The following is a 72,089-nucleotide window of genomic DNA, read 5'->3' as shown; positions in this document are numbered from 1 at the left end:
GGTCAGACAGGGCAGGGTTAAAGGAGCAGCTGATTAGGGGGTTCTGGCTCACTCAGGCCGGGGGGAGGGAGGGGTACAGAGTGCGGGGTGAGCCTGCGGTGGCAGAGCCCAGCATGACGTTGCACCAGCCTGAGGTGTACCGTGTGATCTCCTGGGGAAGTTGTCCCTGGATCACGGGACCCTGGGGGTGGCGGGCTGCACAGGCTCCCAGGAGGGGAGGTGTGGATAGTGACCTGTGCCTGCACACAGGCTTCTTGGTGGCTGCAGCAGCAGCCTTAGCATTTCATGCCCATCTCTGGTGTCCGCACTGATAGCCACGTCTTGCGCCCGTCTCTGGAGCTCGTTTAGGCGGTGCTCTGAATCCCCTCTCCTCGCACACTGTAAACAATGGTCTGTTGCCTCTTAGGCAGGTCCAGACTTTTTCCCAGACTCCCTCCCAGCTAGCTGTGGTGCACTAGCCCCTTCAGGCTGTGTTCACGCAGCCAACCCCAGTCCTCTCCTTGGGGTCTGACCTCTGAAGCCCGAGCCTCAGCTCCCAGCCCCCACCCACCCCAGCAGGTGAGTAGACAAGCCTCTTGGGCTGGTGAGTGCTGGTCGGCACCAATCCTCTGTGCAGGAATCTCTCTGCTTTGCCCTTCGCACCCCTGTTGCTGTGCTCTCCTCCGTGGCTCCAAAGCTTCCCCCCGCCGCGGACCCCGCCCCCCCCGCCCCGTCTCCGCCCGCGAAGGGGCTTCCTAGTGTGTGGAGACCTTTCCTCCTTCACAGCTCCCTCCCACTGGTGCAGGTCCCGTCCCTATTCTTTTGTCTCTGTTTTTCCCTTTTTCTTTTGCCCCACCCAGGTATGTGGGGAGTTTCTTGCCTTTTGGGAGGTCTGAGGTCTTCTGCCAGCATTCAGTAGGTGTTCTGTAGGAGTTGTTCCACATGTAGATGTATTTCTGGTGTATTTGTGGGGAGGAAGGTGATCTCCACGTCTTACTCCTCCGTCATCTTGAAGGTCTGTCTCCCATGTAGTCTTTAAATGTTCTTTTCCATATTGACCTTTTTCTTGTGCTGCTGCAACCACTGTGTAAAACGTATTTGTAGATCATTTTATGAGCGAACACATTCCAATCAGCTTATAAAACAAAAGCCTTTAGAACACAACTTATTTTTAAGTTGAGAACGACCTATATTTAGGCAAAACTGTGAAGGGGTGGTTGATGATCCTGTTTTCAGAAATGATAGGATCACTCTAACTGGGATAAAGCAAGTTTACAGTACCAGAAATAGGTAATTATATGAGGAAAGCTACTTAACAGAGAGGAGTAACCTCAAATCTTTGTGTATACTCTGAGGAAGATGCTCTGGAAGGATATCCAAAAAACTATTAACAGTGGTTAATTCCAGAGACCAGAGTGGGATTGGAGGGCTGTGAGAAATGGAAACAGACTCTCACTTCTTTCTCTGTATATTTAAATATTGGTTAAATATTTTACAGTGAACACACACACTCATTCTGCCTACAAGACAAGATGCCAATATTATGGACAAAGCAAAGAATAGTAATAAACTATAGATAAATGATGATATGTATAAAATAAGATGCTATAGGCTCATTTATATACTGAAGAGGAAAATTATTTTAATGATTTACACATGGTATGTAAACTAATGCTGCTTTAGCCATTATATTACATTATAAGCTCCAAGAGGATATATCTGTTATTATTTATATTTATTCCTAACACCTAGTCCAATAAATGTTATATGCTCAGTAAGCAAGTATTATGTGAATAATGAATCATTTTTTTAAATTGAGAGTGTGGTATGTTTGAGAGAACACAACTCAGTTATCACGAGCACTTCACAACATCCCTGAATATCATCAATGCCCTCATCTATAAAATGGGAAACTTGCTAACATGAGTAGTTTCAAGACTATAATTATAATAAACTCATAAGTGTCTAAAGTTTTGAGAACTCACATTGAATCTCCAATTATTTATTATACTAAGTAAGGGTATAAAAAAGTCATCATTCACTGTTACTATTATTTCATAAACCAAAGGACATTTTAACGCCAAAAATGTAAGAGAGACATAATTCAGAATAAATAACAGTTCTTTCTAAGAAAGGACAGTTGGCAACCTTACACCAGTGCGCGCGCACACACAGACACACACAGATGCATGCAAAATTATTTGACAAAGATTCACACCAGATTTTGAATCAAAGTGCTCAATGAACTTGGGGTTCTCTTCATCTCTAAGATTTTGTGAATCCTTTTTTCATTTTTCTAAATTTGCTTTATATTTTTATTTTCCAATCAGAAAATATGCTCTTATTTTTTAAAAAACTGATGTGTATAAAGTAGAAAATAAAACCCACCTCAAGCCCCTCCCCCACTCCCATTCTCCAAGTGAACCATAATTAAAGTATGGTGCATCATCTTCTAGACTATCTTCTGTGAAGATATAAATATACATATATTGGAATAGCTTTTTTAAAGGAAAAGAGCGTATTCCAGCTTTCTATCAGTTTGCAGAATAGAGAGCTACATATGTTGTCGTGAGCAACTGAACTGGATGTTGATAATCTTTAAGGAAAATATTCGTTGGGCTCAGTTAAGGAGACTGGCTCTTTGGGTCACGTTCTTCGTAGTTGGACAGGAGGCCTGATTTGAAAGCTTTCCTTATCTCAGCAGGCAATTCATTTCTGTGTGTTGTATATAAGATCTCAAGATTTTATCTTGGGATAAAGATCTGCCAAAGAGGAAGATGAAAGCTGAGGCAGTGCCTGGAGGTAGAAGATGGGGGAATATTTGGAGCGGAGCTAGAGGGGTGAGTGAAGTCATCCCCCAAGGCTAGCAGCTGGAAGTCAAGGAGCTAGAAACCAGGGTCCTGAAGTGGGGTACTGGCCCCCATCAGAGGGCCACATTTGTGTCTGTGTTTGGGGGCACAAATGTAGTGAACGGAAGCACCTTCCTCTCTAGAGGCTCCCATCATCTACTATATATATTTCTCTAAAAGCACACGTCAGGACTAGAAAGCACCTGGAGGTTGGGCCTAAGAGGCCTCTGGGAAGCTGGAGCAGTTGGCTCCCAAATGCCAGTTTGTGTTAGCCTTTTCCCAGGTTTCAAAATGTGAAAGCGACAAAATCCAAATGTTTTCAAACCACTGACTTAGTGCCCCAGATTTGGTCACAAACACTGGCCATGTTTGCATAGACAAATAAAGGCAAAGATAAGTGGAAGCAACTGGCCTGAATTGGGGTATAATTGATCCCAATTTGTTCTCACTATTTATTCATATTTAGCAAATGAATTCATACATTGACTGGGTTGAGACAACCTCAAAGAATATAGTCCATACACTTTTACCTGTTAAATATCAAGAATGTTGTTCATGCTCAATAAATGAGAAGGGAGGCAAAAAAACAAAACCAAAAAAAAGGTCATTTGGTATGAGTTTGGGCAAGTATATTCCCTTTGCAAGTGATTTCTTCATCGTCACAAGGAATGGCAAACACCCCACTCATGGGACTTCCCTGGTGGCGCAGTGGTTAAGAGAGAGTAGTTGTGGCTCGCATAGAGAGCCTGTGAGCCACAACTACTGAGCCCACGCACCACAACTACTGAAGCCCAAGTGCCTAGAGCCCGTGCTCCGCAACAAGAGAAGTTACCGCAATGAGAAGCCCGCTCACTGCAACGAAGAGTAGCCCCCGCTTGCGGCAACTAGAGAAAGCCCGTGCACAGCAACGAAGAGCCAACACAGCCAAAAAATAAATAAATAAATTTATTTATTTAAAAAAAAAAAAGAACCCACGACACCCTTGCCATTAAAAACAAAACCAAAATAACACTCCACTCACATGACACTGTACCACCACCTTACAAATGGCAGTTATCATTAGGAGTTGCACAAAATTTTAATCTGTCAAGATATAGCCCCAATGTCCTTCTCCACCCAGTGCTCCAGGCAGCCTCTGTTAGTCAGAGCTGGCAACATACATTACACCTGTTTGCCGTATTTGGACCCAGCGATCTCTAAGATCCCTCCTAGATCTACCCTACTCTTATTCTTTAAGAAAAACCCATCAAAAAGAGGAAAAATTATATCCTCGAAATAAAGTGTCTATATCAATATGTTTAATCAAAGATCATGATTAACAGAGAAAGGGAACTAATTTTACCTTTCCTGTGGTCTTACTGTCCCTGGTCTACCTGCCTTCTCAGCTATCTTGGACCATGGAAGTTCTCTCTTCTCTTCTGCCATGCATTACCAAGTGAATTCTACATAGAGTGCATCCTCTCCCTCCATTCTTTTTCCCAGGTGACCTATGACCTCCCCAAATCTGCTCAACCAACCAAAGAGGTTCATAAGCTTTGGGTTTTGAGGCTGGGAAGTGATAGACCCACAGAAGGTGTGATGTAGACTTCAGTAGCAACAGCATCCCAAGGAGAATGGGGTGGGTAGGAGTCACCATATCAAAAATATCACTGATGATAGGAATACCCAAGGCTTCTTGTAGGCCACAGAGCAACAAGCTACATTTCTCTACATGCGTTCCTTGAACCTGGGATATTAATTGGTTGCTCAAACAAGTATGATTACTTCCTTAGCAAACTGTGTTGAACAACATTAAGCAGGTTTCTTTACTAAGTGCTTGTACCCTTTTAACACTAATATGTATCATGAATCACTAAGAGGAGGGTTAGATTATGCCTCATTTCTCAAATTTATTGATCTCCATTACCTTTTTGTCAAGGCCTATCTTGTGAGACTAGTGTTCCACAGGACACACACTGGGAAACAAAGCCCTAGCATTCTGAAGACAGATTCCTCATTTTATATGGATAAAAAATTTAAAAATTAGTCTTCCCCAGAAAGTTTATAGGCAGAGCTGGGACAAGCATCCAGGAAGTTCAAAGGTAGGCTTTGATCTTCTCTTAATGCCATAGGCCATGAAGACAGTTCCTAAAGACTAGGCAAGAGGTTAGTTCCAGCCATATGTGAAAAAAGAGCTTCCTTTTCTTCTGTAGGTCTTGCTCTATGATGTTTAGCAGTGAATACGAATGTTACCAATGGACACTAGAGCTGAAAATCACCTTGGAGGACACCTGCTCTGACTCCCTCATTTCACAGGTAAGGAAACTGTGGCTCAAAAAGAAGATACAAGACTTACCCAAAATCACATAATAGAGTTCAGATTAGACCCAAGTCTGATGACACTTGGTTTCCAGTATGTAATCCAACAAACTGTAACCACTAACTCCTGAACTATCCAAGATAGAAAAGATGGTTTATTGAATTCAAGGTAAGCCATTTGCTGGTGAAAACTACACAGATTATAAGTTTCGTATACATGTGTGTTTGTGTGTGTGTGTATGTAGGTAGATAGATAGAAATAGAGAGATCACTGCTTTAACTCCCGAAGGGGGGCTATCTAAGGATAGGAGTTAGGGAAATAATAGAAAGTGTATGTTATAAACAGTTAAAATGTACCCCAAAAAGTCTTCTATAGAAGTGAAAGAAAAACAACTCAGTCAAGATATTCAAAAGAAAATCTGACTTTTCACTATCACCAATCAGTGGTTCTCCATCCCGGTTGCATGTACGAATCCCCTAGAGGTCTTTTCAGAAACAACCATGTTTGGGGTGCGGCACGGACACTGGCAGCTTTTAACAACCTCACAGGTGATTTCACTGTGTAGCTAGAGGTGAGACATACTCACTGAACGTAAGGAATCCAAGGCAGATTCTCTTCACTCCTACATCATCCAGCCTCTGAGTCTATGGGTGGAAAGTCCAGCCGAGAGGTTTTCCAGATGTTCTTTCATGGCTGAGGCTTGCTCACAGCCTCACCCTGAGCACGGAGCCAGAGCCAATAATTCCCGCCTTCCTTCTGGGATTCTAGCTGCCCTGGGCTGCCTTATTGGCTTCCGTATCCCTCCTACCATTTGCTGTCAATCCAAAAACCTGGGGAAGCTAAAGTGAAATCCTTGAATTTGTTTATGTGGCAAGAAGCTTGGTGTCTATGCTGAAAAAATGTCCTTGGCCTTTGACAAAGCCGCCTTGGAGATGCCTCTGTCTGTTTTAAATAGGCCATAGACTAGCTGGGAAACCAGTGCTCTCCACCAGGAGCCAATCTGCTGAATCAGCCCGTAGGAGCAGAGGGAGACTGGTGATTCAAATGCAAGGGTGTTTCTGACTTTTTTTCTTGTATCATTTAGCTTCAAAGGAATGCAGAACTTTTAAGGGAGGCTTTTGGACTTGACTGTGGAGAATAGGTCAAACTGGAAATTGATTTGTGAGACATATTTTCAATTTTCGGGAATACTTGAAATACAATGATGAAACCCAGTGTATGGAAAGGACGTTTATGACATTCATTTTAAAGAAAAGGTCTCGTTATTGGAAGACTAGTGTATTACCCACCTTTAAAAGTGTTGGAGGAGAGTTTGGGACTAGATCTTTGAGACCTCAGAGAGACATCTAGAAGGCAAAGAAAACAAATTCATGGGCTCATTTTTACATGTAAAGAGAAGAGAAAAGTAAAATAATCTTTCTAAATGTAACACAAATGCAAATTTAGGAGGCTCATCTATGCTGTGATGAAAAGAAGCAGAGTGGCTGTAGAGAAAATTCAATATTAATTAAGAATAGTAAGGATGTGAGGAGACAACACTGCTATGGGAACAGAAGAAAAATGTAAAATTATGTCTTACCATGGGTTCTGCCCACAGTGGAATATTTGCTATGTTTAGGGAGCTGTAAAAACACAAGCTTCCTGCCCTCAAGAAATCTGGCCTGAAGAGGCCAGAGAAAGGTACAGTGTTAATAGCAAAAGGATATATAAATACCAATGGCAATTTGAAATACAAAACATATTTCACAATATAAGTGAAAAGTAGGCTCAGGGAGTAAAGGTGACAGGACTCCAGACATGGAAGAAGGTTCTTTTGGTGAGAGTAACTAGGGAAGCATCCACAGAAGTGGGGACCAGGGAGCCAGCTTCTGAAGGAGGGTATAAGATTCAGGAGGTAGGGAGAGCCCTGGGAGGGGCGGGTGGCAAAGAGGGCACAGTGGCACCAGTCTGCAGTGTCTTCCTCTCTCTCACCTACACAGCTTTAGGGAGCACGAAGAACATGCAGAGAATCTCTGCTTTGGCATATATTCCTGCTCTGAGGAGCATCAGTAATGTTCTTTGTTTTTTTAATTATTGAAGTATAGTTGATTTACAATATTGTGTTAGTTTCAGGTATACAGCAAAGTGATATATATGTAAATCAGATTCTTTTCCCTTATAGGTTATCACAAAACATTGAGTAGAGTTCCCTGTGCTATACAGTAGGTCCTTGTTGTTTATCTATTTTATATATAGTAGTATATATATGTTAATCCCAAACTCCTAAACTCCTAATTTGTCCCGCCGTGCCCCCCCCCCCTTTTCACTTTGGTAACCATAAGTTTGTTTCCTATGTCTGTGGGTCTGTTTTGTATATTAGTTCATTTGTATCTTTTCTTTTTTTTAGATTCCACATATAAGCGATATCACATGATATTTGTTTTTTTCTATCTGGCTTACTTGACTTAGTATGATAATCTCTAGGTCCATCCATGTTGCTGCACATGGTATTATTTCATTCTTTTTTATGGCTGAGTGAAGTTCCATTGTATTTATATACCACATCTTTATCCATTCATCTGTCGGTGGACATTTAGGTTGCTTCTGTGTCTTGGCTTTTGTAAATAGTGCTGCAGTGAACATTGGGGTGCATGTATTTTTGAATTATGGTTTTCTCTGCATATATGCCCAGGAGTGGGATTGCTGGATCATATGGTAGCTCTATTTTTAGTTTTTTAAGGAACCTCCATACTATTCTCCTTAATAGCTGTACCAGTTTACATTCCCACCAACAGTGCAGAAGGGTTCCCTTTTCTCCACCCTCTCCAGCATTCATTTTTTGTAGACTTTTTGATGATGGCCATTCTGACTGGTATGAAGTGATACCTCATTGTAGTTTTGATTTGCATTTCTCTAATAATTGGTGATGTTGAGCATCTTTTCATGTGCCTTTTGGCCATCTGTGTGTCTTCTTTGGAGAAATGTCTATTTAGATCTTCTGCCCATTTTCTGATTGAGTTGTTTGGTTTTTTGATATTGAGCTGTATAGCTGTTTGTATATTTTGGAGATTAGTCCCTTGTCGGTCACATCATCTGCAAATATTTTCTCCCATTCTGTACATTGTCTTTTCACTTTGCTTATGGTTTCCTTGGCTGTGCAAAAGCTTGTATGTTTAATTAGGTCCCATTTGTTTATTTTTTTTATTTCCATTACTGTAGGAGTCGAATCCAAAAACATATTGCTGCAATTTATGTCAGAGTGTTCTGCCTGTGTTTTCCTCTAGGAGCTTTATAGTGTCCAGTCTTACATTTAGGTCTTCAATCCATTTTGAGTTTATTTTTGTGTATGGTGTTGGGAAAGTGAAGAAAATTCACGTTTATTGAGCACTCCTCCATGAGCATGCGCCATGCTAGGCACTTTAAATATATAAGCACTTAGTCCTCAAAATAAAGATACCAAAATCCACAACCCTGTATGGGTGGTGTCATTGCTCCCAATCTCTAGAAGAGGTAACAGAGATGTAGAGGTGCTAAGCAATTTGCCGAAGTTCACAGAGCAAAGAAGTAGAAATTCTAGAAAGTGATGGAGGTGATGAATGCAATCAAAGGTAAAAATGAAGAGACCTGAACATTCCTTAGAAATTCGTACTTTCATTCCAAGGTCCTCCACCTATGGAAACTTTCCTTTCCCCATCTCACAATTTAATCACGTCATAGAATTTGAGTTAAAAGTGTCCTTGGAAAACTATCCAACACCTTCTTTTATGAGGAAATGGGCTAAGAGAGGTGAGCTTCTGTGAGTGCCAGGGGTCACACAGCCATCGAGGAGCAGAGCTCAGAAGCCAGCCTACCACGTTCCTGATGCCCGCAGCAGCCTGAGAAAGGCCTGGGTAAATAGAAGCAGGGACATGTGTTGTCTCTAGGCAGTTGTAGGAGGAGTTCAGTTTCCTGTTAGCTGTCTGATCCACCCCTCGTCAGAGATACAGAAGTGTCTGCCAATTCCAAATCCCAACAGACTCCTCCTCTCTCTGGCTTTTGAGGAGGCTTGTACAGGGTGGCAGAGCATGCTGTTTCCCATGTGGCTCCTCTTCTTTCCCCTGAGCCAGAGGGAGAAAGGATTCATTGAAAAACAGGGTGGGCTACAGAGACTTCAGCTTTTCACCCTCATACCTGCCTTAGACCACTGGGAGAAGAGGCAAAGGAGAGGCGTCTCTGGCAGTTGTGGGCATTCGCTAAAGATTACAAATGAAAGATTGCCAAGAAACAAGACTCAGTATAGGTGTAGCATCTGTTCTTACTCAAAGGCAGATTGACAGTGGATCAGTGGTGGCTGTGTTCTTGGGTTCCCAAGATCTAACTGTAGATTTAAAGAAATGGGCCATAGGCCTGATGGAGGGTCAGAGCAGAGATCCTGACTTTATCTTTCACTGGTGTCTCTGGTCTTCCAATGAGGAGTAGACAAACCAGCCCTCACCACGGGAGAGAGGGGACCCAGTTTCAGTTGCTTTTGAGGGTAAACCACTGATGGCTTTTGAGGCCAACAAGACTAGGAAGTAGCACATGGGTTAATTTTCTTAAGCCCAAAGGTCAGTCACCACCAAATCTTACTCCCTGGGACTTGGCCAGCAATGCTGCCACTGACCAAAAGTACTCTAAATGGCCAACAGTTCCCTTACACACACACACACACACACACACACACACACACACACACACACACACACACACACACACACACACACACACACACACACACACACACACACACACACACCATGATGTAAGATTAGGCATGCTACATTGAAATAATTAAAGCTTTCTTGATCCTGTCCTCTAAAACTACTAAAACCCCTGAAATTCCTGTTAAATAAGAATGACTATGCAGACAGTTTCATTTGAAGCCAAGTCTGAAACATTAAAACCGACTCCCATCCAGTGTTTGCTTTCCCCTGGGGGGCTTATTCTTCTAGGCAGTTTTACAAGTCTCCTACCAGCTAAATGAAGATGGTTTAATCAACCTGCCAGCCAACTCCACTAGCAGTAAGTACAGAAACAGAATACTAAATTAGAGCCAAGAGCTTCTCTTTCCTTTTTCTAAATTTAGAAATGAGAACCAGATTGGCCAAAAAATAAACATCTATGAGTCAAATTCCAAGTCCCAGCTCTGCCCTAATTCAGAATGTACTTGCAACACTTAGTAATTATTCAGTAAGTTTAGCCATATAGAAAAAGTCTAGATCAGAGCTCCCAGCTGTTATACTGAAGTCAACTGATGAATGGAAAACCTCTACATAGTCACTGACTACTGTGACACACTATTCACAAAATGTATGGGTGTTTTCAATGGGAAGAATGTATAGTTTAAAGACACGGAACCACTCCCACCCTATCCTACTGTATGCCATCACTGGGGCCTGGTGAGAGTGACCAAAGCTAATGAGAATAAATAACATCTTTGTATAAAATGGAGAGGGACTCTTCAGCCTCTGCCATTCAGATAAAAACTAGTTATCACCTACCTCCAGAATTCATTTTCAGTAAATAATTTTTAAGTCTGGTCCAGAATGATCTAAATAACCACCTCTGTTTTTCACTTCTTACTGTTTATCAGTAGATAAATTCTTTCTGGAGTTTTCTACAAATACCAGTCTCCTTGGATTTCAGTTTCAATGTCATTCAATGAGAAATCTCTTACCAAACCACATCTCAGTACTAAGATGAAGACCATCTAATATTGTGTTTTACTCAAGACCATGTTTCTCAAAGTGTGTAGTACATAATTGGTTATACTCAAAATCACCAAATAAACAGTATCCAAGGTTATCAATTTACTCAAATATTTGGAAGAACATTTATTTTTATATCAGTATAATTACAAATATATACTTTGGTGTGGAAACAAAATGTTTATGACTGTTAAGACAAAAATGAATATTTCAGAGAGATTTATAATGGGCCACTTTGAGGCTATGCACCGGAACACCCTGGGTGGCATGCCCACTCTTGCTTGAGGGAGGGAAATGATTGTAGGGGTTTGGGGGAAGGCTGGAGAGCATGTCTACTCCCTTCTGCCATGTAAAGTACTGTAGTGGAGACATACCCAAAATATTGACAACATGCTTAGTAGGAAGGATACTTTAGAGGAAGGAAAATGGTGGTTCGTGAAAGCTCTGGAGCCATGTTTCCTGAAGAGTGGTCCACTCATCACTAGTCATGTAGATAAGCACTCATATTTCAATGCATTTGGATGTTCTTCCTCTATTTATGGCAAGTTATACACATGTTCCAAATTTTCTTAAATTTTTTCTTTCAAGAAAAAGAAATGAGTTGACCTAAAGAAAAAGGAAGATTAATAGTATATGTGGTAACAGATGCAGTAAAATCAGGAAGGTGTCAAATGAATGACTGAACCTATACAATCTAAATCCATCTCTACCTTTATAATATTTCTCTACTCAAAAACATTAAGAAATGCCATACTGGGTCAGCCCTGTGGCCCATCTATTAGATCAAAAAATGACCCCAAGAATACTTCTTTCCTCATAAATTTATCGAGCACCTGCTATGTACTAGAGATAGCCTTACTTAAAGGAGATACAAGTCAAGTGAGAAGACAGACTCATCCCAAACCACTGCAATTCAGGGTCATCATTGTCATGATGAACACCCGAAAGGGTCAGAGAGAGAGAAGATGCAGCAACAAGTAAGAGTGCTGGGGGGCTTCCCTGGTGGCACGGTGGTTGAGAGTCCGCCTGCCGATGCAGGGGACACGGCTTCGTGACCCGGTCCGGGAAGATCCCACGTGCCGCGGAGCGGCTGGGCCCATGAGCCATGGCCGCTGAGCCTGTGCGTCCGGAGCCTGTGCTCCGCAGTGGGAGAGGCCACAACAGTGAGAGGCCTGAGTACTGCAAAAAAAAAAAAAAAAAAAAAAGAGTGCTGGGTTTGGGTCAGAGAAGGCTTTACAAAGGAGGTGATATTTGAGTTGAAGCTTAAAGGGGAGTAGAAATTTACAAAGAGCATTGCGTGAGAAAGCATGGTTGCCTTCCACAAAAACAATCCCAAAATTATTTAATGGGTAAAACAAACATACATGGATTATTTTAAAAGTTCCTGCTTTTAGTTCCAGAATAGACTAGCTTGCCCATGTGGTCAGTACTTTAGGGGTCTAGAGGGTCCTCGTGGTAGCTCTACAAATAAGCCCATTGGCAAGGAGCTCTAGGGGAGAGACTACCAGACCTAACCTTAACAGGAGGTTTTTCCTTTAAACGTGGTCTGTGGTAAGTTCCCTCCCCACACTAAAGAGCGTCCAAAAAGTACATTCCTGTTTCTCACTAAGGATTTGTTGAGTACCAAAAAGATTAAGAGATTGAAGGTTGCTTAATGACCTCCTCCTTAGAAGCAACTACAGGGAGAATGAGTTCTGTTTCCAAAGACCCTTGGAAAAAGTTTCCCTTAGGTGAACCCCAAGAGTTGGAGAGATCAAATAAGTTTGAATACTGTCCTTATCACTTTTGGGGGATGCTCAAGACTGCCTCCTTTTTTTCCCAAATCTCTTATTGAAGGGTCAGACACCAGCATTTTGTGTATCTACATTTCTTTCATTTTCAATGGCTAACTTAAAGACAGATAACAGTGGGACATCTAATGACTTAAGCTCACCTGCATTATAATTCTCCCAGGGTAGATGTCCTTCCCAGGAATGATCCCTAAGAAAATTCCAAATATATGTGCATATAAATCTAGGTTATTGACCTGGCACCAAACTCTATCTGCCACCTACTCTAACCTGATGCCAAGCAGCTCACAAATTGAAAACTCATTTAGAGTGTCTCCAGACATCTTTGTTCTCTGTGTATAAAAGGTGCCAGAGAACATTCTAAATTGGCAGCCATTATGGCCAATCACAACCCCACCCACTGTAGCCATGCACAATGAATATCTCTGCAAAACTGTGAGCCAGGAAGCAGCTAGAAATACCTCTTTGGACAGCCATCTGTGTCTGCCTACTGTCTTGCTTACTAGATGGTCAGCTCTTCATCATCCTTAGCCTCCACACCCAGAACCTGTGTGCCTGACACATAGTAATGGCTCAAGAAATGTGACAGAGGGATGATTCCACTCTACTAACTCTTTTTCTGCTCTATTCCCCCAAGGTCAGTTTAGTTTAACCCCTGTGTTTCCAGCATATGAAAGTTACTTAAATCTATTTGATCTAGATCAAATCAGAGACAGGACAAAGTTGAAGATGGTGCTACATCATAGTCAACAGCAAAATTATAGACAGAAGCCAGTGGAAGGATTGCCGTCTATAGAAATTGCTGCTGTAGTATTGTGTGAACCCATCTAATACAATCTATAGCTCAATACCATTTGTGTGTGTACAAATATTAGTTAACACTCATAGTAAGAATTCTTATTTTAGGTCCTCAAAACAAGCTAAAATAGCTTGGCACTAGAACCAGCTTGATTTCTCTGGCTTAATATGACCCTTGACAATTTCCTTATGTATCCATGTCAAAGACTGTGTACCACACCTGGAATTGTGTGTCCAAACAGGTCTAGTATACATTAGGGATGAGAAAATGGAAGAATAGAAGGTAGCTCTGTTCAGAAAGGAGGATCGTAGAATTAAGATATTAGCAGTGGAGATATTTCTGATAATGGTCATGATTTAAGCAGATATACTGGAATAAAAAGAAATAAGGGACAAAGAGTTATAATGCCAGCATATTGGAAGGTCAGAATGGTTGCCGAAATCCCCGAGAATGATGGCAGTAGATGGAATAGAGGGGAGAACTAAACGCAAGGCTCAAAATCAAGGCGGAATTATCTGAGAATTTGTGAGAGGGTGAGATATTAAGATATGAAGTCCTAATGTGGAAAGAGTGCTGAAAGTTACAGTGTGACAAAAGTTTAAAAGCAAAAATGGGGATTATTACAGTGTTCTATTAACATATAATATTGTATATGCATCCCCTTTCTTGCCTGGAAAATTTCCTAAAAATAGGAGTAAGAATAGGAAAAAACTAGCATTTATTACCTGCCTACTGTGTTCCAAACCCTGAACCAGTAGTTTGTGTTGTTTTAACATCTTTATTGGAGTATAATTGCTTTACAATGGTGTGTTAGCTTCTGCTTTATAACAAAGTGAATCAGCTATACATATACATATGTCCCCATATCTCTTCCCTCTTGCATCTCCCACCCTCCCTATCCCACCCCTCTAGGTGGTCACAAAGCACCGAGCTGATTTCCCTGTGCTATGTGGCTGCTTCCCACTAGCTATCTATTTTACATTTGGTAGTGTATATATGTCCATGCCACTCTCTCACTTTGTCCCACCTTACCCTTCCCCCTCCCGTATCCTCAAGTCCATTCTCTAGTAAGTCTGCATCTTTATTCCCATCTTGCCCCTAGGTTCTTCTGACTATTTTTTTTCCTTTTTCTTTTTTAGATTCCATATATATGTGTTAGCATACGGTATTTGTTTTTCTCTCTCTGACTTACTTCACTCTGTATGACAGTCTCTAGGTCCATCCACCTCACTAAAAATAACTCAGTTTCGTTCCCTTTTATGTCTGAGTAATAGTCCATTGTATATGTGTGCCACATCTTCTTTATCCATTCATCTGTTGATGGACACTTAGGTTGCTTCCATGTCCTGGCTATTGTAAATAGAGCTGCAATGAACATTTTGGTACATGACTCTTTTTGAATTATAGTTTTCTCAGGGTACATGCCCAGTAGTGGGATTGCTGGGTCGTATGGTAGTTCTATTTGCAGTTTTTTAAGGAACCTCCATACTGTTCTCCATAGTGGCCCTATCAATTTACGTTCCCACCAACAGTGCAAGAGGGTTCCCTTTTCTCCACACCCTCTCCAGCATTTATTGTTTGTAGATTTTTTGATGATGACCATTCTGACCAGTGTGAGATGATATCTCATTGTAGTTTTGATTTGCATTTCTCTAATGATTAATAATGTTGAGCATTCTTTCATGTGTTTGTTGACAATCTGTATATCTTCTTTGGAGAAATGTCTATTTAGGTCTTCTGCCCAATTTTGGATTGGGTTGTTTGTTTTTTTGATATTGAGCTGTGTGAGTTGCCTGTATGTTTTGGAGATTAATCCTTTGTCCATTGCTTCATTTGCAAATATTTTCTCTCATTCTGAGGGTTGTCTTTTAGTCTTGTTTATGATTTCCTTTGCTGTGCAAAAGCTTTTAAGTTTCATTAAGTCCCATTTGTTTATTTTTGTTTTTATTTCCATTTCTCTAGGAGGTGGGTCAAAAAGGATCTTGCTGTGATTTATGTCATAGAGGGTTCTGCCTATGTTTTCTTCTAAGAGTTTGATAGTGTCTGGCCTTACATTTAGGTCCTTAATCCATTTTGAGCTTATTTTTGTGTTAGGGAGTGTTCTAATTTCTTTGTTTTACATGTAGCTGTCCAGTTTTCCCAGCACCAGTTACTGAAGAGGCTGTCTTTTCTCCACTGTATATTCTTGCCTCCTTTATCAAAGATAAGGTGACCATATGTGTGTGGGTTTATCTCTGGGCTTTCTATCCTGTTCCATTGGTCTATATTTCTGTTTTTGTGCCAGTACCATACTGCCTTGATGACTGTAGCTTTGTAGTATAGTCTGAAGTCAGGGAGACTGATTCCTCCAGCTCCATTTTTCCTTCTCAAGATTGCTTTGGCTATTCAGGGTCTTTTATGTTTCCATACAAATTGTGAAATTTTTTGTTCTAGTTCTGTGAAACATGCCAGTGGTAGTTTGATAGGGATTTCATTGAATCTGTAGATTGCTTTGGGTAGTAGAGTCATTTTCACAACGTTGATTCTTCCAATCCAAGAACATGGTATATCTCTCCATCTATTTGTATCATCTTTAATTTCTTTCATCAGTGTCTTATAATTTTCTGCATACAGGTCTTTTGTCTCCTTAGGTAGGTTTATTCCTAGAGAACCAGTCGTTTTTACCACCATTATTTCATTTAATTTATATATAGAGTTGGCATGATTTGTGTTTGATCTGTAGTTGTGAATAGGAATTCTTTAAGTGTGTAGTGTTTTAGTCTAACTTCTTCCTATAGCAATTTATCATTGTTATTCCTCTCTGAAATTGAGGAAATGTACTGAAAGAAAAAAAAAAAGCACTATCAACACCTAGCAGACAACTATTATGTTCCTGACACATGTTTAACCTACATTTATTTTCATAACCTCTCAAGGACAGCCTTTCAAGGTAAGGGTTACTGTTCCCATTTTATAGACTATGAAACTGAGACTCAGATTAAGAAACTTGCCAAGCGTCACAGAATTTATTAAGAGATGACGGATCCAAACAGTTCTGTTTGATTCCTACCCATGTTCTTTCCACAACATCTCACTCTGTTTCAACTGAAGAGACTTTCAGAGAAAGTGATAATGGTGCCATTTACAGCTACAATGAACAGGTAAAAATAACTTTCAAAGCAAAAACTGAAAACGTAAACTCCTCTTCACAATGGAACCAGGAGTAGGGTTCATAGGAGGAGGGAGAGAACTGAGATGATGGGCATTCTTATTTTCAACATCAAAAAAGAGAGGCCAAAGATGAAGGGTATTCTGGAGGTATGTATTTGTAAACGATAAAGAAAGAAGGCTTGTTTCTAATACACTTACTCTCTCCTGTCTACACTTCTTTAATACTTCTAGACATGGAGATGGTTGCCCCAGGTCTTTCACCTGTGGTTCTAACAGGAAGTCAGTTTGTTGTCAACACACATAATTGGTAGCCTGTCAAAAAGGTACACAAAATGCACATTCTTGGGGTCCCTGAAATTGTCCACCATCCTTTATTTCAAGATTAACTGTAGTCTTGTATCACTTCTCCCAGAGACATTGCCAGGAAAACAGCTTGTTTCTGAGCCTGGTCTGGCTAACTCTCAAGGTTGGTTGTTTCAACCTCAGATAACATGAGAATGACCTGAAGGATTTTTAAAAAATATTCCCTAGGCACCATTCCAAGAGATTCTGATTCACTTGGTCTGGGCTTGGTCCTGAGCATTGGCATTTTTTAATTCTCCCCAGGTTATTTTCATGTGTGGCCAGGATGGAGAATCATGGGCCCGTACCCATTGACTCACCCATACCATAGACACACATTCTCCCACCATCTAATATCCCAAGCCACTGGAAAATGTTAGAAGTTAATGAAGGACCAAACACCAATTACTTCTCCTTGAACATTTCCCTTTTTCCGTCTTTTACTTCCCACATCTCTCTGTTTTACTAAAACACTTCACTGGAAAGCAACACTCAAAAATTATTAAAGGCAAGTAGCTCAGAGAGGCAAAAAATACCTTACCTACCTCTGGATATGTCCCCGCTCTTGCCTATTTTATAATACTTTTGTATAGCTGACAGAAAGATTAAAGTCTCAAGAAACTTTGAAGAAAATATCTGAATATCGATAGTTTGGAAACTTGTTTGATTATTCCTTGGATTTAATTTCCAGGAGTGGTGATCTTATAGTTACGAGCTTCTTTTTGCAGTAAACAAGGCTAAACCTCCTCAGTTTCACAGGATTGACAGTGTATCATGATGCCAGGCTAATAGACATACCCAAAAGGAGAGAAAGAGACAACATCATTATCAAAATCAAGTCATCCCACCATCTATATGTGCTGTGTGACGCCTATAGAATCTGCATAAGATAGAGCCACCATATCTAGAAAATTCAGCAGCTGGGTGGAAATGCAGTTGTTAAATATGAGAAGAGAAATGACAGCACATGATAAAACTCTTAATTAATGAAGGAGTGGGGGAAGGGATTACATATACACACGTTTTGAACCCAGCACTTCAGGCTTTCTTTCTCATTGAATCATTGCAATTACCCAACTATTTCTAGTTCAAAGATGACGGAACTAAGGCTCAGAAAAGTTAACCTGGAGTCAGTACAGCACAATAAGTAGGAAATTCAGGTTCAATTCTGACAGCATTGTCGCCTACGAGCCATGTGATCTCAGGCAAGTTCTTTTCCCTGAACTTCTGTTTCCCCATCCATAAAATGTCAAGGTAATAAGAGGTCCTATCAGTTGCAGAGAATATTAAAATATAAAGCAATCACCAATCATTTACTAACCCTTGTCTAAATGGTAGCTGGAATTTATTCAAGATAACGTAACATGTGAACTCTAGTCTATGAAATGCCATTTCCTTTCCACAGTACAAGAGATATAGACCAAAAGATTTCAGAAAAAGGGAAAGATGAGGTGGATTGAGAAATTCAGAGAAGACTCTAAAACTGAAGAGATAGTAAGTTAGCTGGGGGCTTCCCTGGTGGCGCAGTGGTTGAGGGTCCGCCTGACGATGCAGGGGACACGGGTTTGTGCCCCAGTCCGGGAGGATCCCACATGCCGCGGAGCGGCTGGGCCTGTGAGCCATGGCCACTGAGCCTGCGTGTCCGGAGCCTGTGCTCCACAACGGGAGAGGCCACAACAGTGAGAGGCCCGCGTACTGAAAAAAAAAAAAAAAGTTAGCTGGGTTTCAAAAAAAAAAATACGGATAAGTAAGAAGACTTGTATGTTCTCCCCTTTGGGGCTGGGCTAATTCCAGAAATGTTGCTTTTTGGCATTCAACGTCAGAAATGAGGTTTTAATTGCTCTTTGATATACAGCTGCCAACTTCAGCATGACATTATGAGGAATGCAGAGATGCCTATGAGGAAGAGCAGAAAACAAAAATTCATATGGCAAATTCCCCAATCCCAATTCCAAATCCCTCTGTTAGATCTATCAACAGACCGGGCATTTGTTCTCAAGTTGTGGTCACTCTGAGCCATGCCAAGGCAGCAGGCGAGGTGTGGCCACACTTTCCTGTGCGGCAGACACAGAGAACAGAGCCCTTGGAAACTTTTGACATCTGTAAGTCTGAGTGAAAGGGCGCATCGGGAGTGAGCCTGCCCCTGCAGACCCCTTCCAAGGTGCCCGAACCACTCCTCTGACTTGATGAACTCCACATGCGGCCACAGCTACTTATAGTATCAGCCCGTGTGTGTCTTGTTAAAGCCTCTATATCGTATTTCTTAGCTTTGGAAGTCTATTTCCTACAATTGGCCCATTAAATTTTACCTCCTTTTCCTCCTCTACCGCATTCTTGGAAATCCAGTCAACTACACAAACAAATGAAAGGGATTATCAAAATATTTGAAACCATTATTTGCCCTCCCTGTTTTTCTGGTGTTCCCAGAAGTGTGAATTGCTATAGCATCACTCTTCCTAGAAACTTAGATCTCACAGAGGTTCATTCAGCCAGAGGGGAGGGAAGAAGAGGCCTGAGAGATCAGCAAGTTTGTCACTAAGCCTGCTCCTACTAAGTGGAAACTAATCCCAAAAAGGGCAGCAGGGCAACAAGAAAAATCTTCAGAAAAAATAAAAGTACAAACAAAAGAAGAGCAAGGTAAACAGGCTCAAGTGACTAATCAAGAAACAAAAGGTTTTTGAATCAGATCTCTATAGTGCATCAAAAAATAAAAAATTAAATAAAAATTTTAAAAGATTTACCTGCAGAAATTGGAGAAAGTGAAGAGTGCAATCTCTGACGAGGCAGGAGAGAAAGGAGCCACGTCTGAGGACTAACGTAGACCATGTCTTGTGAGTGGCCCCTGCCTCTCTTCTTAGACCATCCAGAGGAATATTTTAATCAACAATTTGGTAAATGCAAGTATTTTAGTAATTTGAGAAACCCATTTTTCAGAAGGAGGAAATTCCACCTCATCCCACTTTTTAAAACATATTTAGGTAAGTGCAAATACTTTTCTTTAAGATGTAAACCTCATGCTGATTATTTATCTTTCTATACAATCAGAAAGTAGCCGGTACTGAATCACAGCAAGGCTTGACTGTTAGCTGTCAACCTTCCCTAAGTTGGGCTCACGGTTTTATATCCGATCATACAAAGCATACTATCAATAAATGGCGACTTAGAGTCACAGACATGTCTTTAATCTGTCTTAAACATTTTAAATTATTTCTTTACCCATGTTGGGTTTTAGCAGAGTTGCTTCCTAAAGAAAACTACTCCCTGATCCTGGCTCTCCCTGTCAGAATTGTGTGCTCTCTGTGACATCTTTTGTCATGGTCATCCTTTTTTTCCTAATAACTTTGTTAATGTACTGTGAGAGACTGAAATTAGGAGTAGGTAGGGGGTGCAGGGTGTATGATGTTAATCATTAATTAGTGGAATTTACATTCCATACAAACTGTTCATATCCATTCCCTGATCCTCAAACACAAACCAGTACAATCTCAATTTTAATCAAAAAAAAAAAACCCCTAAGTACAAATAAGGATTAATTTCCTCAGTTTCCTTTTGTTAATAGGATATAAAGAATAGGATTTCCCAGAAGAAGATAAATTCTTAACCTAGCGATCTGTTTTTGTTTTCATTTGGTTTTGATTTGTGCTAACATTAACTGAGAATTTTCTTTGTTCTAGACTCTAGTGCCTTTTCTCATTTAATCTGTGTGAAAATCCTCAGTTAGATATTATACCAGGTTATAATGAAATGGGGCTTAGGGAACTGGAGTAACTCATCCAGGGTTGCACAGACAGTGGACAGCTGTGCAGGAGCCATATTCAGGGGAGGCTGAACTTGTAACTCCTTCCCACCTATGGCACAGGACTGACGTTTCTGGCTGCTGTAGGGATATAGTTGTGGGTGCTTGGGCAGCTCTTAACTCTTAGAGCATAAAACTAAATGAATCCTTTTCCCTAAAGCCCCCTGTTAATGACCCTTCCTCTGTGCCAGTGATCCCGTGAGGTTGTCCATCATCTCTGCCTCTCTCTGAGCATCCACCAACCACCACATCCTAAGAATTCAGTCCCACTGCATGCATCTTCACAAAGTTTCCTTCATCCACCCCTTTCCCTTCATTCCTCCCCCCGCTCTGCAGCAAGTTGTCCTGAGTCCTCGCCTAGACCATTCTAATAACTCATATCTCTGAAAGAAGTCTCTGGATCTCAAGAGACACAAACTAACCTCCAAGTAGCCTAGGCAACAGAGAGATTGACTGGAAAGTCACTGGGACACTCACCAACAGAAGGCTGATGTTACCTTTGGGCCATGGGAAAACCTGGAAATGAGAAGGGAAATGCTCCTTCCCACACCTCCCACCTGTCTCTGCTTCTCTGCCTGTCACCTTCATTCTGTTCATGGATAGGGCATCCCCTACACATCAAGAAACACTACCAGCCAAGGTGCCCGGGAGTGCCATCCCACAGCTTCTACAACCCAAACAGGCACCTCGTTCTCAGAATCTGTTTGGAAAAAAGGAAAAGCGGGGGGGAAAATGGATCCCAGAGAAGCATACCTCTAGATCAGTCAGTTGTGGCCAAGGAGCCAGGGTCAGGGAAGGACATGGAAACACATTTGTTAATTGGAAGAGACACAGTTCCTGGAACAGGCTGCATGCTTTTCCAACCACTATGGATTTGCCCTTGCTGTTCTCTCCCCACAACCATCATATGCAAAGCCCTACCCATTCTCCAAGGCCATCTTAAATAGCACCCAACCAAGAAGCTTGGTTCCATCACCTCCAAGAGGCCTCTCTTCTTTGAATGTGCCACTTCTCCCCAGTTGTTTCTCCCTTAGAGCCTTTTCATTACTGACCGTGCATTAAGGATAGTGTTGGCCAGTTTTCTGGCACAGATAAATTCCTAGAGGAGAGAGGTCAGATTGTATCACATTTATATTCCCCAAAAACTGCAAGCAAAATTCTTGCTTATGACAGGTACTCAGTAATATTTTTGCTGAATGGTTCAGTTGAATATCAGTGGCTGAGAAAAGATTCATTAACCATCTTGGGTGTTAGATTCCTCATCAAATAATGAAGACTCAATAATATTGCTGGAATAATGTTCTTTGTTGGAGGGAGGATGTCTCGTGACTTTTCTCTTGAGGGAGTTAGCTCTCAAGAGCTAGTTAGCTCTCAATATTCTCTTGAGGGAGTATTAGTTTACTAATCTAGACCAGATGAGGGTATGGTTCAACAGCCCAATGCACACATTCATTGCTTCCAGAGAGATTCTACTGGATGTGTTTCAGTTACGCCCAGGTTCACATGTTACCTCTGCTTTCCCAGGGCTTGATGCAAGCTGCTAAAGGTCTCGGTTTCCTCTTCTGCCGAATGAGAGTAAAAGTAGCTCCCTTATATTCGTATCATCCTTGAGCCTCATGAGATAATCACCTGGGCTGGCTCCAGGACACGGGACCTGCATAGCCACACAGGGCCTGGCGCTCCGGAGGGGATCCCACACTTGAGGTTTAATGCTCTGCAGTCACAGTCCCAGAATCTGAGTTTTATAAGTGAGATCCAACAGATCAATGGCACATGCACTGGAAGCTTGGAGACTCGGTTCGGCTGTGGTTCTGCCTCCCCACTCTCTGGTGCCCTGGCCCTTGCCCGATCCCCTCCCCCCATGGCCACCCAGCAACTGCTGTCACCCTCCCCCATGCCCCTAGCAGGGTCCTGTGTGCTGGCACAGGGTGGGTCAGGGCCAGAGTTCAGGAGGAGCTCGTGGCAACGCCATCTCGGCCCCAGGCTAGCAGTACCAGGGTGTGTTTATCAGGCAACTCAGCAGGGTCCAGCCTTTCACTCACCCACCCAGCTCACCTGTCCAGCATGGGCTGAGGAAGGGGAGATGCCTGACACTTCCCCCACCCCCAGGCAGGGTGTGCATGTCAGCCTAGCAGTGGGTAGACACCACACACACATGTGGTAGAGAGGGATCCTAGGAGCTTATGAGGGTCTGCACTTACTCTAAAGGTTTTCTTATGCTCAAGGGAATGCAACATTAAATAGCAAATAGAGAACCACACTGAAGGTAGAGAGCCTGTGGATAGAAGGAAAATTTTTATTATTCTTTAAATTTAAGATATAATTGACATGCAACATTCTTGTTTGGGGTGTACAACATAATGATTTGATATATGTATATACTGTGAAATGATTACCACAATAAGTTTAATTAACATCCATAACCACACATAGTTACAGACTTTTTTCTTGTGATGAGAACTTTTAAGATCTACTCTCTTAACAACGCTCATATATGCAATACAGTATTGTTAACTTTTTTTTTCCAGTATCTAATATTTTTTTTCCTGCTTTATAACAAAGTGAATCAGTTATACATTTACATATGTTCCCATATCTCTTCCCTCTTGCGTCTCCCTCCCTCCCACCGTCCCACCCTCCCTATCCCACCCCTCCAGGTGGTCACAAAGCACCGAGCTGATCTCCCTGTGCTATGCGGCTGCTTCCCACTAGCTATCTACCTTACGTTTGGTAGTGTATATATGTCCATGCCTCTCTCTCGCTTTGTCACAGCTTACCCTTCCCCCTTCCTCAAGTCCATTCTCTAGTAGGTCTGTGTCTTTATTCCTGTCTTACCCCTAGGTTCTTCATGACATTTTTTTTTCTTAAATTCCATATGTGTGTGTTAGCATTTAGTTAGTATTTGTCTTTCTGTTTCTGACTTACTTCACTCTGTATGACAGACTCTAGGTCTATCCACCTCATTACAAATAGCTCAATTTCGTTTCCTTTTATGGCTGAGTAATATTCCATTGTATATATGTGCCACATCTTCTTTATCCATTCATCCGATGATGGACACTTAGGTTGTTTCCATCTCTGGGCTATTGTAAATAGAGCTGCAGTGAACATTTTGGAACATGACTCTTTTTGAATTATGGTTTTCCCAGGGTATATGCCCAGCAATGGGATTGCTGGGTCATATGGTAGTTCTATTTGTAGTTTTTTAAGGAACCTCCATACTGTTCTCTATAGTGGCTGAACCAATTCACATTCCCACCAGCAGTGCAAGAGTGTTCCCTTTTCTCCACACCCTCTCCAGCATTTATTGTTTCTAGATTTTTTGATGATGGCCATTCTGACCGGTGTGAGATGATATCTCATTGTAGTTTTGATTTGCATTTCTCTAATGATTAATGATGTTGAGCATTCTTTCATGTGTTTGTTGGCAGTCTGTATATCTTCTTTGGAGAAATGTCTATTTAGGTCTTCTGCCCTATTGTTAACTATTGTTTTATATTTTAATGACTTTAATGGCACCTTTTCCTTCTTTTTGAACAAGGAGCCTCACATTTTTATTTTGTGCTGAGCCCCGCAAATTGTTTAACCAGTCCTGTAGATCACCTAGCACTGTGCCAAGTATTAAACAGTGCTTAGCGATTGATAGCTATCATTTTCTTATCATTAATAACTGTTCACACACAGTCTGACAGTTTCGTACGGTAAGGGGCTTCCAAAACTTTGACATCTCTCATCTCATTTGATCCTCTGAGGTAGATAGGATATGAATATTGTATCCATTTTGTAAAAATCCAGAGAAGTCAGGAGGCCTAAAATCACATCGCAGGTTAGTGGCAAATCGGGGCCTGGATCCGGGTGCTCTAACTCACGGCCCTATGTTTTCCCTGGAGGACCTGCCCGTCAGTGACCCATGGGGCGGCTGTGTGGCCTTTTCCTCACCTCCCTGGAGCCAACAGCTCTGAGCAGTCCTGGAAACTCTGCTAGGTGCCATGGCGCTGTAAGCAGTTGCCCGGCCACTGCAAGAAGGAGCCCCAGCCTTGTCCTGCATTTGTTTTCTTTCCCAAACCTCACAAAACCATGAAAATCAAAGATGACTCCCAAGAAGCCAGCCACCAGACTCTGCAAACCCAGCCCAAGGCTGTGGATGGAGGGGCCACAGAGCTGTTTCTCTGCTCCTGTTGACTCAGGTCTGTTTACCTGGCTCCAGAGTTCCAGTTTCCTTGCCTCAGAACTTGTGCAGCCCTCAGATGTATGCTCTAGGCAGACGGGATTTATGGTGTGTTCATCACCCATCCCACCCCAGGACTCAGCACCTCTCCCTGCAGCTGTCAAAAACACGCAGTCATACCCAGCAGAGCGTCAAGCAGTTCACCGAGGGAAGCTCCTCGGAAATAGTGCCTAGTTCTGGCCCAAAGGCTTTGCCCAGTTGCCCAAGTTCTGGTGATAAAAATGCCAAATATAATGTGGAGTGAAAAACAGAAGTCAGACTAGCCCAGAGGGCAGGGTGGGGCAGGAGTCACAGGCTGGGGTTAGGGGACAGAGGAGGTTTGGCAGATGCCATGCTCCTGGACTTGCCCTGATGTGCCCTAGACTTGAAGATGAGGGGAGTAGATGGCGTCCTTCTGGGGCTGTGCTGGAAGCAGAAGCACTCTGGGAATTGGACTAAATCCAGAAGCTGGCTTCCCTGAGTCCCAGGAGAGTTTATTTTTTCCCAATAACTTTGACTTCCATTTGGGGAATATTAAGTGAGAGGAGTATGGAGTCCAGGGCTAGAATGTGACTGAAGCAGCCATCTACCTCAGTCCTTAAGCTAGAAAATGTACAGGTTAATAATACCTACATGTATTGAACGTAAGCCATTTGCCATCCATTGGACTTTGAATATATTGTTTACACATTTATTTCTAAACTTCACAGCAGCTCCGGGATCACATTTATTATTAAGCCCATTTTAAAGATACAGAAAATGAGGTTCAGGTGGTAGCAGAACTTGACAAGTTCACATAGTAGTAAGTTGCTAGTATTGGAGCCCAGATACAATATTTCTCTACGAAGCAAGTTCAGGTCACGCTCTGTCCATTGGGCCTCTCATTGCTAAGCCCATGGAAAGAGTAGTCATGGTCACCACTCCTGACATCACGAGGATTTACCCAGCTTGCTTCGCAGGACAGTAGCCATTCTCGGACTTTCCTGGTGGCGCAGTGGTTAAGAATCCGCCTGCCAGTGCAGGGGACACGGGTTCGAGCCCTGGTCCGGGAAGATCCCACATGCCACAGAGCAGCTAAGCCGGTGCGCCACAACTACTGAGCCTGCACTCTAGAGCCCGTGAGCCACAACTAGTGAAGCCCACGCACCTAGAGACCGTGCTCTGCAACAAAGAGAAGCCACGGCAGTGAGAAGCCTGCACACTGCAACAAAGAGTAGCCCCCGCTCACCACAGCTAGAGAAAGCCCGCATGCAGCAATGAAGACCCAATGCAGCCAAAAATAAATAAATAAATATATATATATATATATATATATATTTTTTAATAGCCATTCTGTAGCACAACTGATGGTTCTGGGCCTCTCTCTGGGTGAAGGAAGTATAGAGTAATCCTCTCTATTACCTCCTGGAGGAGAATGATGCAGAGGTTGGCAGTTTTCCATTCACCAATTTGTTCTTTTATTTCTTCTCTGCACTTTGAATCATTTTCCTTACTTTTAACATCTCTTCCAGTGACAAATTAAAGCCAAAGAGATCAACTGAAATGCTGTGATTCTATAAACTATGTCTGGTAAGAGCTCAGCCAAAAGGGAATCAAAATAAAGATCACCCTGGCACTACCACCAGGAAGGAATCTGTTGAAAAATTCTATTTTAAAGTCATCTGAATTTTATTAATCCCTGTTCTTGCGTCCTTCATCAAATTAGACTATTGAGAGGCTTTTGAAAAATATGGAGACTGTCAATAAGGTAGATCCCTGCAGAAAAATGGACTTTAAAAAAAGGAGTTTAAAGCCTCACAGTTTACATGGAAAATATTTATTTTTGGCTTTCATTAATTTTCTAATGTTCACTTCCTTCAACTGTAAAAGAGGAATCCAATTCAACAAGTACTCATTAAGAGATTACCATGTAAAAGATATGACATCACAGGGAAGATAACAGTAGAGAAGATATGGGCTCTGCCCTCCAGAGTATGACAGGCCTACAGGCAAGGCTGCTACCTACTTAAGTAATTGAAATACTGGCCTGACTATGATCAGGCTGTAGCAGAAGCCCACACCAAGTTGTGGGGCCTCCAGGAATGGTAGCATCTGCCCCGATCACCCTGATCACCAGGGTCATTAGGATGTGACTGTGATATACGTGAAAGTGCTCTGTAAAGAGATGTACAGATCTAAGGAATTTTTCATCATTCTCATTACCAAGCATGGTAGTTAAGAATGTAGCCTCAGTGAACCCTCCTACACTGTTGGTGGGAATGTAAATTGGTGCAGCCACTATGGAGAACAGCATGGAGGTTCCTTAAAAAACTAAAAATAGAGCTACCATATGGTCCAGCAATCCCACTCCTGGGCATGTATATCTGGAGAAAACTCTAATTTGAAAAGTTACATGCACCCCAATGTTCATAGCAGCACTGTTTACAGTAGCCAAGACATGGAAGCAAACTAAATGTCCATTGACAGATGAATGGGTAAAGAACATGTGGTATATTTATACAGTGGAATACTACTCAGCTAGGAAAAAGAATGAAATAATGCCATTTGAAGCAACATGGTTGGACTTAGAGATTATCATACTAAGTGGAGTAAGTCAGACAAAGAATGACAAATATCACGTGATATCACTTATATGTGGAATCTTAAAATATGACACAAATGAACTTATTTACAAAACAGAAGTAGGCTCACAGACATGGAAAACAAACTTCTGGTTACCGAAGGGGAAAGGTGGGTGGAGAGATAAATTAGGAGCTTGGGATTAACAGATACAAACTACTATAAATAAAATAGATAAACAACACAGTCCTACTGTATAGCACAGGGAACTATGTTCAATATCTTGTAATAACCTATAATGGAAAACAATCTGAAAAAGAATGTATATATACATATATATAGAGAGAGAGAGAGATTTCTGATATGTATATTCAGAAACATACATATGCTGTACACCTGAAACTAACACAGCATTGTAAATCAACGATACTTCAATATAAAAAGGCTGTGGCCTCAGTAATCAAGCCTGGATTGGCCTCCCTACTTTGCCACTTATACTACATAATCTTATGCAAATTGCTTAAACACTTTAAGATTCAATTTCCTCAGCTATAAGAAGGGGATAATAATAGGACGCACCTATCTGGATATTGTGGGCATTAAATGAGTGGCTATATCTAAATGACTTTGCACATTGCTCAGCACAGTACAAGGCCACAGAGGTGTTATTGGTGTTGCTGTCATCCATGTTTACAGTACTTCTCAAAACTGTCATCAGAAACAAGGAGAGTTTGAGAAACTCTCATAATCAAGAGGAGCCTCAAGAGACGTGATGAGTAAATGTAGTGTGGTTCCCTGGATGGGATCCTGGAACAGACGAAGACATTTGAGGATAATCTGAATGAAAAATGGGCTATTGTAAATAATAATGTATCAAAATTGGTTCATTAAAATTGTGACACATGTACCATGCTAATGCAGAACGTTACCAATACAGGAGGCTGGGTCGAAGGTATATGGAAACTCTCTCAACTAGCAACACAACTTGTCTGTAAATCTAAAACTATTCTAAAATAAAAGGTTATTTATTTAAAGAAAAAAGGAAAAGCATCACAAGAATGTAATCATAACAAGAGAGCTAAGGAGCTACGAGGGAAAATCAGTCAAGTTAACCTTAGCCTGCATCACAGTTTTTCAAAGAACCAGCAACTGGCCAGGAGAATTTTCATTAGGAAACAAAAGACAAAATTCAATAGCCAGTATTAACCTATGTTCTTAAAAAAAGGCTGTCTTGAGCAATTTGGTTAGTAGCCAAGGCCACCTCTAGTATTATAGTGTGTTACCAGTGGTATATGATGGCCAGTAACGCTGAGAATGATGAATAAGTATTTTCCTTTAACATATGATTAAACTCTCTGTTTAAGAGGTTAGGGTCTAGTACAAGCTAAAAGTCTACCTCCAATTGGAGAGAGCTATTGAGTACCTCTTCCACTTTATTTTTCAAGAGATAATGAGACAGGTCTTCCCTGGTGGTGCAGTAGTTGAGAGTCCGCCTGCCGATGCAGGGGACGCAGGTTCGTGCCCCGGTCCGGGAAGATCCCACATGCCGCGGAGCGGCTGGGCCCGTGAGCCATGGCCGCTGAGCCTGCGCGTCCGGAGCCTGTGCTCTGCAACGGGAGAGGCCACAACAGTGAGAGGCCCGCGTACCGCAAAAAAAAAAAAAAAAAAAAAAAAGGAGAGATGAGACAAGGATCAAAAACAGCCCAAACACTCAACTTCCCATCCCTCCTTGGTATTGCCCTTAGAATGGGGCTGTCAAACATGATGATTTTAACTACATTATTAACATCTGTATCATCTCTCGTCCCATATCTGCCTCCAGCTGGCACCTTGGCTGGCTCCCTGGGAAACACAACTGGGCAACTCATGGAAAAGTCAAGGAGATAACCTCAGAAGTAATTCTGCGTGGAGATGCTGAACCAGGACTCAGCCCCTTCTCGCTCTGGGTCATCTTTGTCATTGTCAAATAAGAGGTTCGTGGAGGGGTTTATATATTTCCAAATGGGATTGTGAATGCTTAAAGTTCATAGAATGTTGGATCTGGGAGAAGATTCTCAGTTCAACTCAACCTTACACCCTACGAGAAGGAAACAGAAATCCAGAAAGTCATGCAGTTATATGTAACCAAGATGGAAACTAGAACCCTATTTCCCAACTTCCAGAGGAAAAAGTTTGGCTCCAAGAATAGGCTTATTCCCCTGAGCCCTGGAGCTGATAACCAGGGGAGCCTCTTCACTATGTAAAGGTCACTGAATGATGACTTGCTACTACAGACGCATTCCTGCAGCACCTACAATGTTCAAGACAGAGGTAGTACAAGAGGGAAATAAACTATGAGGGATGGGCAAATCTGGGTAGGGGACAGCCATGCTACACCCAACTGAGATGTGGACTGGGCAATCTACATATAAAACTATATTCCAGGTCCTGACTTCTAAAATGCATCCGCGGCTCTAGCTGAATGGCATTCTAGCCACACAGTCATTACCCCTTGATCCTAAGTTCGGCGCAGCAGTTCTTACCATTAATTCTTCTAGTGTTGTAAAGAAGTAAGGGCAGAGGTGGGTGCAGATGGCAGACAAAAGAGTGGGTCATTTGGCCTGTTTAAGCCATAATAAGGTCTCCCATCTCAGCACTAACCTATCTGCCAGCATTACAGGTGGCATGTAGCATGAATTCATCCACTCTTCTGAGTCACCAATTTCCCTAATCCAAGCACACCTCCTGCCCAGCCCAACTTGGCTCTGTTGATCCATCAGTTGCTGTCATCACCAGGAGTCAAGGCAAGCAGGTGTTTTCAAGATTTTTTTTAACTTCGCTAACACCAAGAACTCTTTCAATATTAAAATCTCAGGCAGCAAGCGTGTGTTTCTAGTTTGGTTTGTAATAGTTTGTAAATGCATTAATAATCCGCCCAACTTTGTCTGTCATACTTTCTGTTTCTCTAAATACACAAGCACGTGTCCTGATTAAGTTCTTATGTGGATTGTGTTAAGTCTTTGAGTTTGGGTGACTGTTAAAGTGCTCCGTGGTTTTGTCCTTTTATTTCAGGAAATACTTTCCCTAGTTAACCTCTCTGTGGTGTATATTCCTGTGCACAGGAAGCTCATTCTGTGGCCAGCTTCTGTTGTTCATTTTCCTCTTGACTGCAGGAAGATGGGTTGATATCAGGTTGCGAGATATGAAAGAGGGAGGCATCTACCCCCTACAAAAAGGACAAACGGGCTTCCCTGGTGGCGCAGTGGTTGAGAGTCCGCCTGCCGATGCAGGGGACACGGGTTCGTGCCCCGGTCCGGGAGGATCCCACATGCCGCGGAGCGGCTGGGCCCGTGAGCCATGGCCGCTGAGCCTGCGCGTCCGGGGCCTGTGCTCCGCAACAGGAGAGGCCGCAGCGGTGAGAGGCCCGCGTACCGCAAAAAAAAAAAAAAAAAAAAAGGACAAACAACACCAGCATGGTATCAGTTATCAATTTCACAGTAGATTGTCACTGATAGTTGGTAGCCCCCCAACTATCAGGAACAACTATCTCATCTGGAAACGCATAAATACCACAGGCTATGCAGCCTCAAAAGATTGGCCAAGGCTTCAGGCCCAATTTTTTAAAACTTCTCGATTTCAATCTTTTTGCTTAATCCTCACATGTACAGATTATCAAGTTAGAGCTGTTAAACCCTAAGACCCTGACAACAGATATAAGGTTATGTTCGCTGCGTCTTCTATGCTTTGCCCTGTCCCCCATAAAGTAGACATGCAAAATGGGGGTGGGGTGACATTTGATGAAATAATGAATTATTGAACGTTTATCACTAAGCAAGCTTAAACTTTTCCAAACTCACTTCATCATTTCTGCTTCTGCCTGGCATTGGCACCTCTTGGTGCTTTTCTAAAAGCTTATTGATTACGAGGGTCTAGAGAAAATACATTTTTATCAAGTCTAAGCCTCTTACATCTCTACCTTCTCATATCTTAGATCAACAATTGATAGAAGCTATAGCTTTCACCAATTTTGGCTGCACTGCTAGGGCTGATGTCAGCCTTGCTTCTTTTATATCCTTATGTTTATTGGCCAAGGGTACATAGAACATTGAATGCACACATGGACATGCTGAGTTCTCAGGCCGTTAAAGTGATAATACAAATAATAGTATAGTGAGAGGGCAAGATGCTAGAAGGGGGAACAAATCATTATTACGGGAATAATAGAATTAAAGGAATTTCTCTACTCAGGGTGCTTAAGCCCCCAGTGAGTGATGAGGAACTTTCATAAAGTATCCTAGTCATACCCCCCATGAAGCCACTAATTTGCTGCAGAGTAAGTTGGGCAGGGAGACTTCTATCCAAATTGGAGCTTGGGAAGTAGAGAATCAGAATGCAGTTCATAATTCACATCTTCCATTATCTCCCCAAAAACAGCCCTTCAAATAAATTGAGGTTTGGTAACAGAAGCAAGAGCATTCTACTCTCTGACTAATTTCTACTAGTAGGGTGACCAACTTTCCAGGTTTGCCCAGAACTGTCCTAGTTTTAGCACTGAAAGTCCTGCTTTCCAGAAACCCCATATCCCCACAGAAATCAGATAGGTTGGTCAGCCTAAGAGAGAGAAAGAGAGTGGGCGTAACTTTTAGCAACACAGTCCTCGCTGGCAAGAAAATATAGCAGCCTTGCAGCTGGATCCAGCCCACCCTAGTGTCTCTAGGTAGGTCAGCAGCGTGTGATCCAGCAGGTCACAGAAGGTCATGAGCATAGGGACCTGTGTGTGGGGATGGGGAGAGGGGCACAGCACCTGTCTTTTCTAGAACTCCTTGTATTTGGTGTATCCTCACATTTAGACTCATGAGGGAGAAAGGGGCAGGGATAACTTTCCCTCTTCATCCATTTTATGGATGGGGAAATGGCAAGAGGGAGACAGTGCAGCTTGCTTGAGATTTCACAGGTAGTAGCAGGGCCCATGTGTGAAACACAGTTCTGATGCCTAAATTGTGGTGTGGCATGGACTTTTAATGCCTACAAAAATCCTACCTGGCCTGATTGAAGGAATGAAATGAGGAGGGCACAGTGTACTTGCACAGAGGTTAAGCAGAGGTTTTCCACTTCTGGAATTCACTTGCAGAAGAAGGTGCTGGCTTCCTACACTCAGGGCCCAGCAAAAACCTCTGTACACAGTGCCTAAGGTGGCAGCCCTAATGGTCCTTGGCGGGGAGGGAACCAGAGTGTATGTAACTCTAGGGATGGGAGAGGGATTCCATATGAAAGCAGACTCTCTAAATGAGGAAATTAAACATTTTTTTAGGAGCTTCCTGTGTATAGAGCCACAGAAACTTGTACTGAGCTGAACTGAAAGAATTCGACACTAGAACTGAAAGAATTAGAGCGTTCCCTTGAGGAGTTTTGAGTCAGATGTTGGGAAAATCAAGGAATAAACATGGAAAGGATTTGAGAACAATGGAAGTAATGTAGGTTGACCTCGAGGGTTGTGATGGCAAATAAAATAGGACAAAAATAACATTGAATTTACCTCAAATGTAGGTTGCCTGGTTTCTTGGCCTCCCAGGGAACTCAGTCCAAACTGGGAAGTGCTGTGGGTTCCTCTGAATATTCATGGCTCGGCCAGATCCTTCCCGTTTCAAGCTACTTTTCCCAAGGGTTATTTGAAACTAAGAGGAAGCTGGGATTCTCAGGTATCCTGCCCCTGCCACAGAAGAGAACTTTTTCTGAGAGGAGAACCTGTTTATCACTCCTTCCCCACACAGGCAAATTGAAACACCATCATTTTACTTCACACACAACTCTTAGGCATGCACCTACCTCGTTTGCTCAGCAATCATTGTGTGTGCATTTCCTTTGTCAGGTTCTGTGCTGTGTGAGGGACATAGAGATGAAAGGACCAAATTCCTGCTTTTCATGAAGTTTACCATCAAATTCTCTGCCCAGGGTCCAGGGTTTCCCTGGTTCAGGATCATAAGACCTCAAAACTTACTAAGCTGGAGAGTAAAGAGAGGGAAGTGTCAGGAGAGGGGAGAGGATGTCCAAGGTAGCAAAGGCTACTGTCAGCTCTAGACCTTCTCTTGCCCTCCATCCCACCAAGGGTTTCCAAGCTACTGCAAAGCTCAGCCTTGTTACTAATATGAATGTGTGGACATCCCTATAGGGACAAAGGTTCAGTTGTAATATAAGGGACATGTGATATTATGATATATAATAAGAAATATATATTTGGTCTTTGCCCCTGGGTCTTGTATGAAACTTCGAAAACCCTTGTAATTTCCTGAGTGAAGAGGGTGAAAGAAACATCTTTTGTCATTCATAATAAGCCCCTTTCACACATATTTGAATTTATGCTAATAAGGTGACTTTTGAAACATCCCTAGATAGCGTCAGGATGGGGGTGGGGCACTGGTTGCCAAAGGAGACAGCAGTGTGATTGGAGGGTTGGAATTTCAGCCCCACTCCCCCAACCGTCAACCTCTAGGGAGGAGAGAGGGACTGGATATTGAATTAATCACCAAAGGCCAATGATTTAATCAATCATGTGTATGTAATAGAACCTCCATAAAAACCCTAAATGAAAGGGTTCAGAGAGCTTCCAGGTTGGTGAATGCATCTCATGCCAGCAGGGCGACATACCCCAAACTCCACAGGGACAGAAAGCTGCTGTGCTCAGTACCCTTCCAGACCTTGTCCTGTATACCGCTATTCATTTGCACCTTTATAATATTCTTTATAATAAACTGGTAACAGTGTCGACTGAAAAAAAAAAAAAAGCACAACCTAGAAGTTGACAATCACGTTTTATTCGGCAGAGTTACTGAGGACTTAAGCCGGGATGCAGCCTCTCAGCCAGCTCTGAGGGACGGTTCCCCGGAGGTGAGGGAGGAGCCAGGATATAGAGGCGTTCTTACAAAAAAACCCAGGTAGTGGAACATCAGAAGATTACTGCTAATTATAAAACGAAACAACCCAGACATCTCAAGTTAATGAATTTAGCACTTTTCTATGTATGGGAAGATGCAAGAATCTGGGCTTATTGAAATTATCCGTTTGTTATGCACCTTAACTATCTAGGGCCTGCATCCTGTTTTTTCTCCATCCCGAATCCCCTCAGGGCGCACCAGTGGGGGGCAGCCACAGTGGCTGATGGCTTGATGACTGCAACACCCTTTGTTTACTGAAATGGCAGGTGACATTCTTTGTCCACATAAGTCAAGTGGGATCCTATGAGCCATAATAGCAAATGACCAAAACCGAGGAGGAGGGGGCTGTGGGAACCCCCAGTTTGGGTCAGTTGGACAGAAGTGTGGTAACCTGGGAACCTATTCCTTACAATTGGCGTCTGAATTGGGGGGCAGTCTTGAGGGACGGAGCCCTTAACCTGTGGGGTCTGCACTGAGTCCATGTAGTTAGTGTCAAAAGTGAATTAAATTGTAGGACACCCAGCTGATGTCTGAAGAGAATTGCTTGGTATGAAAAAGCCATACATTTGGTGTCAGAAGTGTTATGAGCAGGGCCAGACTTCCGTCCATGACTCTGTCATTTGCTTCCCCAAGAAAGATTTTTCAATAGATATTGCAACCCAGTTCAATTAGTGAGGTCTGAGTTGCGATGCCACCTTCTAGCACAGGTAAGCGCTCTGTACTTGGTGACATTTATAATGATGATGATAGTTACCACCTTCATAACGTCAACTGAGAAATAAGACCAGAGTTGTAAGGCAACAAAAGCATTTATTTGTTTTAGGAACTGCAATTTGGGAGACACAGATTTGAATAGAAACCCAGATGTGCTCCAAGGAGGGTTGAAAACCAAAGCGTTTTAAAGGGAAAGGAGGAAGCTTACATAAGTTTTGCAAAAATTATGATTGGTGCTGGTAGACTGGAGCCATTCTTGTCTATATGTGATTGGTTGCTAGGGCTGTTACTATGTGAGAATTCACTGTGTAAACGTTCTTTAAGGATGTGATGGCCCAGGTCAAAGTTCACGTTCCATTAGATGGAGACGTGCATAGGCCCTACTTCCCCCGTGGTCTCCTGGCTCCATTTTAGTGCTCTGTTGGCATGACAGACTCCATTTTATTCATTCCTTCACAGTAACATAGCTAAATGCAACACCTATATACTGAAAATATCTAACCTGCTCTAACCTGATAAGCTCTGGCAAATCTATCACCACTCACCCCTGAAGACCACAAGGAAAGGAATCCCCACTTCACACCTCAGACTCCAGGCCTCCCTGTCAAGCTGTAGGTGAGCTCAGTGATGCCTGCTTGCCTGTGACCCGCCAGGGAACTGTTGGGATTCCAGACATCATGTCCCATGTTCTCTTGTGATGGCTTGTTTCCATCAGAGCACTTATCCTAGTTTTTAATACAGCTTTATCAGAGCAGGGCCAGATCTGTTTTTATTCTTCATTGTATTCTCAAGCCCAGTGCCTCAGGAAAAGTATACTCACACAGATGCTTAATAAATGTGTATTGAATGAACAAGTGAATGAACAAACAGAAGAATGAATGACTGATCAAATGAGCTGCCCCAGAGGCATTTTAGTAAGAGATGGAAGAGTGAGCCAGGAAAAACCACAGTCAGCAGAGAGTTAGGTAGGCTCTATTTATCACAGAATGTGTGGCTTGGCAAATGTGGATCAGAAAAAGAAAATATCCAAGCGTGCTAGTGACAAGTAGTGATGAGCTTATTTTTCTTTTAATAAAATCAGCCTAACCAGGGAGCCCCCAGATCGTGTGATGAAGCCACAGAATAAATGCAAGAATAGCAGCTGGGGTGGGTCTAGTGCCACAGAAGCTCCAATCTAACCCACCAACCTAATGACAGCACACGAAGCGTACAGTGAACACCAGCTGTACCCAGTGCTGTTCACTGTTTGTCACCCAAGGCACTGGCCAGATCAACTTAGGGACATGAAAAACAAAGCAGCGTTTTTGCCAAAGCCCTTGAATTTCCAGTGGTTTCCATTCAGATTATCCGTAAAGGACTGTAGGCTTCCATTGCCTTTGTTGTTTCAATCTGCAGTGAGTCCAAGAAAAAGAGAAACCTCAAGCCCTCGCCAGGTTAGACTGGGGAAGGAATTCCTGTGCCTGGGCCTGTGGGCAGGAGGGACAGGGGCCTCTGCTGGAAACGGTGCACTTCCGTTTCAGCCTGGGTGGCCCCAGCCAGGGCCTCTGCAGCCCTTCCTCTGCTGATTGGCCTGGAAAAAGGAAAGCCATATTCTCCATGGAGATCCTCTCTAAGGCAAGCTGTGTGATTTAATGAACCTTTGGAAAAGGTTTCACTTCTCACACATGCAAATGGTCCTTCAGTATTTGTCTTATGCCTCAGGACTCCTCACATTTCTTCTAATGCCAAATAAACTCCACTAGAGCCTCCCTTCCGTGAATCTTAAGGTCTGAGGGTCTTGTCCATAGGAGTCCTTTTTCCTTGGATTTTCTATCCTGCTTATCTGATAGGACCAAGGACAGGGCCTCTTTGCTAGACAGTTACCAGTTAACAGTAATCACTGTTAACAGTCTGAGCTAAAAATTTTTCGATAAGTTTATATATGTGTATGTTTTATATTTGCACATATATGGGTTTGGGATTTCTAACATTAATTGGATCATATTATATGTATTGCTTCATAACCTCTTTTCTCACTTAACGATGTATCTTAGAAGTTGAACTTGAATCTCTATATAGCAAGATCTACCTCATTTATGCAATAATACTGCCATATTATTACATAGCAGAGATGTGTCATAACATCCATTCCCTTGTTGGTGTACTTTTGGCCCTAATTCCAAGTTATTGAGTGTACAAACAACTATATGATCAAGGATGTTTGCTACAGTATTATAATGAACATCTTTTGTAAAGAATTTCTTTTCATACATAGCTTTGTGCACATATGAAAGTATCTCTAAGCTTAGATTTCTAGAAATAGAAATGGTTAAATGTAATATACATTTTAATTTTTAATCAACCCTGCCGAATTATCTTGCCAAAAAGATTGTGTTAACTCTCCAATCAATAGCATAAGCATGTTATCATAAGAAAAATTTTCTTTTCAGATTTAGAATGAGGGCTTTCTCCCAGATTCCTCCTGATTAGTCTGATTTGGAGATCATCAAGACAATAATTGAAACAAAAGCAAACACAGAAAGTATCCTCAAGTCCCTTGAAACAAGATGACATTACAGTAAACTTAAGTGTTAAGAAAATAGCTCTGTTGTGGGAATGACTAAGGAATTAACTTTTGAAGAATTACAATACAGTAATCAACACTTGTTCTACCAATCATGATTTAATAGTTCTGAAGTGATTCAGAAAATATTTTTGTTGTTTTATAATGTCTCAAAGGAAAACGTAGCTACTTGCATTTCCTCATTGTGTGTGCCTTTTGGGTAAATGGGCAGAATCCATCACCCTGATGATTAAAAGCAGCTGAGAGATTTTGCAGCAGGTCATCCCTGCCCCTAGAATAAAGCAGTCACGAGAAGTCTGGGAAAGCCCTGGTTAGTGAGGGACCTGTACATCCGCGTCCTCTTCCAGCACCTCTCCATTTAGAAAGCTCAACACTTCTCTGCTCTTGCTCATGGCCAGACTTCCTCAGAGGGCTCGCCATGTACTTTATGTGCCCTTCTTCACCTATTCACTTTTAAATTTTTAAAAATTAACTTAGTTACGCAATAAATGAGACTGATAAAACAGACACCCAGCTTCCTACTTTCCAGATTTAGAAAAATGTATCATTTTACATAATTTGCTTCAGATCCTTTTTAAAAGAAATGAGATATTACTGTTGAATCCTTCAATTCTCAATCTGTTCCTCTCTCTCCCTCCCAAGAGGTAATAACCTCTATCCTGAAGTTGGTATAGTATCTTTTCCATCTGTGTTTTATGCTTTCACAGCCTATGTATATGTCCATTTGCAATAGGTAGCTTTATTTTGTGGGGGTTTTTTGTTTGTTTTTTTTGTTTGTTTGTTTTGGGTTTTTTGCAGTACGTGGGCCTCTCACTGTTGTGGCCTCTCCCATTGCGGAGCACAGGCTCCGGACGCGCAGGCTCAGCGGCCATGGCTCACGGGCCCAGCCGCTCTGCGGCATGTGGGATCTTCCCAGGCCGGGGCACGAACCCGTGTCCCCTACGTCGGCAGGCGGACTCTCAACCGCTGCGCCACCAGGGAAGCCCCTATTTTGTGTATTTTTTTTAATTTACAAAAATACACTTATACTACAGATATTCTGAAACCTGTTATTTTTTACTCAATTTTTTCCAGATAATTTTTTCCAGTGTTGATAGAGGTAGTTAAATTCTTTCTCATTAACTGTTGAATTGTATTTGAGGGTATGCTATACAAATATTTAATTATTGTCTATTTGTTCACATCTAATTGGCTTCCAAAATTTTACAAGCCTTGTAGATTTTATTGTTATTTTGAATGAGTTCCTACAGTTTTTAAATTGACATCCAATAATTTATAGGAATGACACAAACTTCTCAGCGGTAATAGTCTATAGGTTCTCGTGAATTTTTTTCAGGCATAATATTCCTAATAATATTCCTAATAATCAGGCATCTATTCCTACCCTCTTTCTCTACGTTCGTTGCTCCTAGTTAGGGCCATGTAAGTAGGTCTAGTCAATGGAATGTGAGTGGAAGCTTCATGAGTCTCTTCCAGGCTAAGGAAATGAAAAGCCATGCATAATTTTCTAATCTCTCTTTGCTCTTCTGCAATGAATGAAGCAGGCCACTTGTCCAATATGGTGGAGCTAAAAGATCATTAGCCTCTGTAGAGACACAACCCCAGACTCTTTAGGACAAAATATGAGTGAGAAATAAATTGTGACTCTTAAGTCATTAAAATTTTGTGGTTAAAATGTTACTGCAGATCACCTCTCCTAAGCTCACAAATATGACTTTTTAACTGTGTTGTTAAAATTTTTCTTCTTCTTACCAACTTCTTATTTACTTAATATATTAGTTTCTGAGACAGGTGTGTTAAAACTGTTATGATTATATATTTGTCAATTACTCTCTCTTATTTTGTCAATTGAGAGTTTATATATGCTTGAAGCATGCATGTTTAAAATATAAAATATTCTTAATGAGCTGATTTTTGCATCATAATATAATGACACTGTATAACTAATAATGGCTTTTATCTTGAATCTATTCTGTGACATTAATATAACATTGATGACATTAATAGTTACCCCATTTTATTTTGATTAATATTTGCCTGCTACATCCTTTTCTACTATATAGTTACACACATACACGCAAACATGCATGCAAACACATTCACGTGTATTTATGTAGTTGGAATATATTTTCACCTACTCTGAGAATCTCTGCCTTTTATTTATTTATTTTTATGTTGTGATAAGTATTTTACTTCATTTTTTATTGAAGTATAGTTGATTTACAATATTAGTTTCAGGTGTACAACATAGAGATTCAGTATTTTTATGTATTATACTCCATTAAGAGTTATTACAAAATAATGGCTATAATTCTCTGTGCTGTACAGTATATCCTTGTTACTTACCTATTTTATACATAGTAGTTTGTGTCTCTTAATTCCACAGCCCTAACTTGCCCCTACCCCCTTTCCTCTCCCCACTGGTAACCACTGCTTTGTTTTCTACATCTGTGAGTTTGTTTCTGTTTTGCTGTATACATTTATTTGTTTTATTTTTTAGATTCCACAAATAAGTGATATCATACAGTATTTGTCTTTCTCTGACTTATTTCACTAAGCATAATAGTCTCTAGGTCCATTCAGATTGCCACAAATGGCAGAATCTCATTCTTTGGTATGGCTGAGTAATATTTCATAATATATATGTACCACTCTTTTTTATCCATTCATCAATTGATGGGTACTTGGGTTGCTTCTATATCTTGGCTGTTGTAAATAGTGCTGATATGAACATTGAGGTGCATGTATCTTTTCAAATTAGTGTTTTCATTTTTTTCTGGATGTATACCCAGGACTGGAATTGCTGGATCATAAGGTAGTTCTATTTTTAGTTTTTTAAGGAACATCCATACTGTTTTCCGTAATGACTGCACCAGTTTACATTCCCACGAAGAATGTACAAGGATTTGCTTTTATCCACATCCTTGCCAACATTCGTTATATGTAGACTTTCTGATGATAGCCTTTCTGACAAGTATGAGGTGATACCTCATTGTAGTTTTGATTTTCATTTCTCTAAAAATTAGCGATGTTGATCATTTTTTCATTTGCCTGTTAGCCATCTCTATGTCTTCTTTGAAAAAGATGTCTATTTAGGTCTTCTGCCCATTTTTTTGATTGGGTGGTTTGTTTTTTGATATTGAGTTGTATGAGCTGTTTATATATTTTTATATTAATCCCTTCTCAGTCATATCATTTGCAAATATTTTCTTCCATTCAGTAGGTTGTCTTTTGATTGATGGTCTCCTTTGCTATGCAGAAGCTTTTAAGTTTAATTAGGTCCCATTTGTTTATTTTTTCCTTTTTTGTAATTAAAAAAAACCAAAACAACAACAACAAGAAAAACCCCTGCTAACAAAAGTCCGGAGCCAGACAGCTTCACAGGGAAATTCTATCAAACATATAAAGAAGAGCTAATACCTGTCCCTCTGAAAATATTCCAAAAAATTAAAGAGGATGAAACACACCCAGATTCATTCTGTGAGGCCACCATTACCCTGATACCAAAACCAGACAAAAACACTACAAAAAAGAAAATTAAGGCTAGCAACTTTGATGAATATAGACGTAAAAATCCTCAACAAAATATTAGCAAACCAAATCCAGCAATATATCAAAAATATCATGCACCATGATCAAGTGGGATTTATTCCAGAGACGCAAGGATAATTCAGTATTTGCAACTCAATCAATGTGATACACCATATTAACAAAAGGAATGATAAAAATCACATGATCATCTCAGTAGACCCAGAAAAAGCATTTGACAAAATTCAACAGCCATTTATGATAAAAACTCTCATCAAAGTGGATATAGAGGAAACATATCTCAACATAATAAAGGGAAATTATGAAAAATCCACAGCTAACATCATATTCAATGGTGAAAAGCAGAAAGGCTTTCCTCTAAATTCAGGAACAAGACAGGGATTCTCACTCTCACCTTCTATTTAACATGGTATGAGAAGTCCTTGCCACAGCAATCAGACAATAAAGAGAAATCAAAGGCATCAAAATTAGAAGAGAAGAAGTAAAACTATCACTATTTTCAGATGACATGATCTTGTACATAGAACCCTAAAGTCTCCACCAAAAAATTATTAAACTAATAAGTGAATTCAGTAAAGTTGCAAGATACAAGATTAATCTACAGAAATATGTTTCTTTTCTAAACACTAATAATGACTCAGAAATAGAAAGTAAAGAAATTCAATGTAAAATTGCATCAAAAAGAATAAGATACTTGGGAATAAATTTAACTAAGAGGTAAAAGACCTATACTCTGAAAACTATAAAACACTGATTAAGTAAACTGAAGATGATACAAAGAAATAGATATTCCATGCTCTTGGATTGGAAGAATGAATCATATTAAAATGGCCATACTATCCAAAGCAATCTCTGTCTTTTAATGGACATTTGTTTTCAAGCCATTCATACTTACGATAATTGATATATTTTTACTTGTTTATGCCATTATATTTTGATTTTTTTGTTACAGGATTTTTTCCTTGCTGCCTGTTTCTTCCAGTTTTATTGAGATATAATTGGCATATACCACTGTGTAAGTTTAAGGTGTATGGCATAATGATTTGACCTACCATACATCATGAAATGAGTATCACAGCAAGTTCAGTGAACATCCATCAACTCTATAGATACAGAATTTTTTTAAATAAAAAACATTTTTGCCTGTGATGAGAACTCTTAGGGTTTATTCTCTTAACAACTTTCATACATAACACACAGCAATATTCATTATATTTATCATGTTGTAAGTTACATTCCTAGTACTCGTTTACCTTGTAACTGGACGTTTTTACCCTTTGACTACCTACGTCCAATTTCCCTTCACCCTACCCATTGCCTCTGGTAGCCACAAATCTGATCTCTTTTTCTCTGAGTTTGTTTTTGAAGTATATTTGACCTACAATACTATGTTAGTTCCTGTTAGCAATATTAATGATTTCTATATAGTTCAAAATGATCAACACAATAAGTCTAGTTACCACATGTCATCATACAAAGATATCACATAGTTATTGACTGTATTCCCCGCACTGTACCTTTCAGACCTGAGATTCATTTATTTTACAACTGAAAGTTTGTGCCTGTTACTCTCCCTCATCTATTTCTTTCCTCCCCGCACCACCCTCCCCTCTGGCAACCACCTGCTTGTTCTCTCTATCTGTAACTCTGTTCCTGTTTTGTTATGTTTTTCCATTTGTTTTTTTCCTTTCCACATATAAATGAAATCATATGGTGTCTGTCTTTTTCTGTCTGATCTATCTTACTTAGCATAATACCCTCTAGGTCCATCCATGTTTTTGCAACTGCATGATTTCATTCTTTTTTGGCTGAGTAATATTCAATTGTATTTATATACTGCATCTTCTTTATCCGTTCATCTACTGATGGGCACTTAAATTGCTTCCAAATCTTGGGTATTGTGAATAATACTAGAGTGAACATAGGGGTGCGTATATATTTTATAATTAGTGTTTTTATTTTCTTTGGAAAGATACCCAGAAGTAGAATTGCTGGATAGTATGGTAGTTCTATTTTTAATTTTTTGAGGAATCTCCATATTGTTTTTCATAATGGCTGCACCAGTTTGAGGGTTTTTGCATCTACGTTCGTCAGTAATATTGGCCTGTGACTTACTTTTTTTTTTTTTTTTTTTCGGTACGCGGGCCTCTCACTCTTGTGGCCTCTCCCGTTGCGGAGCACAGGTTCCGGGCGCACGGGCTCAGCGGCCATGGCTCACGGGCCCAGCCGCTCCACGGCATGTGGGATCTTCCCGGACCGGGACACAAACCCGTGTCCCCTGCATCGGCAGGCGGACTCTCAACCACTGCACCACCAGGGAAGCCCTGATTTACTTTTTTGTGATGTCTTTGTCTGGTTTGAGTATCAGGGTGATGCTGGCCTCATAGAAAGAGTTCAAAAACATTGTTTACTCTTCAATTTTTTGGAATAGTTTGAGAAGGGTAGTGTTAACTCCTTTTTAAATGTTGGTAGATTTCACCGGTAAAGCCATCTGGTTCTGGACCCTTTTTTGTTGGAGTTTGTTTTTTTCTTTTAATTACTGATTCAATTTCATTACTGGTTATTGGTCTGTTCATATTTTCTATTTCTTCCTGGCTCAGTCTTGAGAGATTGTACCTTTCTAAGAATTTGTCTATTTCTCCTAGATTGTCTGTTTTATGGACATGCATTCGATTGTAGTAATCTCTTATGATCCTTTGTATTTCTGTCCTGTTGGTTGTAACTTCTCCTTTTTCATTTCTAATTTTATTGATTTGAGCCCTCCCTTTTTTTTTTTGATGAGTCTGGCTAAAGATTTATCCATTTTGTTTATCTTTTCAAAGAACCAGCTTTTAGTTTCATTGATCTTTTCTATTGTTTTTAATCTCTGTTTCATTTATTTCTGCTTATATCTTTATGATTTCTTTCCTTTTACTAACTTTGGGTTTTGCTTGTTTTTCTTTTTCTGTCTCCTTTAGGTTTAAGGTTAGGTTGTTTATTTGATATTTTTCTTATTTTCTGAGGTAGGTTTGTATCACTATAAATTTCCCTCTTAGAATGCTTTTGCTACATCCCATAGATTTTGGATGGGTGTGTTTTCATTTTCATTTGTCTCCAGGTATTTTTTATTTCTTCTCTGACTTCTTCAGTGATCCATGGTTGTTAGGTGTATACTATTTAGTTTCCACGTATTTGTGTTTTTTGCAGAGGTTTTTTTTTTTTTTTTTTTGGTAGTTTATTTCTAGTCTCATAGCATTGTGGTTGGGAAAGATGCTTGATATGATTTCAGTTTTCTTAGATTTACTGAGACATTTTTTGTCTCAGTAACATGTGAACTATCCTGGAGAATGTTCCATGTGCACTTGAAAAGAATGTGTAATCTGCTGCTTTGGGATTGAAATGTTCTATATAGATCTATTAAGTTCATCTGGTTTAATGTGTCATTTAAGGCCAGTGTTTCCTTGATTTTTTGTCTGGATGATCTTTTACTGATGTAAGTGAACTGTTAGTCTCCTACTAATAATTTTGTCAGTTTCTCCCTTTATGTCTGTTGATTTTTGCTTTATGTATTTAGGTACTCCTATGTTAGGTGCATATATATTTACAGTTGCTATATTTTCTTGGATTATTCCCTTGATCATCACATAATGTCCTTCTTTCTGTCTTGTTACAGTGTTTAAGTTCTGTTTTGTCTGATATAAGTATTGTTACCTCAGCTTTCTTTTCATTTCCATTTGCATGGAATACTTTTTTCTATCCCCTCACTTTCAGTCTATATTTCTTTTGTAAGCAACATATATGTGGGTCTGGTTTTTGTATCTGTCAGCCATTCTTTGTCTTTCAATTGGAGCATTTAATCCATTTATGTTTAAAGTAGTTATTGATAGATATGTACTTATTGCCATATTGTTAATTGTTTTGGTTGTTTTGTAGGTTTTTTTTATCCCTTTCTTCTTCATTTGCTTTCTTCCCTTGTTATTTAATAACTATCTTTAGTGTTATGTTTGGATTCCTTTCTCTTTCTGTGTGTGTGTATCTATTATAGATTTTTGGTTTGTGATTACCATGGAGTTTACGTATAGCAATCTGTATATTATACATGATTATTTTAAGTTGCTGATCTCTTAAGTTCAGACACATTTTAACAACCCTGCATTTTACTTCCTCTTCCAGCACTTACCGTTTTGACATCATATTTTACATCTCTTTGTTTTGTGTATCCCTTAACTTATTGTGGATATAGATTGATTTTACTGCTTTTGTCTTTTAGCCTTCCTACTAGCTTTATATGTGGTTTGATTTACTACATTTACCAATGAGATTTTTCCTTTTGTAATTTTCGTATTTCTAGTTTCTAGTTGTGGCCTTTTTTTCTTTCCCCCTCTTAGAGAAGTCCCTTTAACATTTTTTGTAAAGCTGGTTTGGTGCTGCTGAACTCTTTTAGCTTTTACTTTTCTGTAAAACTTTTTCTCCCATGAAATCTGAATGAAAGCCTTGCCAGGTAGGGTATTCTTGGTTGTTGATTTTTGTCTTTCATCACTTTAAATATATCTTGCCCCCCCCCCTCCCTTTTGGCTTGCAGAGTTTCTGCTGAAAAGTCAGCTGACAGCCTTATGGGAATAGATAAATTGTTGCTTTTCCCCTTCTGCTTTTAATATTCCCTCTTTATTGTTATCTTTTGCCATTTTAATTACAGTGTGTCTTGGTATGGTCCTCTTTGGGTTAATCCTGTTTGGGAATGTCTGTGCTTCCTAGCCCTGGATGTCTGTTTCTTTTCCCAAGTTAAGGAAGTTTTCAACTATTATGTCTTCAAATATATTCCCTGCCCCTTGCTCTCTCTCTTCTCCTTCTGGGAGCCCTTTAATGTGAATGATAGTGTATGCTTGATGTTGTCCCAGAAGTCTCTTAAGCTGTCCTCATTTCTTTTTATTCTTTTTCCTTTTTTTCTGTTCAGCTTCAGTGATTTCCACTGATCTGTCTTCCGGCTCACTGATCCATTCCTTTGTATAATTTAATCTACTATTGATTCCTTCTAATTTTTTTTATCTTAGTTATTATATTCTTCATCTCTGTTTGGTCCTTCTTTATATTTTCTAACTCTTTGCTAAAAACTTCTAACTTCTCACTCTGTTCTTCCAGGCTTTCTTTACTTCTTTGAACATCTTTATGATTATTACCTTTAACCTCTCTATCAGGTAGATTGCTTATATCCACTTCACTTAGTTCTTCTGGGTTTTTTTCTTGTTCCTTCCTTTGGAACATATTCCTCTGTCACCTCATTTTGTGTAATTTGCTGTTTTTATTTCTTTGTATTTTGTAGGCTGGTTGTGTTTCCAGACTTTGGAGAAGTGGCCTTTTGTAGGATACATGCTATGCATCCCACCAGCACACGTCCTTCTGGTCATCAGAGCTATATGCTCTAGGGTTTCCCTGTATGCGGGCTGTATGGGTCCTTCTGTTGTGGCAGGCTGACTACTATGGGCAGTCTGGTAGGTGTGGCTGGCCTCCAGTTCAGTTGGTCGCCAGACCTTGCCTTGTGCGGAGTCTGCCGGTAGGTGGGGGGCAGGGTCGGGTTACGAGGGTAGCTGGCTGCAGGGCCCCAGAGGATCCTGGGGCTACTGTTGGCCCACTGATGAGTGGGGTTGGATCCCAGGGCAGCTGGATGAGAGATCTGAGGTATCTTAGAGCTGGTTTTGGCCTGCTGGTGGGCAGGGCTGGGGCCTAGAGGGTCTCTGAGCTAGTGCCAGCTGCTGATGTGTGGATCTAGGTCCCAGGGTCTCTGGCTGCAGGGCCCTGGGGGTCCCAGGGCTGGTGTTGACCTGCTGGTTGGTGGAGCTGGATTCCAAAGTGGCTGGCTCTGGGATCTGGGGTGTCCCAAAGCTGGTGTCAGCTTGCTGGTGGGCAGGGCTGGAACCTAGGCAGTCCCAGGGCAGTTGCTGGCCTGCTGGTGGGTGGGCTGGGTCCTGACACAGCAGGCTTTGGGACTGCATTAGTCCTGGAATTGGTGTGTGCCTTTTGTTGAGTGTGTCCTGGGCCCAGCATATCCCCGTGTGGCACCTGCCCACTGGTAGATGAGGCTGGTCCTGGGGATAGTGCCAGCCCACTGGTAGGTGGAGCTGGGTCCCAGGGTCTCTGGCTGCAGGGCCCTGGGAGTCACGGGGCTGGTGCCAGTATACGTATGCAGGGCCAGGTCCTCAGCCTTTGGTTGACAGGACCCGATCCCATGGTGGCTGTGGACTCAAGGGGTCTTAAGCAGCTGGCCTGCTCGTGGGTGCGGCTGTGTTCCCATCCAACTAGATGTTTGGCTTGAGACATCCCAGTATTGGTGCTGACAGGCTGGTGGGTGGGGCCAGGTCCCCAGGGCTAATTACCTAGTGGAAGGGTTCGAGAATGGTGCTTGTTAGCACCAGCGTCCACATGGTAGAAAAAGCTGCCCAAAATGGCTGCCACCAGTGTCTGTGTCCTCAGGGTAAGCTCCAGGTGCCTTCTGCGTCTCCAGGAGGCTCTTCAAGATCAGTAGGTGGATCTGACCCAGGCTCCTCTCAAATTACTGCGTCTGCCCTGGGTCTCGGAACACATGAAGTTTTATGTGTGCCCTTTAAGAATGGGGTCTCTGTTTCCCACAGCTCTCTGGCTCTCCCCCAAAATAAGCCCCACTAGCCTTCAAAGCCAAACGTTCTGGGGACTCATCTTCTCGGTGCCACACTCTAGGCTGGGATCCTGATGTGGAGCTCGGACCCCTCACTGCTCGGGCAGAGCCTCTGCGATTGTAATTATTCTCCTGTTTGTCAGTCACCCACCTGGGGCATAAGGGTCTTGACTATACCGTGTCTCTGCCCCTCCTACCACTGTGGTTCTTTCTTTATATCTTTAGTTGTAGAAGATCCTTTCCACTCGTGTTCCAGTCTTTCTCATTAATAGTTGCTCTGTACATAGTTGTGATTTTGGTGTGCTCATGGGAAGAGGTAACCTCAGGGTCTTCCTGCTTTACCATCTTGACCACTCCCCTCTTTATATATCTCTTTGCTTCTTTTTACTCCTTTCCCGACTTACATTGGATTAACCATGCTTTCTTCTGTCTTTTTACCTTGATTATTTTTTAGAGCTACACACACATACCCAAGATGTCAATATAATTCTACTATCTGAAGATTAAGCCTTTCATAAATTCAGGAAAATTCTTGGATTATCTCTGATAGCCTCACCAACTACTTCATTGAGAAATTGAAACCCTCAGGTCCTAGACAGAAATCTGGAAATTAACACATACAACTTCCAAAGAAATAGCACAGGGACCTTTTTGAGGGTGAAGGAGCTGAGTGGGTAGGGATCCAGGTCTGTGGCTACCCCCAGTCTTGTCCACTCAAATTAGCTCTTTAGGGCTTCCCTGGTGGCACAGTGGTTGAGAGTCTGCCTGCCGATGCAGGGGACACGGGTTCGTGCCCCAGTCTGGGAAGATCCCACATGCCGTGGAGCGGCTGGACCCATGAGCCATGGCCGCTGAGCCTGCGCGTCCGGAGCCTGTGCTCCACAACGAGAGAGGCCACAACGGGAGAGGCCCGCGTACCGAAAAAAAAAAAAAAAAATTAGCTCTTTATTTCCCAGTTGGGTTCTATATAGCATTTAAATTTTTGAAGGCAGTATGGAGGAGTCTGTTACTTAAAAAGAAATGAGAACCACCGCTCCTCTCTCTTCCCTTTGATCCACATAGTCTCCTTAAAGTTTGCTGTTTCCTAAGGGCTAAAGGCAATCCCATGATTCTTTTCTCTCCCTATTTCAGTGCCTCTCACAGCATAGAGGTGGAGTTGCAGAATTACACTGAAGCTGAGCATCTCAAAATTGAATCAACCTAATGGTCATCTCCTATAATTTTCCATTTTGTTACAGTATTCCTCATAGAGGGACAACCATCCTTTGTTTGAGCACCTCCAAGAACAAGGAGTTTTCTGTCTCACACAAGAGTAGCCCTTATCATTCAACAGCTCTAATCTTTAAAATACCTGCAGTTACATAGTTCCAAATTATACCTCTGTATGACCTGAGTCTTCTAAACATGTACAAAGCAAATCTGTATGGCAGTGCTTCCATTTATTAATAACTGAATATTTAAATTCCACTGTTAAAGAGTAAGTCGAGTGAAAAAAAAAAAGAGTCTCAAGTCTAAAATTTGCGTTTAAGTGCTTCACTATTCTTTACATGGGTCCTTGTTTATCCATGTCCACTTTAAAAAGCAAGGCCAAAACTGGAATAATTTAGATGTGGTGTGGCCAAGAAAAGTAGAACTAACCTGGATACCACACTAGTATTGGAAAAACCTAAAATAATTCTTCTACCTTATTTTTAGCAACCCTGTCACACACTTAGGGTTCATTTATGGTTTGTGGTAAATAAACACTGTGATCTGCTTTTAAGCTGTGTTCCTCTACCTTATCCTTAGCCAAGGTTTGCTTTTTGTTTGTTTGTTCATTGTCTAAATGTAAGATTTTATATTTATATCCATGTTCTATTTTATTCTACCAGTTTCAGTCCATCACTATAGAATCTTTTTTTTAAATTTTGATTCAGTTATCCAACATACTCAACAAAATTTTGTGGCATATTCATAGTTTATGAATAAGAAAGTTATAGTGCTTTCTGTTGATAAGAATGTAAATTGATACAGCCACTATGGAGAGCAGTATGGAAGTTCCTTAAAAAACTAAAACTAGAACTACCATATGACCCAGCACTTCCACTACTGGGCATATACCCTGAGAAAACCATAATTCAAAAAGTGCCATGTACCACAATGTTCATTGCAGCACTATTCACAATAGCCAGGACATGGAAGCAACCTAAGTGTCCATCGACAGATGAATGGGTAAAGAAGATGTGGCACATATATACAATGGAATATTAGCCATGAAAGGAAACGAACCTGAGTTATTTGTAGTGAGGTGGATGGACCTAGAGTCTGTCATACAGAGTGAAGTAAGTCAGAAAGAGAAAAACAAATACCATATGCTAACACATATATATGGAATCTAAAAAAAAAAAATGGTTCTGAAGAATCTAGGGGCAGGACAGGAATAAAGACACAGATGTAGAGAATGGACTTGAGGACACGGGGAGGGAGAAGGGTAAGCTGGGGTGAAGTGAGAGAGTAGCATGGACATATATACACTACCAAATGTAAAATAGCTAGTGAGTGGGAAACAGCCGCATAGCACAGGGAGATCAGCTCAGTGCTTTGTGACCACCTAGAGGGGTGGGATAGGAAGGGTGGGAGGGAGACACAAGAGGGAGGGGATATGGGGATGTATGTGTACATATAGTTGATTCACTTTGTTATACAGCAGAAACTAACACAACATTGTAAGGCGATTATACTCCAATAGAGATGTTGAAAAAATATAAAAAGTTATAGTGCTTTAATTCAACTAGCAGCCAAACCATGAAGTTACCAATCACTGCCATATCACACCTATATAACAGGTTAGTCAAATATAGTAGAAAATGATAAGAAATGTCCTCCATTAATTTTTGAAGGAGAGTAAATAACCAAGCTTTAAATTTAAACAAGACTCCATTACATCAGACACCCAGAGGACCTTGTCAAGTTTCCCTTAAATGGCATAATGAAGTAGAAACCTTTAGCCAATGAGCTGAGGCTGCTGTGAGGAACAGGAAAAGGCATGAGCAGAAATTTTATTCCCAGGCCCTGGGCACATAACATCCTGGGGTCAAACAGCAGAGAATGCTGCCTTGACCTTTCTAATTCACTGAGGTTCCAGAAAAGAAGAAGACTGGGTTGAACTGATGGAATTGGCACTGGGTGGGAGCAGAGGGAAGCAGAGACATAATAGAACGATTTTTAGCAGGCCAAAATTCCCACTGATTATCTACATAAAAAGTCATGTATTACAAGACAACAGAGAGCTTCCCAGCAGTGAGGACTAGAGAGAATAAAAGAAAAAGAGCAAATTCCCCAACTCTGGTACTCGATTTTTGAAATACCTATTAGATGCAGAGCCTGGTTTAGTTTCTGACACTGCTGTAGACACTGAAGATACATAAGCAAACAGAATAAAGCCCCGTCTTTATAGTACTTACATTCTAGGGAAGAGGGACAATAAATATATAACATAGCAGGCAGCAGAAGGTATATGTAGGCAAACAAAGGAGGCTAAGTGGGGAGGGAATAGCCAAGGTGTAGAGTAGAGAGGGGGTGGTGTAATTTTTTATGGGATGGTCAGGAAGTCCCCTCTAATAAGGTGATTTTTGAGTCACTGAAGGAAGTGATGGTCTCTTACATCCTTGTAGCCCTGGATTTTAGGATTAGACAAAGGAAAAAATAGACAAGTTGGACTACATATATGAAAGAGAAAAGGATAATGGAAACTTGATTGGATGTACACCTGCAAGTATTTTCTCCCTAAGTGGGTTTCTCTTTACATATGGTCAGAGGTACATTATAGGGATGAGGGAAAGCATTTGACAAAGTTCAACATCTTTTCATGATAAAACTCTCAACAAATAAAGTATATAATAAATGTACCTCAACATAATAAAAGCTGTATATGACAGGCCTACATCTCAGTGTAGCTAACGTCATACTCAATGGTGAAAAGGTGACAGCTTTTTTCTAAGATCAGGAACGAGACAAGGATGCCCACTTTCACCATTTTTATTCAATAAAGTACTGGAAGTCCTCGCCAGAGCTATTAGGCAAGAAATAGAAATCAAAACCACAATGAGATATTACTTCACACCTGTTAGGATAACTATTATCAAAAAGTCAAAAGATAACAAGTGTTGGTAAGGATCTGGAGAAAATGGAACTCTTGTGCACTGTTGGTGTAAATGTAAATTGGTATAACCATTATGGAAAACAGTATAGAAGTTCCTTAAAAATTAAAAGTAGAACTATATGATGCAGCATTTCCATTTCTGGGTATATATTCAAAGGAAATGAAATCACTATGTTAAAGAGGTATCTGCACCACTGTGTCCAAGATATGGAAACAACCTATGTGTCCATCAACAGATGAATGGATAAATAAAATGTGGTATATACATTATAGGGATGGTGGGGAAGAGAGAGAGACAGTATCTGTCTCCACTACTTACATTAGTTCATCTATGAGTTGACTCTAACCTAGGATCCTTTATCCTAAGATTATTCTTATTTTGACATTGGTCCAAATGAAAGTAAAAAGACTTCTCAAAACTGGCTATGAAAATTTGCAGAATTACAGGATAATAGGCAAAGAAAATTACACAAAAGCAGCCTACTCCACTCCAGCCCTGGTTCCAGTCTAGTAGCTAGGCCCACTACACAAATCAATCCCTCAGAAACCCAGAGCAAGAGAGCAAAGCTGGAGGTTTCACACCTCCTGACTTCAAACTAGAGTAATAGCAAACTGTCTCTATTTCTTTTTAAATTTTTTCCCAAAATGAGTAAGTATCCGAAGAATAAAGTAAATTTGGTGTAGTGTGTGATGGTTTAGGCTCAGGAACAAAACTGTCTAGGTTTGAATCCTCTTCCATGACTTCATTAGCATGATCTTGCGAAATGTTCTTAAGTCTTATGATTGTGAGTCCTTGCCTTTAAAATGATGGTAATTATCGTATCCACCTCACAAGGTTTTTGTGATGATCAAATGAGTTAACAATCAAAAAGTGCATAGAACAATGTCTAGCCCTTAGTGAGCGTTCAATAAAATTAGCTATTGTTATTAATTACAATAAAGCACCAGACACTGGAAAGGACTTTGAAACCCAGTCTTCAATTCAGTTAATGTGGACTTTATGAATGAAGCCGTGGATAACCATGAATAAAGTGGACGGGGAGAGGATGACAAGAATAAATGAGAAAGCTCACTCTCTTCAGACTCTGACAGGGAGTTGCCTGCATCAGGGCATCTGAAGGTTGCTCAAGACACCAGAATGCATGGTGATTTGAGAAAGGATATTATTGGATGTTATTGACCTGGTGGGGTCCAGAGGAGACCTCAACTTCAGAAAGATGAATGAGATGAATAGTGCTCTCTTCTACCAGCCAGGGTGTAAGCAGGGTTCTTATAGCCCAAGTCAACTCTTCCTTGAGATATTTATTTTTCTGTGTTTGCCCATAATGGACAATTGGCCGAGGTTATCCTAGGGTTTGAGATGAAGCCATGGCATAAATAAACTATGTAGTTTTCTCAGAATGTTTATATAAATGTTACTCTTTACATTGAGAGACCTTTAGAGAATGACTCTTGGGTTATTGAGGACAGTAGGGCTTCTCCATACCATTCCTGATACTTGTAAATCTTTGCATCTTCTAATGAAGGTGGCAGTGATATGTACCCAAGGCATGATGGAAGGGAGTCCTGGACTGCAAGTTGGAAAGCCTGGATTCCAAATCTGACTACTAGTGTGGCTTTGATGTCACTTAACTTCTCTAGGTGTCAGTTTCCACACATGTCAAATATGGAGTAAGATTAGATACTTGCTAATGGTGCTTGCAGCAGTAATATTCTACTACTGTTTGTGTAGTATGCCCCAATATCTGGGGTGTTCATTCATCATTAATTTATTCACATATTGATCTATTCCTTTATTTAATGTTTAATGTTTAAATATTTTGTTTAAGCTATGAAAATGTTTATTACATACAAAAAAATTACAAATATTTATGCATCTACCATTCAGACTTAACAGATGTTAATGCCTTGATGTATTTGATTCAGATTTTTTCTTTAAATGAAGTGAAATTTTATAGATAATAAACTCCCATTTCTTCCTTCCCCAGAAATAACCACTGTCTTTAAATTAATATATATTTTCAATATATAGTATTGTTTTGAGTTTTTTAAATGTACATAAATAGTATATTGTAAATTTCCTTATTTTTGCTGAACTTTATATTTTCCAGATTTAGTTATGTTACCACCTATGGAATTATTCATTCACTTATTTTAACAGTGGCTTAGTATTCCATTATATAAATATACCACAGTTTAGCCATTCCCTGTTGATGGTCTTTTAAATAGTTTCCAACATTTTGCTATTAAAATAACATTGCAACAACCAACCGTGTAGAAGTCTCCTTGAGCACATGTGTGAGAGTTTACCTAGGGTAATTACCTAGAAGTAAAATTACTTGGTGGCAGGGTATGTTTATTTTCAGCTTTTCTATAATGCGAAATTGCTTTCCAAAGCACTTGTAGATATTTATACTTTCACCAGTATTATATGACGTCTTGTTTTCCCACATCCTTGCCAACATGTGTGTTGTAAGACTCTTAGATTTTTTTCAAATCTGATGGGTATGAAAGAATATTTTCTTGATGTTTTCATGTATTTATTGGCTATGCAGTCATCTTCTTTGTAAATTTTCTGTTTGTATCCTTTGCTTATATTTTTTGTTCTTTGTTTTTGTTACTGATTTGAAGGATCAATATTTATATGTCAATTTTATATAATATATATATACCAATTTTTGTATTCTGAATACTAGTTCGTCTTTTGGTTTTAAGAATAAGAAATATCTTCTCCTAATTTATGGCTTGTCCTTTAATTGTTATGTTTGTTTTTTCACCCCAAAGTTTTTAACTTTATTATAGCTAAATTTATCAATTTTTCCCTCTATGGTTGGCACTTCCTGTGACTTGTACAAGAAGTCCTTCCTTTCTCCAAAGTTATATGATATTTTTTATATTCTTCTAAAAGTTTTACAGCATTACTTTGTTTCAACACCTAGGTTTTTAATCCATATTGGATTTATTTTTGCATAGGAAACTAACTTTTAATTATTTTATTCTATAGAAATAGCTAATCGTCCTGGCATTATTTGTTAAATAGCTTATTCTTTCTCCATTGACTGGTATTGCCACCACTGTCATTCACAAAGTCATATAGATGTGGGTCTATTCCATTGGTGTGCTGAACTAACTCTGTTTTAATTACTGTAGTTTTAGAGCAATTCTTGACAGCTAGTATAATACAAATTGTTTTTATTCTTTTTCTTCAAAATTGTCTTGGCTATTCATATGAGCTGTTCAATCAGCTTGTCAATTTCCACAAAAAATATCAAGATAGTGTTTGGAATTGTGTTGAATTTGTAGGTAGACTTGAACAAAATTATTATCCTAATGTTATTAAAACTTCCCTACTATGTGTCTAGCATATCTCTTTATTTAGAGCTTTATCCTTGTTTTTAAAATGTTATACAACTTTCCCTAAAGTTTTGTCCACCTTTTGTTAATATATTCTGTTTACCTAAGAATTTTTGTTGCTGCTGTACATAGGCTCTTTTACTAAAATTACACTTCCTAATTTTTTTTTCTAAAATTAAATTGTCCAATTTGCTGCTGTTGGAGTAGAGGAATATTACTGATTTTTTGTATATATATTCTTAACTTGCAAATTTGTTGTTCTCTATCCATGCTAACATTTTTGTCTATAGAATCTTTTGAACTTTCTACTTAGAAAATAATACCATGTGTCAATAATGAAAGTTTTTTCCCTTCCCATATCTTGTACTTCTCATTTCCTCTAATTTTATGCTGGCTGGGATCTCTCATACAATGATGAGTAGACAGGGTGAGCAGGAGACGCTTGTCATTTTCCTGGTTCCAGTGGACCCTCTTTTATTGTTCCATCCTTAAGTATGTGATTTACTGTAGGTTTTTTGCCTGGGAGTCTTTTAAAACATTCTAAGCCTATGATGGTCCCTTCTGCTCTTTCTCGAGCAGAGAAAGAGAGGGTAGAGGGTGTTGTTCATGGTAGAGGGTGTTCATGGTAGAGGGTTGTTGTTCATGGTAGAGGGTGAGTTCTATAGGCATACATTTGACTTTTCAAGTTGTGGAGTTATTTATCAGCTAAGCAGTTGTTGATTTGGTTCTTATATTTGTGACTTGGGGTGATAAATATCAGGACAGTTGGGACCTACACTATGATATTCCTTGCCACAGAGGAGATATTTTTCTGAACGATGTAACTATGAAAGAAAGTAGATCACAAGCAACGGCAATCTGTTTTGTCCCCAAGTTCTAAGTACACCTCTAGATGGAAGATGAGGGTGACTGTTTTTGTGGAGGGCTTAGCCTGGTAGACAACTGGCCACCTTGGGCCCATCCAGGCCACCAGGCTTCAGTTATTTTATTTTATTTTATTTTTATTTATTTATTTATTTGTTTGTTTTTTTGCGGTACGCAGGCCTCTCACTGTTGTGGCCTCTCCCGTTGCGGAGCCCAGGCTCCGGACACGCAGGCTCAGCGGCCATGGCTCACGGGCCCAGCCGCTCCGCGGCATGTGGGATCTTCCCGGACCGGGGCACGAACCCGTGTCCCATGCATCGGCAGGCGGACTCTCAACCACTGCGCCACCAGGGAAGCCCTGTGTACCCAGTTTTTATCACTGTGCCTGGCACTTAATATTCAAGAATGAATGGATACAATGGTACCCGAAGGAGTCTTGTTTGAGTATTCAAATTAATGAAAATACCTTGGGGAGGTGACATTTTGTGTCTCTTATGAGCACCCGAATGAAGGGCTCAGGACTACATCACAGGATAGATGCCCCCCCAACCCCACCCCCGCCTCCCCAAGGAGAAAGAGTGTGAGAACTATGTGAGCAAGTCCTTTCAAAAGCTGTTGTGTAAAGAAACAGAGCCAAAGTCTGTGTGCTTCACAGTTTTTGGCCAGTCCTGGCTTTGAGCCTGTCTCCTTCATGATGCTATAAAAAGAAGTCTCAGCAATCCCACTACTGGGCATATACCCTGAGCAAACCGTAACTCAAAAAGAGTCATGCACCACAATGTTCACTGCAGCTCTATTTACAATAGCCAGGACACGGAAGCAACCTAAGTGTCCATCGACAGCTGAATGGATAAAGAAGATGTGGCACTTATATACGATGGAATATTACTCGGCCATAAAAAGAAAGAAAATTGAGTTATTTGTAGTGAGGTGCATGGACCTAGCATCTGTCATACAGAGTGAAGTCAGTCAGAAAGAGAAAAACAAGTACCATATGCTAACACATATATATGGAATCTAAAAAAAAAAAAAGTTTCTGAAGAAACTAGGGGCAGGACAGGAATAAAGACGCAGGCATGGAGAATGGACTTCAGGACATGGGAAGGGTTAAGGGTAAGCTGGAACGAAGTGAGAGTGGCATGGACATATATACACTACCAAATGTAAAATAGATAGCTAGTGGGAAGCAGCCGCATAGCACAGGGAGATCAGCTCGGTGCTTTGTGTCCACCTAGAGGGGTGGGATAGGGAGGGTGAGAGGGAGACACGAGGGAGGAGATATGGGGACATATGTATATGTATAGCTGATTCACTTTGTTATAAAGCAGAAACTAACACACCATTGTAAAGCAATTATACTCCAATACAGATGTTAAAAAAAGTCCCATCGTAAACATGATTCAAACGGACTTTTGAGACCTTAAAGCAAGCTCTGCAATTCTTAAGGGCCCCCAGCTCTCCACCCTACAGTCATTCCCTCTTGCAGTGAGAACATCTGTTGGGAAGGACGCGCTCTTTTCTGGACTGTGTGCAATTCTTACTCATAGATCTAAAGCGGGATGTGGCCTTAGACTCTCTAGTTCCCTCTCTTATCCTAAGACTGAGAAAATTGGCTCCGGCAGATGGAGCAATTGGCCAGGCCCACAGAGCTAGTTCGTATCAGAAGCCAGTTCAGGCAAAGAAGAACTTTCTCTAGGGCTCCTCCTGTCAGCAAATATCATGTTTAAATCTAATTTGCATCTTTCATGAGCATCCTGATTTCAACCCTTCTCCTGCTTTCCAAGACCTACATGGAACTAGGCTTTGCCAGTTGGCAAAGTCTTGCCTTGATCAGCAGAACTCTGATTGCGCAAAGTGAGAATTCAGGGGCTCAGTGGTGGCGGAAAACACTGCAGACCTAGTTCCAAGTAATTTTAGAAGGACTGAATGGCTTTGGTTCCCCACTTTCTCTCCTGAAGGGAGATTGCTTGTTCTATACAACAATAAAAAGAAGAGTGAAGGGTACCCTCAGAACAATTCGGGGGTATGGAAGGGAAATGTAATTTCCCAGAGGGTAGGAGAGAGAGGATTGTGTTTCCATACTGCACATATTAAACTGACAACAATTTGCCATGTGGCCCTTGAGGAGAAGGCAAACCCTTTCCTTTGGGGTGTAGCCCCAGCATAAAAACTGACAGGAACTGATGTTCCATCCGTGAATTCTGAACTTTGGCGGTTAATAAAGGGTCCTGAGACGTGGCATAAGTGAAGGCAGATCATCTTGGCTGCCCATCCTGTCACATGGATGGAAAAATGTGCTGGGTGGAAGGAAACAGCCCTCAGAACGCTGGGCTGGCTCCAGAGGGTGGGCTCCGGGGGGTGCTAGAGGAAGCTGGCCTTTCCTCCCATCTCACTCAGACCTGTCTTTATTAACCTTAGGGAGTGAGAAGGGGCTTGAAAATGAAATTCACAGATGATTCCGAATGGAGAAATGTAATAAACACCAGCATAAGCAAAGGAATAACCTAAAGGAATTAGGAAAATGGGAAAGGCAGGGGCAGGACTACAAATCATCATGGAAAAATGCAAATGGATATGTCTGAGGCCAAATAATCCGCAAACCAGAGATTCATTGGGCAGGAAACTTTTGAAGCACCTTAAGGACAGAAGAGCTGGCTGTAAAATGGTTGCTTCTGACAGTTACAGAGACCAAGGTGGAGTGGGCTTGGAAGATGGGTGATCCTTCCGGAAGGCCTACGTAGAGGTGGGAGTTGACCTCATTCTAGGGCTCCCCCGTCTTTCTCCTTACCTGACACATTCTCGGCCCATTCTCGTGTCCGTCGGGGTTGGCTGAGGTAAAGTGCATTGTGAGATAGGGGTCTGGAGGAAGCAAGTAACATTCCAGCCATCAGGCATCTGCTATGGAGTGAGCTACCCAAACTGTATTCTTTTTTCACTTTTATTTTTATTATATGCCTTCTTTTAATTTATTTTATTTCAACAAAATAGATTTCATCTATCAAAAAAACATCCAGACAATTCTTTAGAAGAAAATAAGAGAGTGAATAAGTATTTCTGTCAAATAACATGTTCCATTTATGTCATCGAGAATAACAAATTTGGGGTAATTTTGTCCTTGTTAGTTTGATTTGAGAAATTTGTTACCAAAATTCTTCCTTTTAACCTCACTTGTAAAACTTCAACAATTACAAACTGATGATGACCAGAGATTCTCACACTTTCCAAAACAGGCAGCATGTTTATAACTTGGGAAATTGCTCTGTTTGGAAAGTCCGGCCTGAGACCCCACTGAAGCGCTCTGTGTTGACGAGGCCTTCAGCAGGAGGAATTCTGAAGAAAACCGGAGCCCTCCCCTCCTTTCCTATTATAGTGCAGTCAGAGGCCTCCTTTCCCTGAAAGTTCGTCTTGTTTGGAACAGCCCTTCAGTTTGAAAAGCTAAGCCAGAAATCAAGGTCTTATGACTGCTGACCAGAATCACCAAAGAAAGTATGAGAATAGCTTTGCAGATTCCTGGGAATATCTTTTATCCTCTGTATGGATTATCCAGGAGAATTATTCTAAAAATATAGGCTGAAATGGCATAATTGCAGACCATGTTTTTTGTTGCATTAGGAAACCACTTGAGTTTTGGGATTTTTTTTCTTCAGATCTCTTTCCATCTTCCTTTAATCACAGTAATTTTCAGCAGGACAGCAGATCAGAATCACCTGAGGAGCTTGTTAATGATGCGGGGCTTGGTGCCCCCTAGGATGGGACTGTGGGGAGTGGGGTGGGGCCTGTTGGCCCAGGCGAGGTGGTGTGGAGGGGAGGGGAGGGAGGGGGAGGGAGGGGAGGGGAAGGGAAGGGAGGGGAGGGGAAGGGAGGGGAGGGGAAGGGAAGGGAGGGGAGGGGAGGGAGAGGAAGGGAGGGAGAGGAAGGGAGGGGAGGGGAAGGGAGGGGAGGGAGGGAGGGAGGGGAAGGGAGGGGAGGGAGAGGAGGGGAAGGGAGGGGAGGGGAAGGGAGGGGAGGGGAGGGAGAGGAAGGGAGGGAGAGGAAGGGAGGGGAGGGGAAGGGAGGGGAGGGAGGGAGGGAGGGGAAGGGAGGGGAGGGAGAGGAGGGGAAGGGAGGGGAGGGAGAGGAGGGGAAGGGAGGGGAGCGAGGGGAGGGGAGCCAGAGTTGCTGCGTGTAGTGGAAACTTACCAAAGCTCTGACCTCCCCGTGGATGACCTGACCTGAGCTTAGATCTAATTACCTACTGATGAAGGAGCTTGAATGGAGAGGGAGATGCTGTTTCAGGGGGCCTGGCTTTAAGACTCACTTGTAAGTCTGAACCCTTGGTTTAGTGTCAGAGGAGGAGACCTGGGCCCTCAGGACTGGAGTCAGTTGGGGTGAGTCTGGAGGAGGAAGAGGTGGTGACAGTTTATCTCTAGGAAGCCAAAACCTGTTGTCAGTTCCAAGGGGCCGGCAGCAAGAGGCAGAGCCAGCAGGATCTGGATAAGGCTAGACACTGCAGCACCTCCAGAAAATGTTCTTAATCCCTGTTTTAGAGCACACAGTAGTTCATGTGCGGTATCCATGACATAACCCCTGTATTGTTCACACCCCAGGACCAGTCCAAGCAGAAATGTGTAGAACTGGGCTCCCGGGGCTCCTGGAACGGGTAACTGGCTAGGCAGAGCGTAGGAACCCGGAAGGTGCAGTGTGTCCATTCTGGGAGCCGGCAGCCATTTGGACTGAGGTGTGGTCAGGAACAAGATGACTGTGGATGGGAGCAGCCAGGAAAAGGTGGAAGCTGGGACTGGGAGCGGCATGAACACACCCAAGGGCCTGGTTGAGTTCGGCCTCCACCTGGAGGCTGCTCCATCTGCCATTGTTTTCCTCAATGAGTTTACTTGTCGGTGTTTCTTCTCTTAAAATTAAAAGCACTCACTGCGGCTCTTGACGGATTTACACGCTTCTATTTTTTAATCCAGAGAAGGGGTAACCGTGGGTGCTAGTCTCAACCATCATCTTGTCTTGTTCTCAGTGTAACACCTATGGCCGCCCTTATATTGTATGCCCTGATATTGTATTTGTGTTTGTTTCTTTACTGTGTCCTCCCACCACTGGAAGGTTATCTCCCTGGAAGTGGAATCGTGACTCTTTTCCTCCGCTGAGTCCCTAGTGCATAGCACAGCACCTGACACATACTTGGCTCTTAATAATAAGTTAGATGAGTGCTTTGATGCTTCCTGTACCGGTACGTGCAGAATGTGAGCTGTTTTAGTGCAGCTTGAGTGAATGGTACTCTCCTCTGACCAAAGGTGACTTACAAAATGGAGAAAGCATATGAGGTGCTTTCTTAGGATTTTAAACTACTTTCTTCTCTTTGGCTCTGTGTGTATTAGTCAACAGTTTTTATAATGACCCAAGAGACCCTCTGCTGATGACCCATTTCCACAGATGACAGTGAGCTAGCGGATGTGTTTTCACTTGAGGCTCTGTGTGGAGTGAGGGCCTTGATGACACCCAGATGTGCACTTCCTCCACTGAGTGACTCTTCAGCTCTTGGAGGGGCAAAGGGCGTGATGGGTCTGAGTGCAGCTTCCCTCGGTTCAGTCCAAGCTCTGCTGCTTATGGTGCATCCACTTGACCAGCTCCCTCTGGTAACAGTTTCTCTGTGTCCAGTTCCCTCATCTGTAACACAGGATGATAAAACAACAATACCCACTTCTAAGATTGATTATGGAGATTAAATGCCAATATGCGTAAAGTACCAGACCACAGAAAGCACTATACATGCATTAACTCTCTTTATCATTATTAATATGTGATTATGGCAAATGTAGGCTGTCTAATGAAAGCCAGTCATTGCGAGACTTATGACTGTTATGTACTGAAAAGAATTTCATGATGCCCTACACAGTCATTTATGCACATTTGTTCTGTAGCCTTTACGTCACTGAAAAGTGGTGAAACATGGTGAAACAGGAACAACTTTGGAGCCTCTGTAGCTAGGAAAGTGATTTAATGGCATTATCTTGAAAAGAACTCACGGTGTTTCTTTTTGCTTAGTAGAAAACCCTTTTTCAGCTAGTATCCTGTAGTAGACACACCTTAAGGAAGCTCCCAATGGCTCATGCCCTTTTATGACTCCCTCCCCTTGAGTGTGGATGGGACCTGTGACTTGCTTGTAGCCAACAGAATATAGCAAAGGTGAAGGAGTTTTGCAATGTAATTAAAGACCCTAATCAGTTGACTTGCGTTAATTAAAAGGGAGAGCACCATGGTGGGCCTGACCTAATCAGGTGAAAGCCCTTAAACGAGAGATGGGAGCCCTCCCTGAGGTGGGAGAAACTCTCTTCTGCTGGCCTTGAAGAAGTGAGAGGCTGTGAGTCCTGTAACTGCAAGGAAATCAATTCTGCCATTCCTCATGCCAGCTGAGGGAGTGTGAATATGGATCTTTCCCAAGTTGAGCCTCTGTTGAGAACATTACACAGCCGACTGCAGTCCTGTGTGAGTCTGGGCAGAGGACACAGCTTAGCCATGCCCAGACTCCTGATCCTTGGAAACTGTAAGATAATAAATGTATATTATTTTAAGCCTCAACATTTGTGGTAATTTGTTATGCGCCGATAAAAACTAATACAGATCCAACTAGGAAATGGCTCTTTTCTCTCCCCAAAGTGACCTGCCATCCTTTTTATTACACAGATATAGAAATCAGAGCCAGGTGAGAGCACAGATATAGGAGAGAGTACTAAAAGATACAGCTGTACGGTCAAGCAAGACAAAACTATTTTTACGTTAAAAAGCAGTGCAGGACATCAGCATGCTGAGGATTGTATTGTAAGAAGAAACTGCTGTGGGAATCAGTTGATTAACACGCAATTGAAAGTGAATTTTGAGACTATACATAGAACTCTTGCAACTCAATAATAGAAGAAAAATAACCCAATTTTAAAATGGGCCAAAAAATTTGAATAGACATCTCTCCAAAGAAGATATACAAATGGTCAATAAACATAGGAAAAAACACTCAACATTATCAGGGAAGTGCAAATCAAAACCACAGTGAAACACCACTCACACACACTAGGATGGCTATGATCAAAAAGACAGACAAATTAGAAGTATTAGTGAGACTATGGAGAAATAGGAACACTTATGCACTGGTGGTGGGAATGTAAAATGTTGCAGTCACTTTGGAAAACAGTCCCCTAGAAAGTTAACACTGAGTTTACACTTAACCTAGCAATTCCACTCACAGGTATATACCCAAGAAAATTTAAAACATATATCCACAAAAAAAAAAAAAAGGAAAAATATTGTATAGTTTTTATAGCAGCATTATTCATAATAGCCAAAAAGTGGAAACAATCCAGATATCCATCAGCTGATGAATGGATAAAAAAAAATGTGGGATATCCATACAGTAAAATATTATTCAGCCATAAAAAGGAATGAAGTACTGATTCATGCTGCAATATGGATGAACCTTGAAAACATTATCCTAAGTGAAAGGAGCCAAGTGTAAAAGGTTGCAAATTGTATCATTCCTTTTTTTTTTTTAACATCTTTATTGGAGTATAATTGCTTTACAGTGGTGTGTTAGTTTCTGCTTTATAACAAAGTGAATCAGCTATACATATACATATATCCCCATATCTCCTCCCTCTTGCGTCTTCTTCCCACCCTCCCTATCTCACCCCTCTAGGTGGACACAAAGTACCAAGCTGATCTCCCTGTGCTATGCGGCTGCTTCCCACTAGCTCTCTATTTTACATTTGGTAGTGTATATATGTCCATGCCACTCTCTCACTTCGTCCCAGCTTACCCTTCCCCCTCCCCATGTCCTCAAGTCCATTCTGTACGTCTGCGTCTTTATTCTTTTCCTGCCCCTAGGTTCTTCAGCACCATTTTTTTTCTTTTTTTTTTTTTTAGATTCCATATATATGTGTTAGCATGCAGTATTTGTTTTTTTCTTTCTGACTTACTTCACTCTGTATGACAGACTCTAGGTCCATCCACCTCACTACAAATAACCCAATTTCATTTCTTTTTATGGCTAATATTCCATTATATATATGTGCCACATCTTCTTTATCCATTCATCTGTCAGTGGACACTTAGGTTGCTTCCATGTCCTGGCTATTGTAAATAGAGCTGCAATGAACATTGTGGTACATGACTCTTTTTGAATTATGGTTTTCTCAGGGTATATGCCCAGTAGTGGGATTGCTGGGTCGTATGGTAGTTCTATTTTTAGTTTTTTGAGGAACCTCCATACTGTTCTCCATAGAGGCTGTATCAAATGACATTCCCACAAACAGTGCAAGAGGGTTCCCTTTTCTTCACACCCTCTCCAGCATTTATTGTTTGTAGATTTTTGATGATGGCCATTCTGACTGGTGTGAGGTGACACCTCATTATAGTTTTGATTTGCATTTCTCTAATGATTAATGATGTTGAGCATCCTTTCATGTGTTTGTTGGCAATCTGTATATCTTCTTTGGAGCAATGTCTAGGTCTTCTGCCCATTTTTGTATTGGGTTGTTTGTATTTTTGATACTGAGCTGCATGAGCTGCTTGTAAATTTTGGAAATTAATCCTTTGTCAGTTGCTTCATTTGCAAATATTTTCTCCCATTCTGAGGGTTGTCTTTTCATCTTGTTTATGGTTTCCTTTGCTGTGCAAAAGCTTTTAAGTTTCATTGGGTCCTATTTGATCATTTCTGTTTTTATTTCCATTTCTATAGGAGGTGGGGCAAAAAGGATCTTGCTGTGATTTATGTCATAGAGTGTTCTGCCTATGTTTTCCTCTAAGAGTTTGATAGTGTCTAGCCTTACATTTAGGTCTTTAATCCATTTTGAGTTTATTTTTGTGTTTGGTGTTAGGGAGTGTTCTAATTTCATTCTTTTACACGTAGCTGTCCAGTTTTCCCAGCACCACTTATTAAAGAAGGTGTCTTTTGTCCATTGTATATTCTTGCGTCCTTTATCAAAAATAAGGAGACCATATGTGCGTGGGTTTATCTCTGGGCTTTCTATCCTGTTCCGTTGGGGTTTATCTCTGGGCTTTCTATCCTGTTCCGTTGATCTATATTTCTGTTTTTGTGCCAGTACCATATTGTCTTGATTACTGTAGCTTTGTAGTATAGTGTGAAGTCTGGGAGCCTGATTCCTCCAGCTCCATTTTTCTTTCTCAAGATTGATTTGGCTATTCAGGGTCTTCCGTGTTGTGGAATTTTTTGTCCTAGTTCTGTGAAAAATGCCATTGGTAGTTTCATAGTATCATTCCTTTTCAATGAAATGTCCAGAACAGACAACTCCATAGAGATAGAAAGTAGATTCATGGTTTCCCATAGCTGAGGGAACAAAAGGATAGAGCCTGACTGCTGATGGATATGAAATTTCTTTGCGGGGTAATGAAAATTATTCTGTAATTAACAGTAATAGCTGTACAACTTCGTGAATCCACTAAAAACCATTGAATTGTACTATTAAAACAGATGTATTTCATAGCATGTGAATTATATCTTAATACACGGCTTCCCTGGTGGCACAGTGGTTAAGAATCCGCCTGCCAGTGCAGGGGACTTGGGTTCAAGCCCTGGTCCAGGAAGATCCCACATGCCATGGAGCAGCTAAGCCCGTGTGCTACAGCTACTGAGCCCACACACCACAATTACTGAAGCCCGTACGCCTGGAGCACGAGCTCCACAAGAGAAGCCACCGCAATGAAAAGCCCACGCACCACAACAAAGAGTAGCCCCCGCTCACTGCAACTAGAGAAAGCCCATGCGCAGCAACGAAGACTCAACACAGCCAAAGAAATTAAATAAATAAAATTATGTCTCAGTGCAGAAAGTGAATTTTGTGTTAGTACAGTATCAGGGCCCCCAAACAAGGAAGTAATCAAGTCCACTGTGGATGGCTTTAAGTATGAACAGCGAGAGTCACCCAGAGGAAGATTAGCTGAGGCTACAAGAAGTTTAGATTGAAACAGGTTGGTGTTTCCTAGATTCCTCATCTTGATCAAAGATTTTCCCCCATACCTCCGTGGACTAAAACTAGACAGACCCCAAATCAGTGTCCAGACTGGTCACTACAGTAGTAGTCTGTGATGGCCTCCATCCCTCCCCCCACTCTGGGAATATGCTTCTTTCTTCTCTTTACCAGTTTGCATCCATTACCATATCAGTCAATGACAACATCTGTTTAGGCTTCAGATGTTCAGTGCACAAGCTCTGAATCACAATTTAAATACGTCTTGGGTTCCATAAGAAATCAGAAGAACTTTTCATGCTTAAAGGCTAGGCGTGTTTCCTGGAGGTCTGAGGGAGTATTATTTTGGTTCTAGCTGATTTTTTCAATGAATCCTTCAAACTCCAAAAAACCTGCCTCTTAAATGTGTCTGCATTGATTTGGGGAACCAATGTGTATCTAAAAATTAAACACAAAGAAATTTGGATATTAGGCTATAGAAAATGAGTCATACATGGCCCATCCTCTCTACCTCTCTGTAAGCTTTTGGGTTAGTTAGGAGGTTAACTCACAGATAATAATTACACGAGGCAGCGTGTCACACACAGTGCTAAAGTCGTTACTTAATGTCACTCGGCGAGCTATAGTGGCTAAAAGGCAGGAGACTTTCAACTAGACTGCGGTGATCAGGGAAGTTGCTCTGAGGAAGAGATATTTAAGATGAATCTTGAAAGCTGGATTTGATTTAGATAACCAGGGAGAACGGAAAGGGAACTCCAGGCCAAGGGGAATGGCAGGCAGAAAGCTATGAGGGCAAAAGGCTGACAGCGTGTCCTGGGAAACGTGATTTGAGCACCTTGCCAAGGAAGATTTACTTGGGGAAGTAACGAGACAGACTAGAGGTTTGGAAAGGGATGAAACGTGGGGGGAAGCCCTTATTTTTCAGAAAGAGGCAAGTGAGGGCCATGTTCTGTAACTTCTTTTGTAGTTTGGGGCTAGATTGGACACGCCCTAGCAGGTTCACCCCTTCGTTTCGCTCTTCTCTCTGACCGCATGGAGGAAAAATGAACCTAAGGTTTCCAGAACCTGGGAATTAACTATATTTCACCCAAGAAGACTTCCCTGCATCTATGTGGAAGAGAAAACCTCAGGCAGCACAAATAGAGCCCTGTCTAATGCTCACGGTGATGAATATTGAAAGCGTTCTTTGGAAAGGTCTCAGACTGTGGTGGTATTTGAGTCCAGTATTGATTCTCTGATGCCGTTGTCCTCACCCAGGACGCTCTTGATTACCAGCTCTGTCCACAGTGATGCCGTGCGTACGTGTTGGCGTGGAAATCTATCTAGAGCAGGTTTTCCTCACTGCTGGCTTACAATTGGCTGCCGGTCAAATTCACAATCCAACTCATGCACAAGCAGCTTTACAAATCTCAGACAGAACACCTTTGTACTGACTGCATCACCTCGAAAGAGAATGTACCTCTTATGGTCTTTCTTGGCTTAAGTTCCTGGCAGTTTAAGGCCTTTTTCTTTGCAGACATGTAACGTGGCTGTGACCATTAGGGGAACTCTGCTTTTCCATTCTGATGCGTGAGGGGTGCCATGGGATACTGGGGGAATTGAGTATGAATGTGTGATCATTTCCTTCAACCTGTTGTTTATTCAAGAAACTCACCTATCCGTTAGAACAGGAAAATTCTTCATTTACAAAATTGCCCCTGGAAAATGGATGCTTTAAGCAAAGGATGAGGAAATGAGCTGTTTTCTCCTCATTTCTATCCTTGATGGCTCTATGGTGGTGGCAGTGGTGGGCAAAAGGCCACATGAGTTACTCTCTCCACATGGAAAGTTCTCTCTGAGCCATGGAGATCCCTGGGTGGCGTCTCTGGACAGAGTAGCTGGGTTTCTATCCAAACAAAACTCGGAGCTCCAGGTGGGCCAGTCTCCTCCTTGCTGCCTCGCATGCCACAAATACTTCCTTCTCTACACCTGTACACATATTTTTCCTCTGTTGGAAGCGCCTCCCTCGGCCACATTTCAGCTGTCTTTCATGCTCCAGACCCCATGTCATCCCCTTTGGGAAGCAGTCACTGGTTATTTTAGCCCAAAAGAATAACCTCTTGTCTGACTCCTGTTGCCTTGCGTGGCCCTCCCCCGAGATGCTTTCACGTTTGTAGTTGTTTCCTAGACCAGATAGTCAGCTCCTCGGGCACAGGATCCTTAGTGGATTGAATTACAACGATTAGAAGGAAAGTGAAAACTTGGGACTTTGTCAGAGCACAGTGATAGCATTTACACGTTTATTTTGCTTCTAGGAGGAAATCGAAGTCTTGTAGGCTTTGCAGAAACAATTACCATTAGGAAAACATCATCAAATGGCAGTCAAAAGCGGGTGGCCTACAGCATCACATCCTGGTTTTGGAAGCGGGTTCTTTGTCCTTCCCAACCATCTCTCTTAGAAAAGCCAAAAATGGAAGTGCTGGAGCCAAGGTTGGGGCTGATGTAGCTAATCCTTGTCGACTGAAAACAGAAGGAAATGCACAACCTAAAAGTTGAGAGTGATGTTTTATTCGGCGGACAAAACTGAGGACTTAAGCCTCTCAGCTAGCTGTGAGGGACGGCTCCCAAGAGGTGAGGGAGGAACCAGGATACAGAGGAGTTTTTGCAACAAAGACCAGGTAGTTGGAAAGATTACTGTTAATTAAAGAAAACCAGACATCTCAAGTTGAGGAATGTAGCACTTTTCTATGTATGGAACACGCAAGCGTGTGGGTTTACTGAAATCATTCCTTGGATGTGCCCTCAGCTCTCTGGGGCCAGTGTCCGGTTCTTTCCCATCCTGAGTCCCCTCAGGGGGCACCGTTGGAGGTGTTGCAGTGGCTGAGGGCTTGGCAACAGGCAGCCCCTTTGTCTCCATCCTGAGTTCCCTCGGGGCTCACCACGGGAGGGTGGGTTAATGGCTACAACATCCTTTGTTTACTGATACGGCAGGTGACACTTTTCATTCACATCCTGAAGCCACAGTATCCAGGGCGGTGGTCCCCAACCTTTTTTGGCAGCAGGGACTGGTTTCGCAGAAGACAGTTTTTCCACGGATGGGGATGAGGGGGCCGGGGGAGGACGGTTCAGGCAGTAACGGGAGCAGTGGGGAGCGGCGGCAGATGAAGCTTCACTCGCTCGCCCTCCACTCACATTCTCCTGTGCAGCCCGGTTTCTAACAGGCCTCGGACCAGCACTGGTCTGCGGCCTGGCGGTTGGGGACCCCTGATCTAGAGGGAGGGATGGACAAGAGAAGCAGTACTGTCCGGGCTCTGGAGCCTGTGCCCATCGGTGTGGCATCAGAGGAACCTTCTATCCTGCTTTGTGGGGATTCTATACTTTTAAGGGGCAAGGACCTGGGACTATCTCGCTCATGATCATTTCCCCACTACCTAATAAAGGATCTGGCACGTGAGTGAATAATATGTTAAGTGACTCAAAAATGACAGAACGATGTGATCTACAAGAAAGGAATATGCTGACGCTACTGAAAGTTAAGGAAAATGGTGGCCCCCAAAAGGGTTGCTGTGTGAGCATGTATATGCTTGATGGAGGCTTACATAAGAGTGACCTTGCCGATCCGTCCCAAAAGGAAAGCACAGATGGCCATTTCTGGGCTTTCCTTTGGAGGAATTTAGGTCTGGCATCGGCTAGGGAATTCAATTAAGTCTCTATTCAGAACATCAACTGTTCAACCACTATTCTGTGTCTTGGCCCAGGAGACCTTGGGAATTCCAGTGAGCCCCATAAGGCCTTTACCTTTCAACTTCAAAGAGAACTAAGAAGATGGTTGTTGATCTTGTAGTCACAGGGTCTATATCCACAAATATTAAAAAGCTGGCTTTTAGAGTGAGCCGAAGACACGTGATAGCTGCCTATATATCTCTGGCTTGATTGAGAGTTAGGCCTTCTCTGCCGTAGCCTAGAACTTTTATAGTTGGTGTGTTTGTGCCTTACAGGGAATTTAAGGCTCAAAAATTTCCAAGGATTTTCTGCGACTCACTTTTACACAAATGTCTTTGTCGCTCACAGGAGGCATGGATCCCTGAAACTGGCTAGTGATCTCGGCATCCAGGTCTCTCAGGAAATTCCAGGTTACCCACAAGCATTTCAAGAGTCCTGGAAATTCTCTCATGGACTAACCCAAACACACAGGGGCAAGGTTTTAACAGCGCCAGATGGGCCCAGGATGCATGTTGGCATCCACTCCGTTGGGCCCCTGTGTGTCCTGGGAGTCCAGGAGGGGGCCCCTCGGGGAATTTGGGGGCCTTTCTTACTCTCTGAGGAAGAGCCGTGTTTGCTTGGCACTCTCACATCCTCCCAGCACCTCCAGAAAATGTTCGTAATCCCTGCTTCAGAGCACACAGCAGGCAGAAAGAGGCAACAGGAATCCCTTGGCTCTTCTGGCCACCAGCCCTGTGCTCCCTGCCCCCATCCTGAATGCATACCAGGGAGGAGGGTGTCTAGAGGGGAGGAGAGAGAAGGACAAGCCTCGCTCACTGTTGGCTTCACCTCTAACCACAAGAAACTTTTCACCATTTCCATTATTCCTGGCAGAGAGCCACACTGTAGGAAGACAGACTCTCTGTTGAGAGAAGAGGAAAGATGGGGTCTGGTGAGGGTGTAAGTGAGGCAGGGAGGGAAGGAAGGAGAGCGGGAAAGCAAAAAGAGAGAAACAGAGACAGGTAGAGAGAGAAGCAGTAAGTGCTGGCCATCAATGGGCAGGGCCAAAATGTCCGGGCAGATCTCTGAAGAGCAGAGTGTGTGTAATGAAGTTAATTTGTACAGATAATTATGAATCATGTTCAGTGTATACATTTTGATGTAACTACACTATGGTAGAACTTCCCTTTCATTCTCTGTCACTCAGAGAAACTTGAATATTCATGAGGGAAGGGCTGTGGACCTCAGGGTTGCTTGATTCATTATTAAATAAAATCTGGATTTTTTTCCCCCAAATAGGTTCATGATGCATTTCCCACCTCCCACCCCTAAAAATAATAAATTAAAAAGGACACGTGAACACACTGCTTGTAGGTACCCAGGTTGACTGTGGTTATATTCCTTTCTGATTCACTTCTGCAACTTTGTGGCTTTCTCTTCTATGCCAGAACACGTTGGAATGCAGAAGGTGAGGATGAGTGATTTTAGGGATAACTTGCAGTCCTCTCTGATTTTATTTTCTGAGAATTGTCACTCACATACTTGGGTGCTAATATTATTAATGGTGGAAAATTATTCACAAGATTGAGAAAAGATTGAGAAAAGACTGAAACGTGCTGCTATGACTTAAGATTGAGACGTGCTGCTATGACTTAAGGGCCACAGTTCCCAGAGCTGACCTTGCCAGCTGTTCCAGGAGCAGAGATTATTATTGTCTAGACATGGGGGACACAGTGAGACACTTTTGCCCATTCCCAACAGGAGCTACCACATAAAATAATGACATTCTGGGAGTTAAAAATAAAATCATAATGGGTCAGAACAGATAGAAGTAAACTTCTGAGAGTCTCTGTGTCCTGGGAAAGAAAAGTGAGAGGAAGCCTAGAGAGAGATAGTTAAAGAGACTGAAGAGGAGGTGCCGGGGTACGCAGCATTTCCACAGACAAAAAGGGAAAGATCTCTCTCTCTCTCTCACACACACACACACACACACACACACACACACAATTACACAGGAAGGAGAAAAATGGAAAGTTGGCAGAACAAAGAAGGGTATGGAGTATGGCTGCCCTTGAGGAATCTAGAAATTTCTTCAGATCACCAGTCATTGCAGTCTTTCAAAGAGTGAACTCCTACAGTTCTTCTCAATACACATCTGACTCTAAGAAGACATTTCTGGAAAAGACTATTTAAAACTTCAGTTATTAAGACAATTTCTCCATTTTTTTGTTGTTGTTGTTACAG

This window comes from Leucopleurus acutus (assembly GCF_964270905.1).
Source record: "Leucopleurus acutus genome assembly, chromosome: 1".
Classification (NCBI taxonomy): Eukaryota; Metazoa; Chordata; class Mammalia; order Artiodactyla; family Delphinidae; genus Leucopleurus; species Leucopleurus acutus.
This window is presented reverse-complemented; position numbering follows the sequence as displayed.